At 38.4% G+C, this 72089-nt stretch overlaps 1 protein-coding gene across 4 annotated transcripts; it reads right to left on the reverse strand.

The window, feature by feature from the left end:
• Window positions 1-22054: 22054 nt before the first annotated feature.
• Window positions 22055-53530, reverse strand: LOC126831436 (uncharacterized). 4 transcript variants are annotated; one of them, XM_050561930.2, is made up of 9 exons: window positions 53195-53524; window positions 52810-52923; window positions 41644-41802; window positions 41001-41137; window positions 40504-40603; window positions 37158-37261; window positions 33241-33404; window positions 22463-22603; window positions 22079-22238 (listed from the first exon to the last, which is right to left on the reverse strand). In XM_050561930.2, exons 1-9 carry the CDS (start codon window positions 53498-53500, stop codon window positions 22120-22122), a joined length of 1344 nt encoding a protein of 447 aa, XP_050417887.1. In that variant the 5' UTR covers window positions 53501-53524; the 3' UTR covers window positions 22079-22119. The 4 variants fall into 4 exon arrangements, with proteins under 4 accessions (XP_050417890.1, XP_050417887.1, XP_050417909.1 ...); XM_050561933.2 differs by lacking the exon at window positions 22463-22603 and having other exon boundaries at window positions 22055-22238; window positions 53195-53530; XM_050561952.2 differs by lacking the exons at window positions 22463-22603; window positions 33241-33404 and having other exon boundaries at window positions 22131-22238; window positions 53195-53519.
• Between the last annotated feature and the right edge of the window lie 18559 nt (window positions 53531-72089).

The raw sequence follows: 72089 nt of genomic DNA on the forward strand, positions 1-72089 counted from the left end.
AGTATCCGCTGACACCCGACTTGAACCACGCGACGGACCCATCGAATTTTACATTTCCAATACCACCGACGATTACATTGATTTGGCGAACATGACGCTACACTTGACCCCGAAAGTGACCAAGCACGACGGGAGTGACATGGATGCCGACAGTCAAGTCGCACCCATTAACGACCTGTTTCATTCGTTGTTCAAAGACGTCAAATTACGCCTGGGAAAAGATGCCAACCCCTTGGTCACCACTTCTCTGCCGAACTATCCCTACCGGGTTTACTTGGAGAATTTGTTGAGTTTCGGTAAGGGAGCCAAGAACGATCACCTGTCGAAACAAGTCCTGTGGGAAAAAGATACCGCCAGTCAGTTCGATTCCACGAGATCCGTCGCCACCACTGTGGACGGTGTACGACAGGCTCCGGATAACAAAGAATTGGAACAACGCCAGAAAACCTTCGCTGCCAGTCGCACCTTTGAACTACAGTCACGTCTACACTTGGACATGTGTCTACAAGATCGGTATCTGCTTAGCGGTGTGGACGTGCGGTTGAAATTGGAAAAACACTCCCCGAAATTTTTTCTGATGTACGGCGAAGGCAACGATGCAGAAGACTACAAAGTCGAGTTCACCAAAGCCTACCTGGATACCCCGTTCGTCACACTGGCTCCCAGTACCCGGACACGCATAGAACAGCAACTGCAATCGTCCAACGTCAAGTATCCCCTGAAACGCGTGGTGGTCCGAGACATGGTCATTCCCGACAACCGCACCAGTCACATCCTAGACAATCTGTTCGGCAACGAAAGCCTGCCGAAGAGACTGATCGTGGGGATGGTGCGCAACACGGCCTACGACGAAAGAAAACAGAAATCCGTTCCATTTCGAACACAATCAATCGGAAAACATCATACTGATCAAGAACGGGGAAATCGTGAGCGAATACGACGTGAACTTTCCCTAGCGACAAGCCATCGCACCCTACCTGGATTTGATGAAAAGGGTGGCCGTCTTAAGCACCAGAGAAGACCTGGACCTCCCTTTCCACGACTATATCAATGGGTACACCCTGTATTGTTTTGATTTGACCAACGACCACGGGGCCGACGGTAACTACTTTAAAGTTTCACCCGAAAGAGACAGGTAACCTGTCTTTGGAACTCAAGTTTGGTGCGGCCCCGACAAATCACCCCAGTCTTGTTCTGTTTGCCGAATACGACAATGTCTTGGAAATCGACCGCTACCGAAAAGTCATCACCGATTGGTGAGGCTCTCTCCAACCGACAAGTGCTTTAGAAAAACATCTCCCGTTTTCGGGGGCGTGTGGGCTCTTAATCACCTGGATATACTGCTCCCGACCTCATACTCCAAATCCTACGTCATCAACACGGACGACGAAGACCAACCGGGTAAACACTGGAACGTGTTTGTGTGCGAAGGGCCAGATCACGTCTTTGATTCCTATGGTTGTCCCCCTGATATCTATGGAGAAGCCTTTCGAAGTTTCGTCCAAGATCAACAACTCGACTTACCAACCCAGATGAATTCAAGGACTTGACAGTGTCGTGTGCGGACATTATTGCTTGTATTTTCTGTATCATCGAGTTCACGTTCCTTCCCCATACCCCCTTTCCGTTTTCGGTCGCGTGCATCGTGTAAACAATATACTTGTCGAACAATGGACCAGAGATCATTTTCCCGACTTGCAAGAGGAACAGAAGAAGGGACAACAATGTCGATGTTTTTTTTGCTCTGTAAATATGTTCGATGTATTGTTCGATGCTAATGCTTTTTTTTTGCTTTGTGTTCAATTCTTTAAAGATTTGTAATGTACTAGTTCAATAAAAGGCTTTGTCACCAAAATATCACGTGTCTGTTTTTTGTGACGTTAGTTATTTCAATTGGGATGGCAGAGACGGGTGACGTCGTCATTTTAGTGGTGATATACTTTGTTTTTCCAACGCAACAGCATTCCTCTCAATGACTTCTTCCACACGCAACATGGGTTCAGTTGATAATATAATCTATGCCACGAAGGTTTCTGTGATGGATAATGGCCGAAGACTGTCCATTATGTGTAGGATAAAGCACGAGACTGAGGTTATGCTTGGGAAAGAAAGACTGAAGAAAATAACCCGAGAAAAGGAAAAACCGAGGCCGGTAGGCCGAGGTTTTTCTGTCGAGGGTTTTTTCTGAAGTCTTTCTTCCCCAGCATAACCGAAGTTAAGGACTTTATGTTTACATGTCTATGTTTACATGTACGCAAGATGAGAATATCCAAGAATTCCCACAAGAAAAACCTTGTATGATGTTTTCTTATGAAAAAAAACCCCTACCCGTTACAGGTTTAAAGAAAAACTTTCAGAAGAATAACACCAAATTTCCCTGTATATATCCAAAACCGTCTCCTGACTTTCAGATCGCAAGTTATTCCGGGCATAGAATATACCCCAAAAATCAAAGAGATTTACCGTTACAGGTTTATAAGCAAATAGAAAAAACAACTGAGGGCCGTTAGCCCCGAAGTTTGTATTTACATAATGGACAGTCTGAGGCTATTATCAAACTTAAAACATAGCACCATAGAGTTACAAATAATGGATAGTTTTCTAAAAGAACAGTCACAAAATAATGGATATATTCTTAAAACAACATGCAGATGCTCATGAATGCATGTGACAAAACACTCCAATCATACAGTGCAAGCATACACAGATAATAACCGTAAACATTGTGATGTTCTTCATATGGGGGATAATAGCCCTCAAAGTTGTGATGGAAAGGCTGCTCACGAAAATGATTTAGATATTGATAATATTCTTAGTACTGTGGTTAATATGGAGGGTACTAGCCGTCCGAATTTTGATTTGAAATTTAAAATATACTGAGCGCCATGGAAAACGCATCACTTTTTTTCCCAAACATTTTATTACTAGGTGGTTTTGTATGTATAATATTATACAATACTATGAACTATTGTTTCACACAATGCTCCCAAACGCAAAAAATATCGGCCCGTGTGCACAAAAAAAAAAATTGTACGAGATGCACATGAAAAACCCAATATTCACGTGCAGCATTGTGTGTGAGCCCTTTAAAAGCATGTTTTCAATGTGCAATACATGAACTGTGAAACGTCAATCTGTCGTAATTTGTTGGACGTGTGAAGGAATCGAGCTAGAGATGCCGAGACTTACTGAAAATCAACGGAATGAAGCCATGGGAATGTCCAGGGCTGGCATGTCTACACGTGCTATTGCCAGACACTTCAATTGTCATCAGTCCATTATTGTAAGGTTGATGGAACGTGTTCGAGTTACTGGATCAACACGTGACAGTCAACGTCCTGGTCTACAACGCGTTACAACCCAGGCTCAAGACCGCTACATCCGGGTCACTCATCTGCGTGACAGATTCCGCCCAGCGACTCGAACAGGTGCAGTAGTCGTTGGAAGACAAGGACCAGTAAGTGCCAACACCGTAAGACGTCGTCTAAGAGAAGTAGGACTCCGTGCACAACGACCTTATGTTGGAGCTATCCTCAGGGATCATCACCGTCAGCGGCGTTTGATATGGGCTCAAGGACACCAGACATGGAGAAGAGTAGACTGGCAAAGTGTGCTCTTCAGTGATGAGAGTCGCTTTCATCTTTATCACGCTGATGGCCGTCAACGTGTGTGGAGACGTATTGGGGAACGTCTTGCAGACTGCTGCGTCTTCGAAACGAATCGATGGGGTGGGGGAAGTGTAATGGTGTGGGGAGGCTTCACATTTCATCACCGGACCGCCCTACACATTTGCAGGGGTCGCGTTAATGCTGTAGCCTACCGTGATGATGTCTTGCAACCAATTGTTGTTCCGATGTTTCGAGCGCACCCACAACTTCAGCACTTCCAACAGGATAATGCACGTCCGCATACCACCCGTTTTAGTATGAACTACCTGGCTGCTAACAACATCAATGTCTTGGACTGGCCAGCCATGTCTCCGGACATGGCAACGATAGAACATGTCTGGGATGAGATTGGACGCCGTCTGTATCGTGACCACAGATGCACACCATTGCTGCTTTAGAAGCTGCTCTTGTCCAAGAATGGAACAATTTGCCCCAGGCCTTCTTTCAAACATTGGTAAATTCCATGCGACGTCGCTGCACAGCGTGCGTAAGAGCCCGTGGAGGACACACGCGCTACTGACATCTGTGTCGTACTTTTGGTTTCCACCCCTCTGACTCTGTACCGTTGATTACAGATTAAACATCCATAAGTGTACAAATGTGTTATTGATGTGTTCCCATTTGAATATTGTTCACAATAAGAAGCAAAATAAATAAGATATGTTTACAGGATCATTTTGTTATACGAAAAACTAAGTGATGCGTTTTCCATATACTCCCATACCATGAAGACCTACTCAGAAAAAATGTCAACATTGGTCTTTTAGACCGGGAGCCCAGGGGGCCAACCTAGCTGAAAAGTGTACCAATTTTCTCCTATATGGTCTCAATGCATGTATATCTGGTATCATTAGAATGTAAGTCTGTCGGGTTTCTGGTGGTGGGTGTGGTATTCCACGCCCAAAATGCGATGCACCCCAACTAGGCTAGATTAGCTCAAAAGTGTACCACATGAAAATCGTACAGCAGTGTACCGTACATCTTCAGGTGTTACAAAAACACTCTAACAGACATTTCTAGTGGTGGGTTACCCCTGACAGAGCTATGTAATTGTCAGACATTTGTAGTGGTAGATAATTCCTGACAAGAGTTATCTAATTTCGAGCCCACAGCTAGGCCAGATTGGCTGAAATCTGTACCCCTAAAATAGCTTTGGAGTTGTTCAGTACCACCACAGGAATCATGAATGACCACTGTCAGACAGTGGGTGTCCCGTGAATCCGCAGGTTAATATTGTTACGGTTGATGAAACTAACGACGAAACCGGCCAGGAACCTAAAGTTAAAACATAGATATGACGTCACCCTTTGATGTTTTTAACCAGTATATAGGAGAATGTACGCTTTTCTTAAACAATCGTCTATTATTTATAAAACTGTCCAGTAAGAAAATATCAATAATAGACACTTATCTGAAAAATGAACATCTATTTTGGGATAATTTATTCTCTGAACAAATTAAATTACAGAACATGAAATTACTTAAAACCTTATAGTTACCGAAATGTCACATGACCGAATGTTGATTTCACGTGTTTACCTACATAAAGAATTCCACTTAAATCCGTCCGTTATATGTCACTTCACTTGTCCGTTTGGCACTAGATCAATGATACGTTTTTATACGCCCACATTTTCACACCTTCTTTGTGGACACTGTATAGGTCATAACTTGAAATATAGGTATATATCCCAAAGATCTCGATTCCTTTCGATATTAGCTTGGATGGGACCGTAACTTCATGGATATGGCCCCTGACTGTGCACACTATTAGCCACAATTATTAGCCCATTTTGATGAAACTGAACATGTGTGTTTGTAACCTAAAGATCTCGATTCCTTGCGATGTTGGCGCATATCGGACCGTAACTTCCTGGATTATGGCCCCTGATTGAACAAAAAAAAACGTGTTTTGAGTCTGTGGAACCTATACAGATCACAATTTTTATCCGATTTTAAAAAATAGTTCAAATATATCAACGTTACACCCACTGCTAAAGACCCCTACGCGCAAGCGAATTATGTAAATAAAATTAAACCATATGTTAGTCCCGAAATGACCTAGTTTGTGTCGAGTGGACGTTAAACCCCATTTCTCTCTCTCTCTCTCTCTCTCTCTCTCTCTCTCTCTCTCTCACACCATAATGACAGTTGAGTTTAAATTTCGCAAATTGGTTTGTGCCTTTGATCTTGTGTCCGGTCCGGCTATTATTCCCCCATGTCAAGAACATCACAATTTTTACGACTATTATCCTCCATATCGAGTACATTATCAATGTAATCAGTATCCAAATCCTTATCACATATATTCTCATTATTAATAATTGTTTTCGACTGTGTTATAAACATGTCGCCTCCATGTCGAATATTTTGGACTGTCTGTGTATGCTTGCATTGTATGACTGGAGTGTTTTGTCACATGCATTCATGAGCATGTGCATGTTGTTTTAAAAATATATCCATTATTTTATGGCTTGTTGTTTTAGAAGATAGGTTGCCAGGCAACTAAACATACGCATGTTGTTTTAAAAATATATCCATTATTTTATGGCTTGTTGTTTTAGAAGATAGGTTGCCAGGCAACTAAACATACGCCCACAGCAGCTAAATCGTCCGAGCGGTCGACAAGAGTTGTATATTTGTTCTTTTGTAGGTAATTAGGGGGCATTTAATGGACAATTTCATACAGATGACATTATAATTTTCGTCGTTTGAGGGTTCACAAGGTTCTAAAAACTAAAACAAGGGCTGTAACTCTGGAAGTAATCTACAGAAATTGTTGAAATTCGACAGACTTTTTCGTTTTACTAATTCAAATAATACATATCAATTTCATACAGATCGGATGATAACTTTTGTCGTTCGAACGTTCACGAGGTTCAACAAAGTAAAACAAGGGCCATAACTCTAGAAGTAATTGACAGAAATTGCTGACATTCAATAGGCTTCTTCATTTCACTAATTTAAATGATGCATATGAATTTCATACAGATTGGGTGATAACTTTTGTCGTTAAAGCGTTCACAAGATTCAACAATGTGAAACAAGGGCCATAACTCTAGATGTAATTAACGAAAATTTGCTGAAACTCAATAGGCTTGTTCGTTTTACTATTTTAAACGATACCTATAAATTTCATACAGATCGGATAATAACTTTTGTCGTTAAAGCATTCACAAGGTACAACAAAGTGAAAAAAGGGCCATTACTCACGGTGTAATTAACGGAAATTGTTGAAATTCAATAGGCATCTTCGTTGCCCTAATTTAAATGATGCATATCAATTTCAAACAGATCGGATGATAACTGTTGTCATTAGAGCGTTCAAATGATTCAACAAAGTGAAACAAGGGCCATAACTCTAGATGTAATTAACGGAAATTGCTGAAATTCCATAAGCTTCTTTGTTTTAATAATCTAAATGATGCATATAAATTTCATACAGATCGGATAATAACTTTTGTCGTTAGAGCATAAACAAGGTACAACAAAGTGAAACAAGGGCCATAACTCACGGCGTAATTAAAGGAAATTGCTGAAATTCAATATGATTCTTCGTTTCACTAATTTAAATGATGCATATAAATTTCATACAGATCGGTTGATAACTTTTGTTGTTAGAGCGTTCACAATTAACAACAAAGTGAAACAAGGGCCATAACTCTAGATGTAATTAACGGAAATTGCTGAAATTCAATAAGCTTCTTTGTTTTACTAATCTAAATGATGCATATAAATTTCATACAGTTCGGATAATCACTTTTGTCGTTAGAGCATTCACAAGGTACAAAAAAGTGAAACAAGGGCCATAACTCACGGCGTAATTAACGGAAATTACTCAAATTCAATAGGCTTCTTCGTTTCACTAATTTAAATGATGCATATCAATTTCAAACAGATCGGATGATAACCGTTGTCATTAGAGCGTTCACAAGATTCAACAAATTGAAACAAGGGCCATAACTCTAGATGTAATTAACATAAATTGCTGAAATTAAATAGGCTTCTTTGTTTTACTAATTTAAATGATGCATATAAATTTCATACAGATCGGTTGATAACTTTTGCCGTTAGAGCGTTCACAGGGTGCAACAAGGGCCATAACTCTAGACGAAATTAACGGAAGTTATTGAAATTAAATAGGCTTCTTCATCTCACTAATGCAAACAACATATATCAATTTCAAAACAATCAGATGATAAATGTAGTCTGTAGAGTGTTCACAAGAAATTGTGGACGACGGACGGACGGACGGACGGACGGACCGACGGACGGACGGGGGCGACGGCAATATACGACCACATTTCCATGTGGGCGTATAAAAACTATCCATTATTTGTATGTCTATGGTGCTATGTTTTAAGTTTGATAATAGCCTCAGACTGTCCATTATGTAAATACAAACTTCGGGGCTAACGGCCCTCAGTTGTTTTTTCTATTTGCTTATAAACCTGTAACGGTAAATCTCTTTGATTTTTGGGGTATATTCTATGCCCGGAATAACTTGCGATCTGAAAGTCAGGAGACGGTTTTGGATATATACATGGAAATTTGGTGTTATTCTTCTGAAAGTTTTTCTTTAAACCTGTAACGGGTAGGGGTTTTTTTTCATAAGAAAACATGATACAAGGTTTTTCTTGTGGGAATTCTGGGATATTCTCATCTTGCGTACATGTAAACATAGACATGTAAACATAAAGTCCTTAACTTCGGTTATGCTGGGGAAGAAAGACTTCAGAAAAAACCCTCGACAGAAAAACCTCGGCCTACCGGTCTCGGTTTTTCCTTTTCTCGGGTTATTTTCTTCAGTCTTTCTTTCCCAAGCATAACCTCAGTCTCGTGCTTTATCCTACACATAATGGACAGTCTTCGGCCATTATCCATCACAGAAACCTTCGTGGCATAGATTATAGTATCAACTGAACCCATGTTGCGTGTGGAAGAAGTCATTGAGAGGAATGCTGTTGCGTTGGAAAAACAAAGTATATCACCACTAAAATGACGACGTCACCCGTCTCTGCCATCCCAATTGAAATAACTAACGTCACAAAAAACAGACACGTGATATTTTGGTGACAAAGCCTTTTATTGAACTAGTACATTACAAATCTTTAAAGAATTGAACACAAAGCAAAAAAAAAGCATTAGCATCGAACAATACATCGAACATATTTACAGAGCAAAAAAAACATCGACATTGTTGTCCCTTCTTCTGTTCCTCTTGCAAGTCGGGAAAATGATCTCTGGTCCATTGTTCGACAAGTATATTGTTTACACGATGCACGCGACCGAAAACGGAAAGGGGGTATGGGGAAGGAACGTGAACTCGATGATACAGAAAATACAAGCAATAATGTCCGCACACGACACTGTCAAGTCCTTGAATTCATCTGGGTTGGTAAGTCGAGTTGTTGATCTTGGACGAAACTTCGAAAGGCTTCTCCATAGATATCAGGGGGACAACCATAGGAATCAAAGACGTGATCTGGCCCTTCGCACACAAACACGTTCCAGTGTTTACCCGGTTGGTCTTCGTCGTCCGTGTTGATGACGTAGGATTTGGAGTATGAGGTCGGGAGCAGTATATCCAGGTGATTACGAGCCCACACGCCCCCGAAAACGGGAGATGTTTTTCTAAAGCACGTGTCAGTTGTCGGTTGGAGAGAGCCTCTCTTCGGCCATTATCCATCACAGAATGGGTTAATGTTGAAACTATGAAAGTTCCGACTAAAAAGTACATTATGTGATAAATCGTAACCTTTTTCTTCTTCAGCCCAGCGATTTAAATGAAAAACAATAATTAGTTATTCCCAGCAATTTTATTGGTATGGAATTACCAATTATGCACGGGCTTATGTTGCCTCTTGCGCGATTTGTAAAAAGAATGGAAATAAAGCACGTTTTAAATTAAATTGGTACCATGCTGGGTCTCCCATGGAAAAGGTCCATTTAGATTTTATGGGTCCGTTACCACGAGCGATGGCAGGAAAAGAGTACATTCTGATAATGGTCGACCAATTCACGAAGTGGGTCGGATGTGTACAGTTGCCGTCGCAGACAGAGAAATTAACGCCACTGCAGCGGTGAAGAGTTTTTCTCACGTTTCAGTTGTCCATTCGAATTATTTATGGAATAATTTGTTTTGTTGTGTAAAGTGCTACAGATACATAAAAGTTGTACCACACTATTTCGGCCGTCGTCAAATGGACAAGTCGAGCATTACAATCGTACCCTGGTGGAAACCGTTAACAGTTAATCGATGCAGATTGCTCTGGACAATTTAAATACGAATCTAGAACGATTGAAAAAAAAAATGATTTACGTTCTAACGTAAAAACATATCAATTAGGCGATGTCGTGTATATTCTAGATACCGCCGTAAAAAAAGGAAAAAGTCGAAATTGTCGGCAACCTGGAAAGATCCAGGAGAAATAACAAAGGCAATTACCCTCCCCCACCCCCATTGTCATTTCCCACCGGTTTGGCCCGGGCTTATATCGCGTCTAACCCTCGGGTCTAAATTTCCCCTCCCCCCACCCCGGTCTGAACTGGTGCACGCCTGAAAGTATAATTCCACTCATATCCCATTTAATTATCCATTTCCTACAATAAATTAAAACTATCACTGCCTTTACCGTAAAAATCGATAAAGACAGTAACTTGTTAAATAACTGAATCATCGGTATCCCTCTACGTCGTACAACGGGGGCGTTATTGAGGAAAACAGGCAGGTAACGCAATTAAGTGATTCGTATGGATGACATGAACTATTATGGAATATGCCTCCAAACATTCGATTTCTCTCCCCTATGGTGACTGATTGGGATGATGTCGTGATGTCGTGGTGTCGCCCTTCATAAGCTGACATCTCGACATCACGACATTTTAATCCGACATTACGACATTTTCACCCGACACCACGACATTAAAAATGTCGTAATGTCGTATTGTCGGGCTAAAATGTCGTGTTGTCGGGTTATCGGCCATATTCCTCTCAATACTATGATTATGTACACTGATCCTTGTGTTGGTCAAAAAAGTTCACCGGGATTTTGCAGCGTGGTTTCTCCATATCGGTAGTTCAGGACAAAAGGCCTTGCAAAGAACAGTGTCTAGTTAAGTAGATGGGACAAAAAAAACCAAGCTCCTGTGTACACATTGGCGTGCACATAAAAGAATCCTTCACATTTGAATTTCGATGAAGAAATGCCACGACGGTCCATTAAAAATTTCCGTCATAGCACTCTACATAACGCCAATAGCCCGATTGGTGCAGAAAAGTAGGAAAATGAAATGGGGTTTAGCGTCCTACTATTCTGTTCCGGCAGCCACGGTGGCTAAATGAGTAAGACGCTGGCTCGCTAGCATGGCGACACCAAGATACCACGACATGATACCAATCAGCCAACCTCCCTCAATGCATTCCACCCAAAAAAGAACAAGCGGTTACCAATTCAAGATACGTCCACATTGTACAAGAGATGGATAGACAACTGGGAAAATCTATAGGGCCTATCGTCACATTGTCACAATAATATATACCTGAATCAGACAATAATTGCAGCCTCTGGAGTCCACAAAGTTTGTTGATTTCTCGCATTAGTATATGGGTTTGTCCGTCGTGACCTGGGATGACCCCTGTGACCTATTTCGAATGTGAGGGAGGCGCGCACGGCGGGGGTGGGGGGGGGGGGTGGAGAACGAAAGAGAAGAAGAATGAAAGACAAAAGGAAGAAGATAGAAAGAGGAGGAATGGGATTAAGGGGAAAAAACTCTCTTTGCATTGAATTTGTCGATTGCGTCTAATTTCCTCCACTAACACGGGGGGGGGGGGGGATTTCCTGTGTTGAACAGCTGTCTAGTCGTTCGGATTGGACGAAAAACCGAGGTCCCGTGTACACTGTATGGCGTATGCCCGTCTTCATTAGAACAGTAGGACGTTATACCCCATTTCATTTCTTTTCCTGTGTAGCGTAGATAAGACGAAAATACCGTTAGGGGTAATCACTGCCAGAATAATATACTCTTCAAAAAAAGTAGGGGATATTGAAATGCAAATACCTATGCAGGTTGCGATATGATAAATAGCCATGGGCATTTGACATGCTTTGAGAGTATGTTCATACACGCGGGAGGGGTTCATTGTCAAATTTGACACTTCAAGGAAGGGTTGTTGAAAACTGCCGCGTGCCGGTTTATCTATCCATGTTTGCTTTCCTATCGGTTCTTGCATAAGATTTACTGTTTAGTGTATCTTTGCTTTAGTGTGTTACGTTCAATTTGATCAGGAGACCTGTTCGTCGCGCCAACGTCAACCGACATCACTGCAAGAATTTGCCGTGGCACTGCAAAAAGTGTGGGTCAGATTGCCACGACGAATTGCTGACAGTGTATCTCTTAGCGAGTAAAATGGGGCCGTCAGATAAGCCGCCCATTTGAACTGTTTATGTTCATGTGTAGGCAATTGGCCCGTTATTAACATACACTGGTTACCTCTAATAAAAACAGCAGTCCATTTCCGCAGTTTTATATTGTTTCTGAATATCCCCTACATTTTTTGAAGAGTATATTTTCTGCATAAATTCCGCACTTTAAATAATTCTTTGTCAGAATCTACGTTTTCTTTTTCATCCATATTTTCTACAAACTGACTAGCGCCCCTCACATCCCGTGGGAAGACGAAAAACGATAGAGGCAAGACGTCGCGGAGGCCTTTAGAAAATACTGGCAGGTGATTCTGGGGTTTAAGACGGTAATGATCAAACGCAAAGACGAAGAGGACCCAAACGATGATGGATGGACGAGTTATGGATGTCCTTGGACAAAGTCAAGGCATGGCTGAAAAACAAAAGACGCATACCTTGCACACACCACTGAAAAATAAATTCTCTCGGTCCCCCACCGTCGTGGCCGGCATCGATCATCAGTGGCAAACCGACTTCAGCGGTATGCCCGCTTTGGCCTAACACAATGAGGGATACAAGTATTTACTGTGCGTCATCTACGTGTTTCCTAAGTACGCTTGGGTGATGCCCCTCAAAAAACAAGACAGGAGACAGATTAATTGTGGACTCCTTTCGTCGAATCTTTCAAAGTCGACAACCCATTCGACTTCAAACGGAAAAAGGCATCGAATTCCTCAATCGAAAAATGCAAACATACGAAGATTCATTTTTTCGTGACACACAACGCGGAAAACAAAGCCAGCTTGGTGGAACGATTTCAACGGACGCTGATAGAAAGCATGTGGCGATACTTTACTCATCGACAAACACAGCGGTACATCGACGTGCTAGACGAATTGGTTCGGGCTTACAACGCCAAACGACATCATACCATCGCTATGGCGCCCAGAGACGTTCGTCCCGAACACGAATGGATGTTAACAACACCCCCAACCCAATCAAAAGAGAAAACGAGAACAATGTCCATACGCTTGGCTTTAAAGGTTACTGGAAAAAGTTCAAGGTGTATAATGTATTTCACAGCAAGTTCTAAGTTTAAAAATAATAATTACAGAGATAATTTTAAATACATTTATGACTAGGTATCCCTAAAGTCATGTCTCAAGTACAAGAAGTAAAGAATAACCTCCTTGAACATCTGAATGAACAAAATCTGTTGTATGAATTTCAATCTGCTTACAAATCTAAACATGGTACGGAAACTGCCCTAAATTGCATAATAAATAATCTGATCACATGTGTCGATAGAGGGGAAATATCCCTCCTAGTTCTTTTGGATTTGTCGGCCACTTTTGACACCATCGACCACTCTCGACTGCTGGAACGACTGGAAACCGAATTTGGTATAACCGGAACTTGCTTAAATTGGTTCGCTTCATACTTGTCACATAGAACTAAAAAAGTCATCATCAAATCAGTGCCCTCGTGTGAGACTGTATTACAGTGTGGTGTTCCCCAAGGGTCTGTTCTCGGTCCCTTGCTGTTTACCATGTACATGAAGCAGCTCGGACATCTTCTCAAATCGCTATCAATACAACATCACTTCTACGCTGATGACTCACAACTTATTGACTCATTTTTTCCGAACATAAATCACACAGAAATACAATGTAAAATGACATCTTGCATACAAAATGTAAAATTATGGATGCACAGAAACAAACTAAAATTAAATGAAGAAAAAACGGAAATACTTGCCATAGGCCCCAAACCACGACTCAAGAAAATAACCGACAATTCGCTCTCAATCAACAATGTCATCATCCCTTTTTCCCCAGTTGCTAAAAACCTTGGTGTGTTTATTGACTCTCGGTTAAACATGGACAACTGTATTAATGATCTGTGCAAAAAGTGTTATTTTCACCTCAAAAGTATTGGCTCCATTCGAAATCTCATCACTGAAGACGCAGCCGCAGCTCTAGTAAGATCTCTCATTTTTTCTAGACTTGACTATTGCAATAGTCTACTTGTCGGCATACCAAAGTATCAAATGGAACGTCGTCAACGCATCCAAAATACAGCTGCTCGCATTGTGACTAGGTCAAATCTACGCTCTCATATCACTCCTGTACTGAAAAATCTACATTGGTTGCCTGTTCAAGCCAGGGTCGATTTCAAGATATTGTCTCTTGCCTATCAGTGTCTGGATGGAAGTGCTCCGAAGTACCTGTGCGATCTCTTAAAATTTTACATCCCATCTAGACAGTTACGGTCACTCAATCAGAAAAAACTATGTGTTCCTCAGTGGAAGTTATAGTCATTCGGTGGTCGCTCTTTTCAAGTAGCTGCATCTACAAAGTGGAACAAACTACCATCAGACCTTCACAGAAGTCCTACACTTAATAAATTCAAATCTGACTTGAAAACTTATCTGTTTAAATTATATTATTAGAGACTTGTGTATTATGCGCCATGAGCACGTTTTGTGGATATAGCGCTTTATAAATGGACATATTATTATTATTATTAGGAGATCTCAGTAGCGACAATGGTGATGCTTTTAAATCCTAGGACTGTCTAATGCGAAAGAGGAAATTTTGTGATGCCTAGTCGTAAATGCATTAAATTGCATTTCAAATTATCTTCACAAAGATTCTTTTTAAAAGATACCCCAAAAGTTGCCAGTCATAGAGTCTTGGATGTAAAAACGGATCGGCTTTACTATATACCTAAAAAAATTCGAAAATTACCGGAAACTTCCAAAAATGCCGAATAAATACCAAAAAATCATTGATGAATATCGAAAAAACTTTTTTTTAAACTAATTACCAAAAAATCCGAAAAACCCAAAATACCGAAAAATCACTAAATACCGAAAAAACAACACTAAATAGTGTAAATGGGAGAGCTGGCTCTAACCCGCCGTTGACCAACCTATAGAGTACCACACAATTTGTGTAAGTGGCCTAGCCTGACCCACGACCCACCTACAGTGCCCAACAAGTCTAATGCGGGACATATTGTGATCACTGACCAACAGAGAGTGTGCCACTATATTAATGCGTGGCCAAATCTGACCCATTACCTACCTAGAGCGTCAACTATTTTCATATGTGACCTAGAGTTCCCCACAATTTTTATGCGTGATCTAGCCTGGCCAACTTAACAATTTTTATATGTGGCCTAAGGTTTTTTCGGTAATAAGTGTATTTGTTTCTTCGGTATTTAGTGATTTTTCGGTATTTAGGGTTTTTAGGTAATTACATGTAGTATCAAAAACGTTTTTTCGATATCTTTTAGAGTTTTTTCGTTATTTTTCGGTACAATTCACTTTACCATTTCTGAACAAATAGGAGAACTTAAATTTTTAACAACTGGATATTTCATAAATGATTCTCACTCCGCTATAAATGGTGCAAAGGCATAGGAGATGAAATTAAAATGCCCCACTATTTTGGTGGAATGTCTTGTGATCTATGAGATCCAGTATAATCAATTCCAGATGCCCCATTGTATTTTTTTAGGGTGGATGTGGAGAGTCGGATAGGCCATTTTTATTTTCTAAAGAATGTGTCATTTTTACTTTTAGCACTATCATTAGCATCGTTATCAACATTTATTTTTGAGGCTTTTTTTCAAGTTCAATGACCCTGAAAAACCTTATTCAAGACATTTTACGGGAATTCTGGCCACCATTTTGAAGATTCGCCATCTTGGATTTTTAAAACTCTTTGTTTTGGTTAATTTTAAGTTCAGTAACACTGAAAGCCCTTTTCAATAAACCCTTTCAATTGGATATTACATGTCATATCAAACAGTGAAAAGATTATTATCTGACAAATTGGCCTTGTTAGCAAATTTTGGCCGTCATTTTGAATTTCCGCCCTCTTGGATTTGGGACACTTATATTAGATATTATTTTTTATGATCAATGTTTCTGATATCTAGTAAATCACTTTAGTTCACCATATAGATAATTTGACTTATATGGGTCTGAACAAGTTTGTTAGTAAACTTATGAAAAGACATCATGAAACACCCCCCCCCCCGAAAATACTGATAGTATTGATTAAACAACATGTATCATATACCAGCAGATGCAGAATTGTAATATGAACATTTTGAGCCATATTACATATCCATGGGTAAAACGCGTCTTGGGTCCTAATGATCTCAGGACATGTCTATTGGACAATAACACCCCTCTAAATGCGAAACAGGAGGTGTTTATCTCCTAAATGATGGTTGAGGTCGAATTTCGTGAAAATGGGGCCAAAACTTCCGGACAAATGGCCGCCCCTCGTACGCAAATAGTGTAAATATATTGTATATCAAGGTTGTGGACCCTCTAGAAGTCACAATTTTGATCCGATTTTGAAATATATCTTTATAACCCAAATACATTGGTTCCTTTTGATATTCGCGCATATATGATCGTAACTTCCTGAATTATGGCCCTTGATTGTACAAAAAAATCGCTTTTTGTTTAGCTTGTACTCTACCCATCTCTTGCAAAATGTAGGTGTATCTGCTTGGCAGTCGCTAGTTAACTTTTTCATAAAGTCAAGTAATGTTTTGGCACTTTTCATGGAACTGTTCAAGTGTCATTCCACAAAGTTGGAGCAGCAATGCTAAAGTTTCGATTACCATAGGTAACTAGGTTTGATGCAGACAATTTTAGGATTTCTTTACTCGTCGATCGTGTACAACATTCAGAATCTTGCCGTTTTAGTAGATCGGTAAGGTAGTCTGGGGCAGAATTATTCATGGATTTATAGACCATGCACAGACAGTGGCGGTGCCAAGAGGGGGTCCATTAATCTGATCTGCCCTCTGTTTGCCCCCCCCCCCCCCAATAATATTAGAAAATAAAAAAAGTATTTGTGATAAGTTTCGGTAATCAATACCCTACGGTGATTAAATCCCACATCCCCACTCAGTCATAGACTTGCATGTTGTACAGCCCGCTGAGAGATTTCTGACAACCCCATCCTGCTGTAAACCTACTATAATCAATAACATGTGAATCACTTGAAAAGTGCTTTTTGGGTATAGGTTCAACACAGCGAGAATATGCATTCACTTGAAACACTCACTCCGTTCGTTTGACACCTCCCTCTCTGTTTGGATAAGCTGGTGATTTGGCGACGAACAGTATCTGGTGAGCTCTATTTAACTCGACGACCAGTATCTGAAATACTGCCAGACTGCATTTCCGGCAGTCTTTTTCTCAAAATATTGTGGTGAAAATATTCATTCACTTTCACTCACTCCGTACGTTTGTCACTTTTCTCTTTGGTCGGATAAACCAGTGATTTGGCGACAGGCGGTATCCGGTAAGCTCTATTTATCTCGACGATCAGTGCCTGAAATACTGCCAGATACTGCATTTCGGGCAGTCTACTTTTCAAATTTTCGGGGGCTTCGTTGAGGTTCGCACGGCCGTTCATTTGACACTTTCCTCTCTGGGGTAGGATAGACTAGTGATCAGGCGACAGACCGACTGAATACTGTCAGACAGCATTTCCGGCAGTCTATTTTTCAAAATTTTCTGGTCAGATCTATTTATCTCGACGATCAATGACTTACTGAATACTGTCAGACAGCATTTCCGGCAGTCTATTTTTCAATTTTTCTGGGGTAGGTCCTCCGTAAGGACTCCATACTCTGGCGCTCGTGAGTGGGTTTCGTCGAGGTTGGCAAGTCCGTTCGTTTGACACTTTATCTTAACGATCAGTGCCTGAAATACTACCAGGCTGCATTTACGGCAGCCTGTTTTTCAAAATTTCTGGGGGTGGGCCCCTACCCCTAGTTGAAGCTCGTGCCTTTGCCCCCTTAACCTTGGACTTTGCCCCACTTTGTCCCTCCAACCACCGGCGGCTGACGCCGCCACTGTGCACAGAATCTTAGTATCGCTTAGTATCAAACTCAGTAATAATTGTGTATCCATAAAATTGCACCTTGTGTTAATATGTTCAATTACTAAATGCCAATCAAAGAAGATATAAGTTCTAATGTCATAATGTAATACTATATACACTGTAGAGGTTATTTCAGTAATCTAATTTCAGTGGTTAAACAAATGGGGTGTTAACTGATATCCTCTTATGTTAATGGTGTCCCTGACACCATTCATCTCGAGGTGTTAAATGTACGTTATGATAAGACATGAGATCGGAGGTCTCTGGAGTACAAATTAGCTTTTGTAAACATCAGGTTAATGAAACACTTATCCAAATATGGAATCCTACGCGTTGGAAAAGTGGATACCCGTCATTCGCGCCTCCTTGGTGCCCCTATTAGACTATTGCGTTCAAATCCAGGGTAACTTCTGTGCAACTGCCCAATCAGATAAAGGAAGCACCTGGCCAATTTCCCGGGGGACGTACATGACTCATGCACGAATCCTTTTTATAAGGACCGCGCGGGGTTTAAGTTTTAAGAGATCACTCGGAGTTCCTAGGGGAACCTCATACCCACGGCCTCCTCGGCTTAGGGGCTAGGAAGAGAGATCATTCGGGGTTCCTACTGGCGCTCCTAGGCGCCCCGGCTCAGAGGCCGGAATGGCTCCCGCCACAGAACACGCGCTAAGGGATAGCGAACTTATATTTAACTTTTAATGTACTATCATAGATGTTGTAGTTTCCTGTATTTTCATATATAAACAAAGATATAAGAACACAGTGTTCCAGAGTCAAGTGATAATGGTGGTTTTGTATGCAGCGTGAAAGTCCTGAATAAGATAAGTGTCACGGGCCCTATACACAACCTGGCAGTAATTCATCTATACTCAGCTAAATTAAAAATTTGACACTGATGAATTTCAACAATTTTTTTTTCTGGTAAGTCAAATACATTTTAAAGTGTTTCTAACGATAGTAAGTAGTAAGAAGCCTTTAATTTCATAAAATTGTAAAGTCACGTGGATCACGTGACTTTTGAGCATATAAAGATGAAAAACACGTCCAAACACAAACTCGTGAGGTCAATCGATGCATGTTTTTCTTAAACTGGACACGCACACGTAACTTGAACTGGAAAAACAAATTAAAATTGTTATTTTCATCTTTGTTAGAAAATGCCGCGCCTTTCAAATGTAGAACGTCTACGTGCTATAGGTAGGCTCTATGCTGGTCAGTATGTGGTCACTGTTGCAAGAGCCTTTAATTGTTCACGCCAGACAATAATTCATCTTAGAATGAGAGTGCTTCAAACTGGAACTATTGCCGACCGCCCACGTGTGACGTCACTCCAGGAAGATCATGCAATACGATTACGTCATGATGATGGGTTAGTTGTATTTTACGTCCGCTTCCACCGAGGTGATATCTTAGAAACAGATTTTATCTCTGCAACCTCAACAAGTAGAGAGATGTTTGGTGGAAGGGTAACTGCACAAACTGTTCGAAATCGCTTGCAGGCTGCTGGTCTTCGAGCTCGGAGGCCCTATAATGGATCAATATTGACACCTCTTCATCGCCGTAACCGACTTGTGGGGGCCACAAGACACATAAGATTTACTCAAAGACAGTGGAATTCGGTTGTCTTTAGTGACGAATCTCGATTCACTTTGAGATTTGCCGATGGCAGGGTTCGAGTGTACCGCAGACGAGATGAACGTTACGCTCAAGTATGCGTCAGAGAAGTTGACCGATTTGGTGGCGGCAGCGTCATGGTTTGGGGTTCTTTTTGTGCACATGGACGTTCTCCTCTTGTTGTTGTCCAAGGGAACTTAAATGCTGTCAAGTACCGGGATCAGATTTTGCAACCTGTTCTTCTTCCGTTTATGCAGAGACATGGGCCTGGACTAACGTTTCAACAATTAAGACAATGCTCGACCCCATACAGCAATTGCTACCCAGAATATTTTAAGAAATGCCGGTGTCCAAGTCCTGGATTGGCCGTCGCTTAGCCCCGACCTTAATCCTATTGAACACATCTGGGACGAACTGGGTCGACGTGATCGTCAGCAAGTGAATCCACCACTGACGTTGCAAGACCTTCAACATGCTCTTGCTGAGCAGTGGCGACGTCTTCCTCGGGTAGTGTTTACTAATGTTCTGAGATCCATGAGAAGACGTTGTGTGGCAGTACGAGACGCTAGAGGAGGCCACAACCGTTACTAAACACTTTATTCCGATTGTTCTCCAAGTCTGTGAATTTCATTTTGGGGGGTACTGTGACATCACGAACGTTATCAATGTCAAGGACTTTCGGCGAGACGTATTGTTGCTTTCAAGGTCGTCTGTGCACAACATAACACTAAAATAGTTGCCTTAAACCAAATATTAAAAATCTAGTCCAAAAAATCCCGAATGTCAAGTTTTTAATTTGGCTGAGTATATTTAACGACATCATTGTGCCACAATAATTTAAAAGGATGTCATTGTTAAAATCATGGTAGTCTGAATCTGCAGTTCAGATCTATGTCCTGAAATATTATTGTCATTAAACGTTATCATCGAAGAATATTGTTCTGATGTTTGGAAAATTATTCAGCAATTCTAGCAACCACAGTATGTCTAGTTATCAGCAGCTACAGACAATGTCTTGGAAATCGACGCCAATCAGCAAGTCATCATGGATTAGTGATGCTCTCTCAACCGACACGAGCTTTGGAAAAACATCTCCCCTCTAGCGTTGTCGGGGTCGCATGGGCTCGAAATTGCCTAAATACACTACACCCGACCACGTACCCCAAAGCCTGCGTTATCAACACTGACGACGAAGACCAACCGTTCTGACACTGGGTCGTGTTTGTGTGCGAAGGACAAGATTATTTCACTTTCTTCGATTCCTACGGCTGTCCTTCTGATGTCTACGGAGAAGCTTTTCGATGTTTTGTCCGAGATCTACATCTCCACTACCATCCGCGATGGATTCAAGGAATCAACAGCGTAGTCTGTGGACATTATTGCTTGTATTATCTGTGTAATCGACTTCACGTTCCTTCCACGTGCGCCCTTTCCGTTTTTGGTCACGTGTATCGTGTGAACGGTATACTCGTCGAACAATGGACTAGAGATCATACGTGAATAAGCATACGAGGTCATATACTACTCTCGCATTTTGCGTAAAAGGCAGGGAGCATAACGCCGTAACGGTAGGTCTCAGGTGAACCATAAATAGAACTCATCCAAGATATGTCGATCCTTAACACTTGTAGCTTCTGGAGAAGTTTTACAATCGGATAAAAATTGTGACTTCTAGAGGGTCCGCAAGCTAAAAACGCGATTTTTCGTACATTCTGGGGCACGATACGTGCCAAATCGAACCAACCCAGCATCTGTGGGATATTGGTATATATTCAAAGTTTCATAAAAATCGGATAACACTTATGACCTCTAGAAGCTAAAGTGTGATTTTTCGTACAATCTGGGGCACGATACGTGCCAAATCGAACCAATCCAGCATCTGTGGGATATTGGTATATATTCAAAGTTTTATCAAAATCGGATAACACTTATGACCTCTAGAAGCTAAAGTGCGATTTTTCGTTCAATCAGGGGCAATAATTCATAAAGTTACCTAAATCGAACATATCCGAGATATTTAGGATATAAAACTACGAACAATTTTAATTAGTCAATTAGGGTGCGAGGTCAAATGCCTTCGAGCGTACCCTTCCAAAAATTCGCTCTGGAGAAAGGGTCGTTTATACTGATAGCGAACGCGACCAAGTATTTGTTGGCGCGGAAAACCACAGAGATTGCCTCCAGAACAGTTTTTGGAACAGTTCGCGCGAACGATTTTGATCAGCCAATCAGGGTGCGCGGGTAAAAAGGCATATATGGTCTTATTCTCAATGCGCAAGTTTCATTGCAGAATTTTGGCGCATATTGGCGCTTTCTGTACGAACGATGATGTGCGCGGAAAGTCGCGGCGTTCAGTGGTTGCATTCTTCTTCGTGGTCGCGTTTGCTCTCAGTATAAATGTAGCTATGGAGCAACATATAAAAGGAGAAAATTGGACGACCATACAATCGATATGATTATTATGTAACAAGCAACAGACTAAAAATTCAATATATACAATATTGTATTGTTTTAAGATATATCAGAGGGTAAATCATCTTCATTAGGCCAGGCAACTAACTGCTGTAAAACTGGTTCTGAACTGTTTAACATATCGGTTAATCTTCCGTCAGTTACTATAAATATTCCACCTGAAATTAAATACAAATGGGTCATAAATACAAGTCGGTGCTCAATTGACATCTAATCGTGCATGCCCATATTACAAGATAAACGGTAGGCACATAATATACAATAGAATATTTAATAGACCCCAGTAGAAATAATAATAAGTAAACAAGCGGTAACCAAGCATTTTCCAAGAAATGGACGGAGAACAGACAGGTCTCATTCACTCGTTGATTCACATACTAACCTGTATGCATAAATAAAATTCTTTTTCCTTTAAAAATTTCAGGAGTCTTATTTAATACTTGAACCAGTCCTAGGGTTGTTTTCCCCGTGTAAACAGGGTCCAATACGATTCCAGTTTCACTGCACACATAACGTATATAATCTACAAAATAAACATCAATCATTGAAGTGCTTTATGGTCTGCTCACCTTGGAATACCAACTGCCACCTGCTCCTTGTAGGAAGAACCCGTAAGACCCCAGAGGGACCAAGTAGCCCACATAACTGGGGTAAAACACATATACTTATAGATAACAGTGTACGTGTTAAGTAAGCCCTGTGTGCTAGAGTGTAAAGGCCTTACGATCTACATTATATACACAGGCGTTATATCTGAATATATATAAGAATACAAAAATTAAACGAATTTACAGAGCAGCGAAAAAGCATCGACATCCTTGTTCCTTCTTCTGTTCCGCTTGCATGTCGGGAAAATGATCCCTATAGTCCATTGTTCGACGAGTATATCGTTCATACGATACACGTCTTTGAATCCAATGGGGTTGGAAGTGGAACTGTAGATCTCGCCCGGCTTCTCCGTAGACATCAGGGGTGGCAGTCGTAGGAATCGAAGAAGGTAACGTGATCTGGTCCTTCGCACACAAACACGGTCTAGTGTCTGCCCCGTTGGTCTTCGTCGTTAGTATTGATGACGTAGGCTTTAGGGTAGGAGTTCGGGCGCACACGCTCCCGAAAACGCTAGAGGGTAGATGTTTTTCTAAAGCTCATGTCACCTGTTGGTTGGAGAGAGCCCCATCAATCAGCAATGACCTGGCGACTGGCGTCGATTTCCAAGACATAGTCGTATTCGGCAAACAGATTAAGACTGAGGTGATTTGTCAGGCCACACCGAATTTGAGTTAAAAAGAAAGGTTACATGCCGCTTTGGGTCAAATCGAAACAATACTAGGTGTACCCATTGTTGAAAGGGGGGGGGGTCTAGATCTTCTCTGGTGTTTAAGACGACCACCCTTTTCATCAAATCCAGGTAGGGTGCGATGGCCTGTTGCTGGGGAAAGTTCACGTCGTATTCGTCCACAATTTCCCCGTTCTTGCCTTAACAACCCGCTTTTGTACACTCGAATCATCGTCGGTGGAAATGAAGTTAGACCATCACCCTACCGTCGAGAAATGGCACGGCTTTTCCAGTTCCGTTCCTTATATAGAGACCAATTGAATTTTGTCGACTGTACTTCAGAGGTAAGAAATGAATTCTGGCGGGACCCTGATACATTCGTCGACTGGGAATCACACCTTCACGTCGTCACAATCTGAGGTTCTTCGGCCCTCCACTAACAAATTCCCGAATGGCGACGTTTCCTCGGGCAGCTAGTTCTTCCACTGGCCCAAACTGGAACCTTCCGGAGATTCTATGAGGTGGACTGGTATTTGTAGATATCATTGTCGGTGTCAGAATAACACACACGTTCCCCCAACTTTTCGAAGACGGAATAGAGTTTCAAGCGAGTCTGAGCGGTGACAAAGGCCGCAATGACCACGCTGACGATGGGGCAGGGCGAAGCATGTTCTTCTTTCTTCAGCGTTTCCACCACCACCATGTTATCGTTGACTAACTGCACGTCTTGTACGACCTGGGTCCCGTCCGTAATGTATTCGGTATTAGGAAGGTTGTCTCTCTGTCCGAATTTTCCCCAGGCCGTGTTGAGCTGTGGTTTACTGAAAGCCCGCATACCTTTGTTGGGTTTTATCGTAGCGGGATCCCGATGAATACATTCGGTGTCGTACCCGTCGTTCACGAAGCGGGTCTTGTCCTCTCATGTGTGACAGGTGTCGGGATAACCACTGCTTTCCATCTTCTTCGGGTAGTGAATGATGTAACCGGTAAACAGTTTGGCCTCGCGATCGTAGGTGCTGAATTCCTTCCAGTGACAGACCTCGTACACCTTTAATACGCGGTATCCCAGTGCCACCACTTTCTTCAGTTCCAATTGACAAACGTGCCGACCCAGACTCGTTGTACGTTGGTGTGGTCACAAGTCTGGTATTCGGCGATCTCTCCTTGTTGCATGTCGAAAAGAGAACACCGAACATTGGATCAGTCCTTCGTACTGCTGCCACTGGTCTTGATCGGGCTGTGTGACTGTGACGGTCGTGGGTTCCTTTATGGGAAACTACCCTACTTGCAGATGTAGGGGTAGAGAGAAACCACGTCGATGTAAATCAAAATGGCGATGCTTTCCTTGTGGGTATTGCTTGTAAAACGTCTTTAGCGTTACTGAATTCAATACTGGGTTCAAAGCCTAATGTCAGATAGCATTGTCACACATCAAATATGTGTGTAAACTAGAAACATCAGGACAAATTACAGAAAATTCATTTTACAATCAGTTTTATAAAAGCAAGGAGCGAACCCCACCGGAGCCCCAATATAGTGAGGCCAAGTTCAGGGACCGTCGGTCCCCTAGTGGCTCTTGCTTGTGAAAAACTTTACTACTGTGGCAATCTCATGAGCCTGTCGTGAAATGAATAACAGGCAGAAATGGACCCGTGGTAACTATCGGCCAGGGACAGAGCGAGGATATCTAAACCATGATAGACTCTCTATACCATGACGCATCCTGTAGTTCCTCTAAACAATCATGTATCCTGTAGTTCGAATAGTCTCTAAACCATGATGTACCCTGTAGTTCGATGGACTCTGTAGTTCAGATTGATCTGTATACCATGATCCACCATATAGTCTCTAAAACATGATGTACCCTGTAGTTCAGATAGAGTGTCTAAACCATGTTTACCCTGTAGTTGGGATAAACCATAGTTTTGTAAATAGGAGGTCGATCGTCAAATGAATATGAATTTTACGATATGTTCATCCCGAAATGACATGGTTTCTCGTAAATGAATATATAGTTGTTGCGCTTCAAATATCTAGATGCCATAGGTACACACTGTTAACCACCCATAGATGTTTTAATGACAATAAATCATATAGTTTATTCAGCTTCACGTAAGACTTGAAATGAATAGATACAGTTGATTTAACTTGAATGTAGATATGAATTACCTATGTTGCATATATAACTTGAATGTAGATATGATGTTGCATATATAGAACTTTTCGGTTGAATCATAATATTATCATAGAATTATCATAAATATCATCATAATATTATCATAGAATTATCATAAATATCATCATAATATTATCATAAAAAATATCTTATTTCATATAGTCTTACGTATTTGTTAACACAAAAGTGAACTTGTTCTACTGTTCCATTTAGCCTATTCAGATTTGTTCAGATGAATGCACTCTACATGACTGAACAAAACATCTTGTAGGAATGTAGGCTTTTATAGATTGAACAAAAAGCCAATAAACGTTGGTGTTGTGAGAAACAGGGACATACTCGAGGCGATTTTAATTTTGTGTTTCAATTTACCCGTCTGCATGAAAAATTTGACTTTTAAAAGCGTATGCAAGTTAAATATATTTAATAGCGCATTTATCTGGTGTATCTTTATTTAATTTTCTTATGAATTAGACTATATTAATATAATAATAATAAGTCCATTTATATCGCGCTAATTCCACATATAGTCGTGCTCATAGCGCTACAAAAAACACATAATCACTCTTGCAAATATTTTTCAAATAAGTATGTTCTCAATCTGGATTTAAAGGAGTCTAATGATGGACTGGATCGAAGATTTTCAGGTAGCGAGTTCCAACACTAAATGAGCGAGCTTTAAAGGAGCTTAGTTTATATTTTGGGACGTGTATAACAATAATACTGTGCTCTTTTTGTTGTATAATAATAATAGTATGTTTAGCTATACTTTTCGTTTAAAAAATGTATGTTTTATCTTCTATAGAATATTTTTAGCGGGAATCTATGAATATCTATCCACATCCCTGGCGGGACAGCCAACAGTATAATAGGGCATATAAATAGATAGTGAGTAGGTACAATCAGAGCCTTATACATAGAGAGTCTGGCCAACCCGTGTCAAGACAATGATTGGTTAGTCACGTGACATGTGGACGTCATTATGTTACCCACCTAAAAATAATCGTCTGCATATAGTAGCCTATAATTTGACGTGTTTTAAATGACATAAATGGTATGTTGTGTGAGCGTAAAATGCCACGCAAAGGATGGCATTCATATGCAGAGGTTGCCAAAAATGCAGAAAGGCGTCGACTGTGGGAAGTGAAAGTAAAACGTAGGCTAGTGGCTGGAAGCCTGGTAAAAATTCCTTCTTGACTTACGGTACGTGATTTTGGTCCTGTCGTTCGTTTTTTTTTAACGATTTCAAGATTGTTATTGTAGTTGGAAGAAATTCTGAACCTAATGACATATTCACGTCATTGGTTATTATGTTTTGATGAATGAATTTTCGAAGATTTGATATTTACTTGAGAATGACAGTCACATTTTAGGCCCAAATATAGGCCTAGTGTATTTAAATTTTTCTATTTAAATTTCGTCTGTATGGCATAAAGTGTTGCAGTTTTGGTTAATTTGTATAGATTATAATAGATATATTCTTTTTCGAAAATTTTTGTGTACTTTGGAATAACACTTATGAGTTTTACACATAGTGTAGGCCTAAACTAATTAATATCTATAGGCCTAACTTAGTCAGTTGATGTTTTTGGATTTAAACTTCATCGATATGGTCATTTTGTTTTTAATTTTTTTTTATAAGGGATTATGTTTGATATCTCCATCGAGGAGTGAATTTTCAACAATTTGTTATGAGTTTGAGCCACACAGTGTAGGCCTAGATGTTTTTCGGTATCCCGCCTCTTCTGACTATATCTTATGCAGAACTGTCAGAACATTCAGATTAAGCCGTTCAGTCTGAAAACCTGTTTTTATTATAAGATTATTATTATTCTTTTTCTGGTTTTTGTGGGGAGTCGAACTTTGAATTTCGATTTCCTGCAATTTTGATTAATAGGCTTAAACATTTATTTATGCTTCTAAATAAAAAATGTATATCAAAACTACCTCAGATTTGTTTCCATTGAGAGAGAGAGAGAGAGAGAACTAACGTATGGTATACCTTCAATAATTCGCTTGTGCGTAGGGGACTTTAGCAATGGAAGAAAACTGGAGGGCAAAGAGAAAACTCACGAGGTTGGGCAGGCGACCCTACGTCCTTGTCACGTAGAATCTTTAGATCGAAACATCGCCACTTGATTCAATAACAGACCTTATGATCTAAAGCGCACATGTTAGTTCACTCGACCACCCAACCCCCTGTCTCCACGGAAACACACAGATTATGATTAAATCCGAAAGATTTCTAATTAGCAAAATGCACAACTACTATAACAGGTTGATGTGTTTACAAATAAAGTTTTAGAAAGATATCTTGTGATATGTTCCGGAAAAGAAATTGTGATGGACAAAGCCCGTTTCATTATCTCTTCCTTACTTCCTTCGGCGCGGGATAATAACATACGATAAAAATTAAATAACAAATTAGTTTCTAATTTCAGAGGTAATTATTATTCGATAGGCCTACTTTCGATTAAACCTATAGTCAAACGATATATTATTATTGAATTATTGCGGTATTTTTAATGTTAAAAAAATAAAAAATAAATATTGTCATAAATTTACATATTGCGATTAATTGATTTATTGCAATTATTGTCCACCCCTACACTTGAGTAAACATGAAATTAGATTTGCGCAGATATAAATCATATAAATCGGGCACACGCTGTACACTGTGGCTCTATCTGCAACGTAAGAATGGGTAACAAAATGGCGTCCATGACGTCAGTTCGCCAGACTCTCTAATATACTGGGTACAATCATTTGGGACCCAAGATGGCGTCTTTGTACACTTGACGTCATATTTTCATGACGTCATATGAAATTTCTGGCTTCACAGTTGTCGCAACTTTATACGGCTATTATTCTGACTTCAATATAGAGACAGTACAGGCAACTATGACGCCATAAAAACTATGACGTATTTGCGTCATATAGCTTTACTTAACAGAATGTTTTATTTTTTTCTTGGTATAACGTTTTACGGGCTACAATGTATCCTGAACAAATTGCAAAAGAAACCACTGCAGTTTGGTTCAATGATAAATATGTCAGACAAAACCATACTCAAAATCGGCCACGGAAGAATGACACGATTAACATAATTCAATTTGGCGTTTCCAAGGAATTATTGGAGAGCGATATCTCGTAATCAGTGTCTTTCAGTGGTGGGGGATAAATAATTTCTTTTTAAATTCCTTAAACACACAGTGGTTATGCAAGCGAAATGTGTCGAAAAATCGAATTTGACAAACATTGATTAAAAAAATCTATTTTTCATTTGGTGGCGGGCATTTCTTTCAAAATGACTGCCAAATATGGTAATATTATACTTTTCAAAAAGGTAGGGGATATTCAGAAACAATACAAAACTGCGGAAATGCATTGATGTTTTATTGGAGGTAACCAGTGTATGTTAATAACAGGCCAATTGCCTACACATAAAATTCCACCATTTTAGATTTCATTTTGTCGGCCATTTTGAATTTCTACCATCAAGAATTCTCGAAATTAAATATGGCTGCCCTTTTATTACCAAATTAATATTGGTTTGTTTGTTTTGTTTGAAAGTGTTATTATACCTAAGATGCAAAATACACATGTCGTTATACTTATAATGATGAATACATAATACTGTTAAAGTAAAAGTCAAATGTCAAATTACAAATGTTTTTTGGAAAAAATCCTCTAATGTTACAAACAACATTAGTGAATTTTTTCCAAAAAATATTTGTAATTTGACATTTGACTTTTACTTTAACGGTATTATGTATTCATCATTATAAGTATAACGACATATGTATTTTGCATCTTAGGTATAATAACACTTTCAACATACATTTAGTTTTGGCCCTTAAATCCCGCCATAGTCCAAAAATGATTCAATTTCACCAATCTATGCGACACCCTATATAACAAGGTAGAAGCATGTGATTTTGGACCTTTTATTTTATTGACTAGCAGGCAAAAGGATTTTTCCCCTAAAAAATTATATTTCTTCGGTCCACCTGCAGCATGAGTTACATGAAAATCATGGCGAACACATTACCATCTCAGAAGTCAGGTTGCGTTTTTGAGAACATTTCCTGGGTTCAATTCTGTGTTTGGGAAGGAGCCTTATTGCTCAGCTAAAGTTGGAGGTGTGGTCACAAATATACAATAAAAACATTTGGCAAGTTTTATGCAATGCGTCTATTCAGAAAAACATACCAACCTGACGTTTCTTTTGCTGCTTAGTATATTTTTATGCAGGAAAACAATACACAGCATCCTGGCAGTATCTATGCGCGATTAGATATATTACATCTCTCATGGCTGAATTCACCCCAATATGTACTCAAAATAATTATTTGACATTTAATTGAGCCAGCAAAATCAAAATACCAACGCTACATAATCTCCCGGCTTGGATTCAGTCGGATTAAAAACTGGCCCATCAATTGGTTTATTCCAACGAAGGCGCAGTTATTGACCGTAACGGGTTAAACGAGGTCGTTTTCGACGCCTTCGTGGGAATCCAGCTCCTAGGGATTAAAATGGATTAAAAGCAATGGTGTTATAGATTGTTATGATAAGAATTTACACTTTCATAATCCCCAATGTAACTAATTACCAACAGTTTAGCATCATTTTTGGCATAAGAAATAAAAACATAACTACACTATAACAAAAATTAATTTAATTTCGCCAAATAAGACACCCTGTCTAAATACTCGACTAAAGTCAATTCCTCTTCCTCGTGTCTTCCTTTTAATTCCTGAAGCTGGTTTTGAATTTGAGCATATCTCTTCCTTGGTGGTTCCTGTCCCCCAGCATACTGAACGATTCTAATCTCATTAATATTTTGTTCTTGTTGTAAAAATGTTATTATTTCAAAAACATTCGGATGGTCTTTTTCCAACTAGCTTCATGATTCTTGCATGCCATCCTTCCAGAGTGTTGCTGGTTCTGTGCTCCTCTGTGTTGTAGTGGTTCCACTGATATCGTCCTCCGCGATTTGTAGGTACAAAGCTGAATTCAAGTTGTGCGTTTGCCATTGTAGAATATTATCTGTTGTTGTTTATTACAAATTTAACGTCCAATACATAATGCATGATATTATGGACAGGTTGATTTAATTAAGTTATTTACATCTGAATAAGTAAAATATAGAAGTTAGGTAAAAACAATAAATAATAAAAAGTTCTTGTATATCTAAAAGTCACTTTAAAACAGATTTAAAATAATAACAAGTTCTTGTATGTCTAAAAATCACTTTAAAACACGGTTTTAAAAATGGTTTTAAAATCGTTGTCGTGGGAAGAGAGTGCGGGTCATCTTCTCACTTTGTCATAATGAAAACAAGTTAAAATAGGAGATCCAGCTGTTTGATGCCAAATTGGTGATTAAGATTCATATTGAATACTTGGATAATTTGATGACTTTAATCATTAGTTGCCAATTGGTGAATAAAATTCAGAGTGAAGATAAATTCATAAAATCTTTAACACCGTTAATTGGGCCCTAATAACAACATGCCTCTCTTCAAACGAAAGCCGACAAGTCCATATCTGCGCCTTCGTGGGAAGGATTAATTTTGGTCACGCTCTGTAACTGCGCCTTCGTGGGAATACACCCATCAATTTGGTTCACGGCAAATACGGATAGCGGCTGTCATGTTATATAGGGTGTCGGACAGATATTGGTATTAAAGATTCCACTTTCATAATATTATAGTTTGCAGAGGATTAATTTAGCGCGGGAATCACACTAAGTCTATAATTGAAATAAATGCAATATTCTACAATCTGTTATATTCTATAACTTTATGGAAATTCAATGATTTATTATAACTTAATAATTTATTATTTATATCTGTGTGTTGCCTTTCACGTAAAAATCTCCTCTGGGATATTAAAGTATTATCTGATCCGTTTTTTGTTTTTTAAAAGAGATTTTATTTACTCCACACAACCAATAATTAATGATAAAATGACATCATGTCCTCTCCAGTTCATTAGCTTCTTGGGTTATCCACAGTAATCTATATCATAGAAATACATGATACAGTTGTGGGTAGGCGTACACAGGAGGAATAATACTAAATTGATATACAATAAGACTGTTAATAATTATCGATAATCAAACAGGTTGGCGGAGATTGTAATGTTATAAGAGACATAAGATTATTGGATTAATTAAAAGCAATAAAAATATCACACAGTATATCCAACAATGATCCGAAAAGAAACAAAAAATATATCCAAAAGATTAAAAATATATCAAAATATAGGCCCCTATATGAAATATATGAAAAAATGTATATATAGAAAATATAAACAAATATAAATAAATATTTAGAAAATATATATATATATATAAATAAAATAATGGAAATTATTTTGGGCTATGGCAGAAGTATTGTTTGCTGCTCTTTAATTCGTGCATTTATTGGGCGTTTTGTTCACCTATATACAACTGGTCACACGAGCCCGAAACTTGGTAAACACACCCTTTTGGTTGTTGTCGGATGGTTGGGTAGATTTTTCCGTTAGCTCGGAGTAAGTGTTTTAGGGTACTGCCACTGGAAACGTTTGTGTCAATGCCTGCTTGTTTCAGGATTCTTCTGATGTGGTAGGACGATCTACCATTGAATATGTTGACGCGTATGGGTGATGGGTGGGCTTAGTGGTAGAGTGTTGGCGCGCTATTGTGAAGTTAATGGTGTTATTGGTTAGCTGTTTGGAGTACTGGTTAAAGGAAAGAGAAGACTTTCGTTGTTGTTAGTTAGTTGTATTTTACGTCCGCTTCCACCGAAGTGATATCGCAGACAAGAGAAGACTTTCCTGAGGTATTCAATTTTATACTGTAGGTGATCATGGTCACACCTATTGAGTGAATGTTTGATGGGTGTCGTAATGATGGCTTTCTGGGTTTTGGAATGACGACAAGCGATAGGTTTCATGCTATTATATTCCCGATTCATCGCATTAGAATGTCCACAAACTAAGTTACCCATAAGCCAGGGGCCATAACCAAAGAAGTTACGGTTTGGTGCGCACCAAAATTAAACTCATCCGAGATCTTTGATCCTTGACATTTAGGTTTAATTTCACCTAAATCCACTCGAGATCGTTCGGAGATAAACATAATATTATGGCGACTGAAGGGTTCAAAAACTGTGTACATATACAATTTGTGTGAAAGTGAGGGTACCATAACCCAAGAAATTGTGGTCTGATCCTCACCAAAATCAAACCAATCCAAGATCGTTTGATCCTGAACACATATTTTAAGTTTCACTATTTTAACGGGAAGTTAGGATGTATTTACCACGAAAAGCGAACTTATCTGCGATAGTTGTGTAATAAACATATACTTGAACGAATGTCAAAATCGATGTAGGCGAATTTCTAACAATCAGGAAGTCACGGTACGGTATGGGTCATAATTGATATAAACATACATTTTAAGTTTCACAAAAATTGAATTTAGATTGCGACCTCTGGAGGGTTTACAAGTTATGTACTCGATCTTTCTACCATCAGGGGCAATATTCCGAGATCTTTGGGATAAAAACTTACATTTTAAGTTTCATCAAAATCAGATAATAATGGTGACCATAAGCACATGTGAACGGGTCGGAACGACGGCATACGTACAGATGAAACTGTGGGCGTATAAAACTGTACCGAATAAGGATTTTAGCAAACGAACTCAGACAGACCTAGTTCTTCTGGTGTTGATAAACCATAACCATCACCATGGTACCCATTTATGATGTTGACAATATTCTCAGCTTCAACGTCATGTAAACCAAGTTGTGTTAGAACTTCATTTACACTAGGAATAATGTTATCTCTGCTCCGGCTGACACATATACCATGACACCTGCCCGTAAATGCAAAACGATCTACATCTTCATAAAACTCAAACGTGAATGTCAATATATAGTTCATATCATTGACTAAGCCACAAAAATGAATATATACGACAGTAACATATCTACGACGTCATTTCATATACATGGTGTTTATTAATTCATTAAAATTGCTAGTAATCAGGCAGAAGTCATTCAATAGGTGTTATGTCACTAAAGTGTTAAAACTGTGACTATTCAATGATACACACCACTATTGTCCAGGTTTGTGTATTCAATAGTGATGACTGTTATAATTAGTCACGCTTTTACACGAGTAGTCAATTAATGACAACTGTATAATGTCTAACCACTTTATATACATACTAAACATTAGTTTAGAATAATGATCACTTATGTATATTATTTAATGACAAACTTATCATTACTAAAAGGCTCAGGTTTATCAGTCAGGCAGTGTGAAGTTAGCTCGATTTTCGTTTTTCGATATTGGCGTATAACGAAAAACCACTAGCTCGTTTTTCGATATTGGCGAATGTCGAAAAACGAGCTACCACTAATTTATATCTTTAGTTCGTTTTAGAAAACGTATTTAATCAAATGTGTTTTGGAGACATTCTGTAGATATACATCCATTAAATCTGCTTTTTTGAGAATCAAGTAGCTCGTTTTTCGAGATTCGCCAATGTCAAAAAACAAGGAGTAAGAGCTTTTTTATGTGAATCCACTGCTCAGTTTTTCGAGATTCGTCAACATCAAAAAAACAAGGAGAACGTGCTTTTTTTATGTGAATCCACTGCTCAGGCATCCTCATTTATGATATCATTTGTTCGTTTTAGAATACTTATTTAATCAAATGTGTTTTGGAGACATTCTGTAGATATACATGATTAAAATCTGTATTTTTGAGATTCAAGTTTGAATATCGAAAAACGAGTAGCTCGTTCTCGTTTTTCGAGATTCGCCAATATCAAAAAACAAGGAGAAAGAGCAGTTTTTATGTGAATCCGTTGCTAAGGCATCCTCTTTTACGATATATTTAGTTCCTTTTACAAAACTGATTTAATCAAGTGTGTTTTGGAGACATTCTGTAGATGTACATCCATTAAATCTACTTTTTTTGAGATTCAAGTTTGAATCCTCATTTATGATAACTTTAGTTCGTTTTAGAACACTGATTTAATCAAATGTGTTTTGGAGACATTCTGTAGATATACATGATTAAAATCTGTATTTTTGAGGTTCAAGTCTGAATATCGAAACGAGAGCATCGCTAAAGCTCAATATACGTCCACATTCCTGCTTTGATTGATATGGTACTTTTTAAAATGAAGGGAATGAAATATGAAATGGCTGTAATATGACAAGAGGCAAAGAAGGGTAGGCGTTGGGTTTGTTATGCCAAATTTTCAGACAAAATATTAACAAAAATGTGGGTGTGACACTGCCCCAGGGGGTCGGGGCAAGCACAGGGGGTCGTGCATCAACATCAATAGTTGCTGTCTTTAAAGTATATATAAGTATACCAAGATAATCCATTCAGAATTGTGGCTTTTGGGCACTTAAGGCAAAAAGTGGGCGTGGCTCTGCCCCTGGGGATCGAGGCATTCACCAAAATCAATAGTTGACGCCCTTAGGCTATAAGGAATAAATATGTCAAGTACCAAGCTGACTCATTCAGAATTGCTGCCTGTAAACGACAAACACGAAAATTGGGTGTGGCTCTGCACCTGGGGGTCGGGACATGCAGTTTACGTCCTTAGGCTCTAAGGAATACATATCCCAAGTTCAAAGACGATCCATTAAGAATCGTGTAAGCAACATACACAGACACAAAGAAAAAATGGGTATGGCTCTGTCCCTGGGGGTTGGGCAATCACCAAAAAACAATAGGTGTCATCCTTTGGGTATAAGGAATAGGTATGCAAAGTTTCAAAAGGATCTGTTAACAACTGCGGCCTGTAGGCAAACACAAACATTGGGCGTGGCGCTGTTCCAGGGGGTCGGGCATGCACCAAAAATGATAGAGGTCAGCCTTAGGGTATAAGGAATAGGTATAAAAAAGTTTTCAAGACGATCGCTTAAGAATTGTGGGCTGTAGGCGACACACAGACACACAAAGAGAAAATGTGTGTGGCACTGTCCCTGGGGATGGGCATGCACCATAAACGATAGGGATGTTCCTTAGGGTACAAAGAATAAGTATGCAAAGTTTCAAGATGATACGTTAAGAAATGCGGCCTGTAGACGACAAACAAACAAATACAAGAAATGGGTGTGGCTCTACCCCTGTGGGTTGGGCATGCACCAAAAACAATAGGGACCATTCTTAGGGTATAAGGAATAATAATGTAAAGTTTCAAGATGATCACTTAATATAATTATGGCCTGTAAGCGACACACAGACACACAAAAAGAAAATGGACGTGGCTCTACCCGTGAGGGTTGGGCATGCACCCCAAACGAAAAGGATGTTCCTTAGAGTACAAAGAATAAGTATGCAAAGTTTCAAGATGATACGTTAAGAAATGCGGCCTGTAGACGACAAACAATCAAATACAAGAAATGGGCGTGGCTCGGCCCCTGCGGATCGGGCATGTACCGTAAGGTATATGGAATAAGTATACAAGGAGAAAGAGCAGTTTTTATGTGAATCCATTGCTCAGGCATCCTCATTTATGATATCTTTAGTTCGTTTTACAAAACTGATTTAATCAAGTGTGTTTTGGAGACATTCTGTAGATATACATCCATCAAATCTACTTTTTTTAGATTCAAGTTTGAATATCGAAGCTCGTTTTTCGACATTCGCCAGTATCGAAAAACGAGCTAGTTGTTTTTCGTTATTCGCCAATATCGAAAAACGAAAATTGAGCGAACTTCACACTGCCTATAAATGAAATGAAATGAAATAGGGTTTAACGCCCTACTGTTTTGCTCCGAACTCACACTGCCTATAAATCAGCGGTATCAACTTACCAGTGTGTGTGAAATAACTTTATTTAGCGTCCGCTGCCGCCATAGTGATATCGCCGACAAAAAAACTAAAGTACAACCCCTGGTCAAAATTAGTTAATGTAGTGTGACTGCGTTATCTATATCCTGAGAAAAGCGAGCTCAAGACCTGTTTACACCAAGGTTATTAAATAATGACCTCTAGAGGATCCACATGCTAAAACGCGATTTTTCGTACAATCAGGAGCCATAATCCAGGAAGTAACGGTCTGATAATCGCAAATTTCGAAAAGACCCCAGATCTTTGGGATATAAACATATATTTTAAGTTTCACGAAAATCGGATAACAATAATTGTTGTTGTCGGTATTACATACTTCACACTATGTGCGTACAATGAGTGGCCGTTTTGTCGGACAGTTTCGTTTCGATTTTCTTGAAATCGAACTCAACTGTCATTATGGTGTAACGGTTTTTTAAATCAGATAAAATTGTAACGACATTGGTTTGGCGCCCCGTCAATCTCGCCGTGGACACCCAATCCATGTCACTCGGCTTTATGGGGCGCCCATACTGATATGGGCACGTTGGTCGTTGGCTTCGTATTGCGTCCAATAGAAAGAGCGCCGAACGCCATTTGGGGTGCCGATTTTTTTCAGGGGGGAGGGGGGCTGGCAGGGTAAATTTAATATTACATGTTCCCTCAAGGATAATAAAAACATTACAGTATGTTTCGTGTCCTAAAAACGAGGTAAAGAAACGTAAGTCGCTGAATTGCTCTCAGAGTTAAAATCATATTTTCACATTACCTTAGATGAGAACCAGTAAGATAGTTGCCTATAGCTATTCCAGCCAGTGTGTTACCCAATCCACAAGTTGCTACAACCACATCATCAAATCTTTCACACACACCCTGTAATAATAGAATTCGTAAGAGTACACGGCGTTGTAAACTTCATAATACTAGAATATTCGCCATTTGGCAATTATTGGGGCAGTAATTTTGGTCTACTGCATAGAAAAAAAAGTTTGTCAGATTGCTAATGTGCATTTCGCAGGAAATATACATTTAAGGAGCTAAATCGCTAATATTTGGGACGTAAAAACTGACACAAATGGGTCGCAACGCATATAATAATGTAATATGAATGTATATAAACGTTTCTGTTTTTACTGTAATTTCTAATTAGTTATGTTCGGCGAAATACTGGTTATTCCAGTTTACAGCGATAGTATTTATTGTGCATGCTCTCCAGATAAGAATATGAGGTCACCGTTTGACATAACTTGTGAAATATATCAAGCCTCGTTCTTCGAGTCCGTTGTTACAAATAGCGCTGAAACGCATTATGGTACACGATTCGAGTACCAATGATAAAATGTTTATTTTGTCTTAAATATTGGATATCAGAAACCCATCTGTTCCCGGTAAGATCAAAACATCAATGTTGATTTAAATTAACAAATAATTCGTGTTTTCAATTTCGAAGACTTTGGATGATACTGAGTTAGAGACTTGGCTACTTTAAGTAGAGGCCTACGCGCTGTATCATAAGGTCTGGCATTGAGTCAATTGGCTTGATTTTGATTCCCCAGTTGTACGTGGCAAGGAGTAAGGTCGCCTGTCCAACTTCTGGGTTTTCTCCCGAAATGACCTAGTTTGTGGCGAGTGGACGTTAACCCCATTTTCTCTCTCACAAATTTAAGAACTCGGCCATATAAGATGAAACGAAATTTAGGTAAGCCTGGGAGAAAAAAAATGAAATCTTTGAAAAGTTGAGAATCTTCAGTGATTTATTGCTTTGCCTATAGCTAAATTACAATAATTTACAATCAAATTCTTTCAAAAATCCCAATTTTTTCGCACCAGGCTTACCTAAATTTCGTTTCATCTTATATGGCCGAGTTCTTAAATTTGTGCGTTACCCTTTCAATGATGTCCGCCAAGTCGGTTAGAAGACGGAGACGTATTTTTTAACAGCGTGTTGTGTCGCTCATACTGACTCTAGCCAGGTAAGCAATGTCTTATTTTCTCCCTAAGATGTTCATTTATATTGTTCAGGCGTTCACAGGGACTGACACGCGACCGGTTAGCAGTAAAAAGTTGCCCAGTAAAATTGACTGGGAAGCGATTAGATTTTCGACAAGGATTCAATAGGACAGTCCCTGAACGTAGAGGTCGAGTGGAATGAGACCTACGTTCAGAGCTGAACTATGCCGTATACAGCTTCGAGCCCAGCAATTCTCAAGGGGAATTATATGGCAAAATGCACTATACATGTATTATGCCCATAATTTAGGACTGTTTATGTTGAGAAAAAAACCAACACTGTCAGCAACTACAAAGACATCGAATTAGACGAAATAGTTGTCACTTGCAAGCTGTAAAACAAACAACGTGATCTAAATAATTAGCCATGTGGCCTGAATTGGGTCACAGCGTACTGTATGAGTGAATTTACGAGACGTCTTGCTCCAGCTACAGTAGGGGACCGTCCTAAGGCCTTCCTTTCAGCAAGTTTTGTAGTCATTTGACTACAAACAACCTTAATTTCAAATTACACTGACCCCAAAACTATTGAAACAAGCCAACAGTGAGGCTAATATCCCCTGCAGAAATCCCAAAATAAATAGATGACACATATTAATCGCATTTATTTTTTTTCAAAAGTATCAAGCAATCAAACCGATTATCAACTATACACTAAGTTTCATCACTCTCTATCAAATAGAATCAAAGTTATCTGGTCCTAAAGCATCGACCAATAAAATTGCTTAGCACTGTTTAGCTTTAGCTCGAAATGTTAATCATTGAACTCATTCAAGACATTCACCTAATGAACATCAACATCAAGTTTAAACATTCTACCTCATTTAAAAGCAGAGTTGTTATGTTCCAAAATCTTGACTAATCAAATTGCTTATCGATCCTTAGCCTAAGCAGAAAATTCTGATCAACAAACTTAGTCAAGGTAATGATATAATGAACCTATACTCGGGTTTCATCACTCAATTAAAACCAAAGTTATTGGCCCCAAAGCATCAACCAATCAAATTGCTTATCTCTGCTTAACCTAAGCAGACAATGCTCATCTTCGAACTCCATCAAGGCATTGGCCTAATAAACAACTACACCAAGTTTGAACATTCTAACTCAATTAGAAGGAGAGTTATTGTGTTCCAAAGTCTCGACCAATCAAATTGCTTATCGCTGTCCTTACTCTAAGCAGAAAATGCTTATTATGGAACTTAGTCAAGGTAATGATGTGATAACACTACACGCCAAGTGTCCCCACTCTCACTTAATTAGAACTAAAGTTATCGTGTCCCGAAGCATCAACCAATCAAATTGCTTATACCTGCTTACCCTAAGCAGAAAATGCTCATCTTCAAACTCCATCAAGGCATTGGCCTTATAAACAACTACACCAAGTTTGAACATTCTAACTCAATTATTGTGTCCCAAAAAGTGTGACGGACAGACAGACAGACAGACAATGGCCGCCGAACCAGAATCTCGTGATTTCATGTCACTCGAAAATACAGAAAAAACTGTTCGGTAAGATAAGATTAAGATTTCAGTGTTCCACTCTTCACTATTTGTAACATAATTACTAACACGCAAACTGTGATGATATATGTTGACAAATTTGCAAATGAACCTAATTTTACTTGCTCAAAGTCTCGAATAGTGCATGTTCCTGAAGCAACGACCGCGAGTTTTACAATATTTAGCTTGATAAGAAGTACGTAGTTAAGGCGAGTTCAAGCCTTCTATTGAAGATGCGAATAGTGTATCAATTGTCGCTGTGAATAAGAATTATCACGGCTAAAAATATTGCAGCTAATAATACCCTAATAAACAGCCCCTTTGATCAGATGTTTTGCCAAACGACGACGCGTGAATAAAATACAGCGGTAAACTTATGCCAATTCTGTATGCTTGCTTAACACAGAGACCAGCGAGGATGTTGAACCAATTACACCACTTCCAGTTTTAATAAAATTTAATTATAGGGTTATAGTATGACTGGTTGATGAACAAATAACGGTTACTGATAACAACAGTTGCGATTGAAACTATGTAAGATTACAATGTGGTGTAAAATATAAATGGAAATAAATTGTAATCATTTTTTATTTGATTGGTCTTACCTGATCAATCATTTCCCGAAAAGCTTCGATATAACCAAAAACTCCGACTTCATCCGATCCTCCAACGGGAATAACATAGCATTTCTCTCCTGTTGTTGACCTGAAAGCAATGGACGTTTTTCTTACACAGGCTAACCCAAACTAATCCGCAGTAAATATTCTTCTTACCGCTATAAAACAGTTTGAGGCTGTCGTGTCCCCCTGAACCAATTCAGAAAATCCTGCTTTAAGCTAAATCAATGATCTCCACCACCACCGCCCCGGACATTTATAAGTTCACAGCTGCTTATCTGGTCGAGTGCGACGTGTAACATAAATAAAAATAATATCCCATAATTATACTCAGCCTCACATCATTGGTCGAGTTCGGGCGTTTTATACATGTTTTTAAATGTAAAACAACTCACAGTAGAGTTGGCAGAGCACCCCTACCAGTTTGTATCACTCTCTGAAACCATTAAATCTTAGAGATTAATTTTAAGAATAGTTCTGCTTACTCAATATGTTGTTTCAGTTTGTCAATTCTTGGTTCTAGTTTTACAGGAAAGCCGGCTTCTTTCTGAACAAAATATATCTTACATCCCAACAAACCATTCAATAACATGTTTCCTCCAAACTTTATATGGTTTCTTTCCTAATTAATATAACAAATTATCTGTATCTTAAAGGTCGCAATATTTATAACATGCGTCAATAACAAAAGCTTAACGTTTAGGCCCTATGATGAGTAGTGGGGTTTTACGAGTCTAAAGTTATTTCAAATAAAATTTAATGCTTCGACGACCCTAGTTGAAAGTTCACTCCCTATGATGAGGAGTGGGATTTTATCAAATATGATATTGTTAAAATATGATTACATTTCTTCTTTTCTTAGCAAATGTTGAAAGGGGGAAAACATTAAAAATAAACGTAATTGTTATTCTCATATTATTGGGTCTTTAAGTACTGACAAATTTAAACTTAGTATACGCATTTAAGGAATTTTCTCTGACAGTAGACCCCTCTCCCCTAATCTCCTTCGAATTCCAACTGCAAACGATCGTTACGTGTACTTGTACTACCACGTTGTACACAAGACCTCGGATTTTCGTTACGAAGGATTTTAAAATTAAAATTAGCCTATAATCGTGTGTATCTTACCGGCCTACAAGATCGAAGTATAAGATGTGGCCGCATTCCCAATTCTCGTGCAGCTATAGCAACAGATCTACAATGATTTGATTGGACCTCGCCCCCGGTTATAACATGTTTATAACCCTGGGCAACAGCTTCAGCAAATAAAAAGTCCAATTTGCGAACCTGTAAATACAGAATTGATTAAATAATGCGTATACTATAATAGTCAAAATCGGAGTTTCCACCTAGAGGCTGAAGCCTAAAATGCAACACAATAAATATATATAAAAACCAGCGGCTGACAGGCAGGATACGCCCACATTTTCGAGAGATGGATAGAGAACAAGCTAAGAGGAAAGTGATTTTTCCTACAATCAAGGGCCATAATTCAGGAAATTACAATTCGATATGCGCAAATATCGAAAGGAACCGAGATCTTTGGGATATAAACTTACATTTCAAGTTTTAAAAAAATCGGATAAAAGTTGTGACCTCTATAGGGTCCACAACCTTGATATACCATATTTTTTACGCTATTTGAGAACGAGGGGCGGCCATTTTGTTTGTCAGTTTTGGGCCGATTTTCACGAAATTCGAACTCAGCCGTCCTTAGGTTGTAACGGTAATAATAATAATAATGTGAGTTTTTATTGAGCGCCCATTCCATTAGTAAAGTAATACTCATGGCGCATATTTGGCTCTCCACTATCAAACTGAGTATCTTAATACTTTAATCATAGGCTGTTAGAAATAGATGTGTCTTTAACTGTGACTTAAAACATTCTAGACTTTTTGAGTTCCTAATGTTGTATGGTAACGAGTTCCACAATTGAGGCGCACAGTGAGCAAAACATCGGTGTCCAAAAGATTTAAGCCTGAAAGTTGAAACTGCAAGTTTTTGTTCATTTTGGGATCTTAAAGATCTGGATGGCGCATAAGGAGAGATGGTTGATGATAGGTAGATAGGCGCAGCTCCTCGTAGACATTTAAAGGTAATACACATTAACTTGAACTGTATCCTGCTCTCGACTAGTAGCCAATGCAGGTCTTTTAAGTGTGGAGTGATATGACAGTTTCTTCTGCTAAGAGACACAATTCTGGCAGCACTAGTTGTAATTTAGAAATAAGGCTCTTATTTATTCCGAAAAGTAATCTATTGCAATAATCTAGCCTTGAAAGTATTAAAGAGCGGATTAATGCGTGGGCAGCTTCTCTCGATATCAAGTGGCGTATTTGACGTATAGATCGTAAGTGGAAATAGCAAAATCTGCATAGCTGGTTAACCTGGTTTTCCATACTTAATTCCGAATCCAAATACACCCCAAGATCCTTGACACAATCAACAATTTCAATTGAAGTATAAGCAATCGTTAATGATGTTTGATTAATGACTTTGAGCTCATGTCTAGTTCCACACAGCATGACTTTTGTTTTATCGGTGTTAAGCTTTAACGTATTGTCAGTCATCCAAGATTTAATGTCAATACAACAGTTTGTTGTTCTTTGAAAGGATTCCATATGATCACGAGCTTTAAACTTGTCGATTATCTGTGTATCGTCCGCTTAACAATGGTATTGGAGATTGTGATGATTTAAAATATTTGCTACACTCACAGAGTAAAGGGTAAACAGCACTGGTCCCAGGACCGAACCTTGGGGAACACCATTCGTCAGTGTTATGGGATCAGAATTGGTATTTAAGACCTGCACAAATTGTGAACGACCAGTGAGATATGTGACAAACCACGAGAGAGCTGTATTTTCAATACCGAATTCTATGTTCAATTTACGGAGAAGTACAGTTGGATCGATAGTGTTAAATGCTGCTGATAGGTCGAGGAGTACAAGAGAGCAGCAGTTACCCTCATCTATAGCTGATCTGATCACATTGACAACATGTAGAAGAGCAGTCTCAGTGGAATGATTTTCTATATAGGCAGACTGAAAATCGTCCAGTAGTGCGTTGTAGAATAGATGCTCTTTTAATCTTCTGTTAACTGCCATTTCAAGAATTTTAGACACAAATGACAAATTTGAAACGGGTCGATGGTTTTTAAAAATTTCAGAGTCTAATGTTGGGTTTTTAAGTAATGGCTTTACTATCGCTGTTTTAAATACTTCCGGAAAAGATCCTGAAAGTAAACTCTTGTAGGGTAATAACAGGAAGCAGAACATCAAGGAATTTTAATACAATTGAAGTTGGTATAGGATCTGATGAACATGTAGATGCTTTAGAGGATCGAATGATGTTAGAAACCTCATCCTCTGTGAAGGTTTTTAGCTCACAAAGAGTATCGCCAGTGAATTCAGGAGGCACATCTTTTACAACCCCTGTTTGAGTACTACCAAGTTCTTTCTTGATTTTATCAATCTTTTCAATAAAGAACTGGTTGAAAGAATCGGCAAGATCCTTTGGTGTTTCATGAGATGGTAAGCTGGCAGTCGTCTTTTTTCCCAGTAAAGACTGCTGAAAGCATGGATCTCGTTCACTCTGCTCTTCTTTGTTGAGACAGTATTTTCGCTTTGCATTCTTGATCGTGTTTGTTAACAGAGTTAAGTCAGCTCGAAGCATTTGTCTGTGGATCTCGAGGCGGGATTTCCGGTACCGACGCTCAGATCTTCGACTGACCCTTTTTGCCTCCTGGATAGTAGCATCATACCATGGTGTATTAGGTCTAATAGTTACTGAACGTTTTCTGGTGGGTGCATGCTTATCCAACGGGGTAGATAAAGTATCATTATATAGGACAGCTAACGCATTCGCAGTTTGGGGAGGATCGCAAAGTAGCTCTGAGTTAAGCAGGTATTTCCTAAATTGATCGGCATCAATAGATATAATATTTCGACACAAGATATCTCTACGCTCCCTTGTTGGTTTTGTAAGTGATATACTTAAACGTTTTTTTTAAATCGGATAACAATTGTGACCTCTATAGGGTCCACAAGCTAAAAATGCGATTTTCCCCACAATCAAGGGCCATAATACAGGAAATTACAATTCGATATGAGCAAATATCGAAAGGAATCGAGATCTTTGTGTTATAAACTTACATTTCAAGTTTCAACAAAATCGGATAAAAATTGTGACCTCTATAGGGTCCACAAGCTGAAAACGTTATAAATATATAAAAAAAAAACCCAGCGGCTGACAGGCAGGATACGCCCACATTTTCGAGAGATGGATAGAGAACAAGCTAAAAGGAAAGTGATTTTTCCTACAATCAAGGGCCATAATTCAGGAAATTACAATTCGATATGAGCAAGAAATGAAATGAAATGAAATGGGGTTTAACGTCCTACTGTTCTGCTCCTATACTGGGCTAATGAAGACGGGCGATATGAGCATCGACACGAACCGAGATCTTTGTGTTATAAACTTACATTTCAAGTTTCAACAAAATCGGATAAAAATTGTGACCTCTATAGGGTCCACAACCTTGATATACCATATTTTTACGCTATTTGAGAACGAACGGCGGCCATTTTGTCTGTCAGTTTTGGGCCGATTTTCACGAAATTCGAACTCAGCCGTCCTTAGGGTGTAACGGTGATATCATAATACGGTTTTTTAAATCGGATAAAAATTATGATCTCTATAGGGTCCACAAGCTAAAGACGCGATTTATCGTACAATCGGGGGCCATAATTCAGGACGTTACGTTCTGATGTGCGCGAATATCGAAAGGAACCGAGATCTTTGGGTTATAAACTTACATTTCAAGTTTCAACAAAATCGGATAAAAATTGTGACCTCTACAGTGTTCACAAGCTAAAAAGGTGATTTTTCGTACAATCAGGGGCCATAATCCATGAAGTTTCGATCCGATACATGCCAATATCGAAAGCAACCGAGGTCTTTTGGAGATAAACCTATATTTCAAGTTTCGTCAAAATCGGATAAGAATTAGTTTAAACAATATTTTATTCAATAAACTGAAATGGATTGAACAACAGGCAAAGGCCTATATAAGTTCTCTCCAAACATATAAAATAGTTTAATCTTATGTTTACAGTAAACAATGGTGGACATATGTATAGGTAGTGAGTTACAAACATATATACATTTCTTGGAGTGCAATGTTTAGATAAACATTATAATTACATTTAAGGTTATGAAAATAGAAAAGTATTACATAATGTAGACATAGTTTTAATAATTAAAACTTCAAAACCGCTTGCTATCTTTTATAAATTTTTGCACTATTACAAATATGTTAGAATTCTTATCATCTGAAAGATCGGTGTTGCCATATAAAATAAGATCCATTGTCACATTTAGTTTAAGTTGGTGTATATTATTTTGGAGAAATGTTCTTATGGCAGAGTAGGCTGGACATATGAAAAAGTAATGGTAATTATCTTCGTCTGTAGAATTACAGTTAGGGCACACTTTTGTTTCACTCAGAAAATGGTGGAATAAGTGATTATTTAAGTTACTAGCTTTATTTCTTAATTGACAATGAATAATATTCTCTTTTCTATTTCCAGTATAAGAATTGTGACCTGTAGAGTGTCCACAAACAATTTTGGACGGTCGGACGTCCGGAGGTCTGGACAGGGGCGACGACAATATACGTCCACATGAAAATGTGGGCGTATAAAAATCAAGCACAATCAATCTTAACCGAATGTCAAATACAAGGTCCAGCGGACGAATTTGGAAATTCAAGTAACGACTGTAAGTGGACCCTACATGTGAAAAAAAAAAAAAAAATAAAATAAAATACCCCCCCCCCCCCTAAAAAAAAAAACAACAAAAAACAACCCCACCCTATAATGAAAGTGGTGCCAATTGTTTATGAAATAATACTCTGCGACATAACACACAATCAGGCAATACTGAAACATTGAAGATACGCAACCGGTAGTGCACAATAGTTACCGAATCATTGGAAACTCTGCACAATTTAAGATATTATATATGTCACAAATAATGCTCACTAAAAGATACTGAACTACGGAAGATACTGAACCGCTGAAGATTCGTTGAATCATTCAAGATCTTCACCCACTGGTACCGAACAATTGGAGATGCTGAAGTATTGCAGACTCTGAACACTTTAAGATATTATATATGTCACCAATTAATATCGGATTGACTTTAAATTTATACTCTGTGTTTAAGGTCATGAGACGAAGAAGCCTATTGATTTTTAACAATTTCCGATTATTACTGCCAGATTGAAGGCCCTTGATCACTTCTCGTGGGCGCTCAAGAGGCTATAACTTTAGTACTAATTAAGTGAGAGTGGTGAAAATTACTGTATAGTTACATTGCATCATTACCTTGAGGTAAGCAGAACGATAATCAATTTGATTGGCCTAGACTTTGGAACACAATAACTCTCCTAATTGAGCTAGAATGTTCACACTTGGCGTAGGTGTTTATTAGGTGAATGCCTCGATGTAGTTAGGAGTTAGAAGATGCGAATTTTTTGCTTAGGGTAAGCAGAGATAACCAATTTGATTGGTTGATGCTTTGGGACACGATAACTTTAGTTCTAATTAAGTGAGAGTGAGGACACTTGGTGTATAGTTTTATCACAACAATACCATGACTAAGTTCCATAATAAGCACTTTCTGCTTAGTTGATAATCGGTTTGATTGCTTGATACTTTTGAAAAAAAAAGAAATGTGCGATTAATTAATATGTGTCATCTATTTATTTTGGGATTTCGGCGGGGAACTTCAGCCTCACTGTTGGCTTGTTTCATTTCGAATCTGACTGAAGAAATACACCAAGCGAAATAAGCAAACATACCTAGCGTCAATGAAACCAATCGCAAACTGGGCACGCAGAAAAAGGTATGTTCACTTTGCAAGATGGAGTATCTTCTGACAGTGAAGAAATACACCGAGCGGAATTTCTCACCCAGGAAATGAAATGAAATGGGGTTTAACGTCCGGGCAGCGGCACTATCGCCTACTCTTATATCGAATTCCAACTGCCAAGGGATTTTTTACGTGCATGCCAATGTTTACACGGGACCTCGGTTTTTCGTCTCATCCGAAGGACTAGACAGCTGTCCTTGTCAGGCCCTCCGTCCTGCATCAATGACAAGGGGAAACCACGTTGGAAAATGAACTTTCTCGGCCAATGCAGGGATCGAACACCCGACTTCCAGGCTAGCGAGCCAGCGCCTTACCCACCTAGCCACCGTGGCTCCCTTCTCACCCAGATTCGAAATGATTGACTTTACATACTCTTCAAAAAAGTAGCGGATATTGAATACCTATGCAGGTTGTGATATGATAAATAGTCATGGACACTTGATTTGCTTTGAGAGTATATGTTCACAGATGAAGAACTTATCGCCCCAACAGAACCACTGAGCTGCACGTGCGACACGCAATAGCTCCATACACGTGGGAGGAGTTCATTGTCAAATTTGACACTTCAGGGAAGGGTTGATGAAAACTGCCGCGTGCTTGTTTATCCTATCCATGTTTGCTTTCTTATCGGTTCTTGCATAAGATTTACTGTTTAGCGTATCTTTGCTTTAGTGTGTTACGTTTAATTTGCAATGAGACGTCTTCAACATGATGAACGTCTATGTGCTATTGGCATGCTTCAAATGGGTTCTACACAGCGAGCAGTAGCCAACATGCTTAATGTGTCACAGTCTGTGATCAGCAGACTGTAGAACCGGTATCAACAAACACACAATGTTGATGATAGACCTCGTTCAGGTCGTCCTAGAGCTACTACACAGGCCCAGGATCGATACATTCGTACACAGGTCCTGCGAAATCGAGGACAAACGGACAATCAGCTTTCTGTAAACTTGTACCAAGTTACAGGAATTCGAGTTACACCCCAAACGATTAGAAATCGGTTACATGCAGCTCATTTGCATGCGCGACGACCGCGTGTTGTGCCTCCATTGACTCGCCAGCACATGGCAGCGTACAAATTGGGGTAATCATCGATGGGCGCGTGTAATGTTCTCAGACGAGTCCAGATTTACTCTGGATTTCACCGATAGGCGTGCTCGCGTTTGGAGGCGTGTAAATGAGCGTCATGCTAACGTTAAAGTCAGACAGTATGACAGATTCGGGCGTGAGTCTGTTATGGTGTGGGGATGAATCACCATGACTGGCAGAACGGACTAGCATATTGTTCAAGGAAGGGTCACTGGCGTGTACTACCGTGACCACATCCTTGCAGCGATAGTTCTGCCCTTTGGTCAACGTGCAGTTCATCTTTCAAGATGATAATGCCCGTGCCCACCGTGCTCGTGTCGTGAATGACTACCTTCAGCGTCACCATATTGTACATATGCCTTGGCCAGCCATGAGTCCCGACCTTTCCCCTATAGAGCATGTCAACGTCAACCTACAACACTGCAAGAATTGGCCGTGGCACTGCAAGAGGAGTGGGTCAGATTGCCCCAAATCGTGATTGGACGGTTGATTAGGAGCATGCCACGACGAATTGCTGAATGTCTGAGGATTGGTGGAGCAATTAGTCATTATTAGGACAAAAATCAAAAACGTCCACTTTCACTTTTGACAGTGTATCTCTTTGCGAGTGAAATGGGGCCGTCAGGTAAGCCGCCCATATGAACTGTTTATGTTCATGTGTAGGCAATTGGCCTGTTATTAAAGTAGCTAAGTCTTTAACTCAATATCATCAAAAATCTTCGACAATGAAAACACCATTTATTTGTCGCTTTAAATCAACATTGATCTTGTGATCTTACCGGGAAAAGATAACCTTCTGATATCCAATATTTTAGACAAAATAAACATTTTACATTTAGAACACGTATCGTATACCATAATGCGTTTCAGCCCTATTTGTAATAAGGGACTCGAAAAACGTGGCTAGGCATATTCCACAAGTCATGTCAAACGGTGACGCTATATTCTTATCTGGAGAGCATGCCCAATAAATACTATCGGCGTAGACTGGGAAAACCAGACGCTAGAGATTGACATTCGATTGAGAATACTGGCGTATTTCGCCGAACCTAACTGATTACAGTAAAAACAGAAACGATTGAATGTAAATCAATTTATATTCATATTACATTATTGTATGCGTTGCGACCCATTAGTGTCATTTTCTAGGTCCCAAATATTGGCGACTTAGCTCCTTTAACATACACTGGTTACCTCTAATGAAAACAGCAGTGCATTTCCGCAGTTTTGTATTGTTTCTAAATATCCCCTACTTTTTTGGAAGAGTATAGTTATACATAGTGTTTAAGGTCATGAGATGAAGTAATTACTGCCGGAGTTATGGTCCGTGATCACTGAAAAAAAATCTTGTGGACGCTCAAGAAGCTAAAGTTACTATCCGATAGTCTTTAAATCTATACACAGTGTATATAGTTATGGGACAAAGATGCCTATTGATATTCAAGAAATTCCGATAATTACTGAGTTCTAGCCCTTGATCACTTTGAAAAAATTTTGTGGACGCTCTTGGGACTACAGTTAAAATACGTTTGACTTTGAATTAATAAGTCACGAGATGAAGAAGCCTATTGATTTTCAACAATTTCCGATAATTACTTCTGGAATTATGGCTTTTGATCTCTTTGAAAATTCTTGTATTTATCAATATTACTCTTGTTTTCTTAATATACGTACCTGGAGGTCCCTGGGTTGGCCGAGAAAGTTCATCGGAATCTCTCACCCGGATTCGAAATAAAATTAGCAAACATATAGCTAGCGTCAATAAAACCTATATATTTATATGTATCACGATAATAATTGTTACCTATATAATAGAAACATTTTAAGACATGTTATTACCGTAAACATACTAACATATCGCAAAATGGGTATGCAGAAAAGGGTATGTTCACTTTGCATCAAACAGTATTTAAAACTTAACGATGACGTAAATTGTTCAATATTTATAGCCGTACAAAAATACATTAAAGACACTTGTCGCTTGTCCAGAATGTGATCATATATGTATATCAGCTTAAACATTCATATTAGTAAATATTTACAATATGAATTAATTATACAATTCATGCTTTGTATCGATCAAGATCTTTTGAACTAGGTTATTTATTTATTTTATTTTTTTGTGTTCTTCATGTCTTTTTACATATAAAATTTATTTAATATCATTTAAGTTCATGTATGTAATATGTATATATGTATCGGAGAAGACTTTTATAAGTTGTAAAACTTGTGTCTTATCCAGTTGTTTATTGAACAATAAAATATGTTTAAAATTAAAATTTAAACCAGCTTTGGTGGCAAAATGTTCTTTATTTCACAGTATCAAGGGATGAATAAACTACTAGACTAAAATTTCATAAGCCTCCTATTGTATTCAGGACGCCTATTTCACACAAAATCGTATTTTATATCCAAGTGGACCTTCCATATAAACATCTATCAGCATAATAAATTTATGAAAATGCGCATTTAAACAACATTTAAATATTATCTACCACCTGTTTATTGGAATTTTAGATTAAACGGAAACGTTCTTGTTGCTGTAAAATTTATATATATATATATGATAATTTACGGCCTACCATGTTATATAAAAATTTGCAACAGTTTTAACAGCATATCTTTCTGCATGAAATGATAACAAATTGTTTATTGGATAAAACGGAAACATATATTTTTTCTATTTTTTACCTGTAAAATAATATACCATTTATCATTTAATATAGCGTATTTCTACTGATGATTAATTAAGTTATGTAGAAATTTGCAACACGTTTAAAATCCTATCTTTCCCCTCCCTTTTTAGGGATGAGCTGAACAGGAGTATGGTAGTTTCAGGGGTTCCGAAACTAGTTAATGTTCATAAATTTACGTCGTTTTTGATGAATTGCTAAGGTTGCCGCAAGTTAAATATGCGCAGAAACTAGAAACTCCCAAGATATACTCTATAAAGCACAATTTACAGTCAGTTTTTCAAAAGAAATTTTGCGCCTGTTCGGAGGGAACCCCACCGGACCCCCGCCCTTCCAGAGCAACGATCACACCGCCCATGGGGTATCATTAAGTGCATTTTTGCCTATTTGTCTAGTGTCCATTGCTGATGAAAACAGTATTGTTGTGGCAATCACAAGAACTTGTGAAATGAATAACAGACAATCTTATCGGGAATTAATTTTTGAACCCCATATTGAATTCAGTAACTCTGAAAACTTTATTTCTGAAGGAATATCCAAAAGACCAAAAATCAATTCTTTAAATGACATCTAGAAGCACGGTTAACTATTCATAACAAAACACATAATAGAGAAGTAGTTATATTCATATATACATTGTGTTGTGTTTTGTTAAGAACAAAAATCGCCATATTGGATTCTATTTTCATTGTCCATTGTTCATAATTAGTTTTTTTGATAGAAATTGAACTCTGCAACCTAGACCCCCTTAGCCTATAGGCTATAAGACATACAAGTCATATCTAACGGAAGTAAAAAATTTAATGACGATTAATTAAAATTCCGACGTTTGGGATTTCATTATGGTGGCCATTTTGCATTTCTGCCATCATGGATTCTTCAATTTTATTTTTGAGACTAGAAATGAACCTAGCGATACCGGAAACCATATAAATGACATGCACTAGGAAATAATAACGATTAGGCCTAACTGAAAATCCGCCATTTTGGATTCCATTTTGGCTGCCATCTTTAAACTCAGAGACATCTAAAACCTTATAGCTAAAAGTCATCTTACGAAATAGCTGGCATGAAAAATACATATTTTGAGGGTTTTTTGGTCCAATTCGTTATTTCAGCACATTTCGCCTCTATGGAGGACACTAAACCATAGAGGATACGGAATCATTGAATATATTGAAATACTGGTAACACTGAATCAATGGAAATACTGAACCACTGTATCCCACTGAACCGTAGAAGACGTCTAATCAGTAATCACTTAAGTTAACGAACGTAGACCATGATAAACCATTGAATACACCGGGCCATTTAAATAACTTAAGATACAGAACCCTGAATATACCGAATTAGGGACGATAACAAGCCAAAGATGATAATGAACCGCAAAGCATACTAAACCACTGAATATACTGAACAAAAGGAACAGGCCAATAAATAATAAATTCTTTAAATAATGGTTTTGAAAGAAAAGGCAAATTATATAATCACCTGGTTTAACGTGTTACCAGTATGGATACTTCCTGTCAAATCTACGTTATTACCAAGAAGATTAGTTCCTGTCAAACCTACCTTATTACCAGAGAGCGTGCTTCCTGTTAAATCGTCACGTTTTATAAATATTTTAAATTTTTCAGGAATACCGGGTAAATTCCATCTGTGTATTGGTGTATTGGTCAGAGCTAACTGCAAATGAAAAGGGGATGTATTGTACAGTGAATAGTTGTTGAGTCTGCCAATTCCATTTTATTTGGAAGTCCTTGCCCCAGCCCCACCCCACCCCTTCTGGCCTTGTTCCATGGACACCCTATGTATGTTGATATTCAACGACAGAATTGAATTTGACAATTATATTGGTCAATACCTATTCTCTTTCTTTCGACGTTATTGATTTGAGCAAATATGATCGGAGCCTTGAACTGATTTTAATTAAAATAACGAAATAGAAATTATTTACCTTTATTCTATATTTGGGTATTTTAGTCATTGGGGCCATCCAGTCAGCGGCCTCGTATTTAAACAATTCTCCTCGCATTTCTTTATATAGGTTTTGTTCATGTATTCCTTCGGTTATCTGATCAGACACGCTTTCTATATCGGATTCCTGTGTTCCAGTTTCTTGTGGTTCATCTTTTTTATTTGCTTGTTTGACGCCACCAGTAAAATTAAGTTGTTCGCTTTCCTTTCCTGCTTCTTGTAGGAGATTATTTTCAGACAGGCTACGCTTATGTTGGTTTATACGGTGGTCCTTATAAAGCGCCATTGTTTAAAATCACCACACAACTAGAATGAAATGTTCCAATATTTTATCCATTCATTTTATGTACATGTTATCTACATTTCTGCTTACAAATATGTAGATTTGAATAATTTCATAAGCGATAAATTATACAGCATTTTTATACATATTATAACAGTCAAAATTATAGAATTTATCTGTTGCAATTATGTCTAGAATATTTCAGGTATTACTTTTAAAGGTGAAAGGCTTTAAAGAGAATTCTGTATTGTTTTAAACCCTTAGGGCAATAATTGAATTCTTAAACATCAATGACATTAAAGGTAATGTTACTAGTCAATGTTATGTAATACGAATGACATGTTAGTTTATAAACATCTTCATTGTTTATAAGACTTTATAGATGTGCGAATGTGTCCTCATTTTCTTATTTGTCATTATTATTTCACAGAATGAGTTAATAAAAACACAAACAAATTCAACTGAAATTATTTTATTTACCGTAACCTGCTTTCACAGCATTGGCCACGGCTGTTCATTTTATTTTTGTAGTCGGGCTGACACATCTGTCAAAGCCCGAAACAATAAAAAAAAACCCCAAACCAGTTCAACAAAACAATCCAACAACAACAATTCTCAATTTAACTCGGGTTAGCACAATGTCACCTTGTATATCTATATTCATATGCCGATATCTATTAATGGCCAAATAACATGGTCGCCACCAACTGGGGGCAGCGCACACGAAGCAGCGGCCACTAGCCGAAATATCAATCACATCAAAATAAGACAGGTATACTATTCAAAAAAAGTAGGGGATATTTGATTTTTAAGTGTTATTAAAGTCACCTAATGAAACTGACGAAGAAACAAATGACAAAATGAAATGAAGTTCACATTCATCGATTTATTCCAAATGATCGTTAGACTAAGTAAGGCACAGACTGACCATTATAAGGGTAAAATGATACCCGGGGTCAAACAGCAAAGTTACCACAGCATCACAACCAAGTCAGTAACGGGTAAATCCTCCTCTGTTTGCCAAACAAGCATTGATCCGACGTGGCATACTCCTAATGAGACGTCTAAGGTCATTTTGGTCCAGATTGTCCCATTCCTGTTGCAACGCAGCAGCACGTTCTTGGACATTGGCAGGACGTTGTTGACGTTGACGTAACCTCTGTCCAAGCATGTCCCAGACATGCTCGATGGGGGAGAGGTCGGGACTCAGTGCTGGCCAAGGTAATGTGGTGATGTTCTGTTGTTGGAGGTAACCTGTAACGATCCTGGCCCTGTGACATCTTGCGTTGTCATCCTGGAAGATGAAACGGCGGCCATGACGTCGTGCGAACGGCACAACATGGACTGCCAAGATGTTGTCCCGGTAGTACTGGCCTGTAACACGCCCTGCAACAACATGTAAAGCCGTTCTTCCAGCAACAGTGATGCCTCCCCACACCATAACAGAACCACCCCCAAATCGATCATGTCTGATGACGTTAACGTCTTGGAAGCGCTCGTTTCGACCACGCCACACCCTCCTACGTCTGTCCAAAAAATCAACAGTGAACCTTGACTCATCTGAAAACATCACATTGCTCCAGCGTCGATTATCCCAGTGTTGACTATCCCTACACCAACGACGTCTTGCCTGAATGTGATGATCTCTCAAACAAGGGATCACGCGAGGACGTCGGGCGCGAAGGTGACCCCTATGCAGTCGATTCCGAATCGTCTGGCCACTCACTCTCACACCAGTGTCTGTTTGAAGACGAGCGCTGATCTGATTTGCTGTGATGACACGATTTCTCAAGGCCAAGGTACGGATAAATCGATCCTGGGCTTGAGTTGTCGCCCTTGGTCGACCTGAGCGTGGTCTGTCCTGTACAGATTGTGTATCACGGTATCTTGACCATAGCCTGCTTATGACAGACTGAGAAACATTCATCGTCCGCGCCACAACCGCCTGTGTTGTGCCGATCTGTAGCATGCCAAGGGCACGTAACCTTTCATTTTGGGTAAGCCGACGCATATCAAAATTTGTTTCTGGTCACTAAAACAATTAAACTGATGTTTCCACCCTGGAATTCAATGCCACAATGACTGTAACATTCAAAGTCAGAGTCGTGCAAATCTTGGGTTGGACCCCCATGATGATCCCAAGCATCACCTGCATTCCATGCGGTAGCTATTGGTGCGTTTGGGCGTCACATGTAACTGGAAATGTTTCTTCTGTTAGGTTCTATAGTGACTTTTTTCGTAGTCATTTGCATATTTTAGTATTATGCCCCCAAAATCAAATATCCCCTACTTTTTTTGAATAGTATATTATCAATACCTGGAGGGTGATAATTATTTAAACAATTTCACTCAAAGCACCCGATAGCCCAATGAATTGTATTTAGGAAAATGTAATTCCCAGTATCCGAAAGGTGAACACTAGGTTAATGTCAGTTAAATCTGGGTACCTGAGACCAGTGGCGGCGCCAGCTGCCGGTGGTTGGAGGGGCAAAGCTGGGACAAAGTCCAAGGTTAAGGGGGCAAAGGCACGAGCTTCAACTAGGGGTAGGGGGCCTCCCCCAGAAAGTTTTGAAAAACAGGCTGCCGTAAATGCAGCCTGGCAGTATTTCAGGCACTGATCGTTGAGATAAAGTGTCAAACGAACGGACTTGCGAACCTCGACGAAACCCACTCACGAGTGTCAAAGTAGGGAGTCCTTACGGAGGACCTACCCCAGAAAATTTTGAAAAATAGACTGCCGGAAATGCTGCCTGACAGTATTCAGTAAGTCACCGATCGTCGAGATAAATAGATCTGACCAGAAAATTTTGAAAAATAGACTGCCGGAAATGCTGTCTGACAGTATTCAGTCGGTCACCGATCGTCGAGATAAATAGAGCTGATCAGATACCGTCTGTCGCCTGATCACTAGTCTATCCGACCCCAGAGAGGAAAGTGTCAAATGAACGGACTTGCGAACCTCAACGAAGCCCCCGAAAATTTGAAAAGTAGACAGCCCGAAATGCAGTATCTGGCAGTATTTCAGGCACTGGTCGTCGAGATAAATAGAGCTTATCAGATACCGCCTGTCGCCAAATCACTGGTTTATCCGACCAGAGAGGAAAGTGACAAACGTACGGAGTGAGTGAAAGTGAATGAATATGTTCGCCACTGGTTTATCGGACCAGAGAGGAAAGTGACAAAGTGAGTGAAAGTGAATGAATATTTTCGCCACAATAATTTGAGAAATAGACTGCCGGAAATGCAGTCTGGCAGTATTTCAGATACTTGCGGTCGAGATAAATAGAGCTCACCAGATACTGTTCGTCGCCAAATCACCAGCTTATCCAAACAGAGAGGGGGGTGTCAAACGAACGGAGTAAGTGCTTCAAGTGAATGCATATTCTCGCCGCGTTGAACCTATACCCAAAAAGCACTTTTCAAGTGATTCACATGTTATTGATTATAGTAGGTTTACAGCAGGATGGGGTTGTCAGAAATCACTCAGCGGGCTGTACAACATGCAAGTCTATGACTATGACTTGCGAACCTCAACGAAGCCCCCGAAAATTTGAAAAGTAGACAGCCCGAAATGCAGTATCTGGCAGTATTTCAGGCACTGGTCGTCGAGATAAATAGAGCTTATCAGATACCGCCTGTCGCCAAATCACTGGTTTATCCGACCAGAGAGGAAAGTGACAAACGTACGGAGTGAGTGAAAGTGAATGAATATGTTCGCCACTGGTTTATCGGACCAGAGAGGAAAGTGACAAAGTGAGTGAAAGTGAATGAATATTTTCGCCACAATAATTTGAGAAATAGACTGCCGGAAATGCAGTCTGGCAGTATTTCAGATACTTGCGGTCGAGATAAATAGAGCTCACCAGATACTGTTCGTCGCCAAATCACCAGCTTATCCAAACAGAGAGGGGGGTGTCAAACGAACGGAGTAAGTGTTTCAAGTGAATGCATATTCTCGCCGCGTTGAACCTATACCCAAAAAGCACTTTTCAAGTGATTCACATGTTATTGATTATAGTAGGTTTACAGCAGGATGGGGTTGTCAGAAATCACTCAGCGGGCTGTACAACATGCAAGTCTATGACTGAGTGGGGATGTGGGATTTAATCACCGTAGGGTATTGATTACCGAAATGTATCACAAATACTTTTTTTATTTTCTAAATTATTGGGGGGGGGGGGGGAAAACAGAAGGCAGGCCAGATTAATGGGGAGGGGGGAAATACCCCCCCCCCCCCCTTGGCGCCGCCACTGCCTGAGACCCCCATCCCTATGTAAAGTTACATATGTAAAAGCTATTAATCCTTTTCCTTGTTTTTTCCATTACAACACAATCTGGCGAATAACGCCACTGTCGTCTTAGAAGGGTGTGAGACCAAACAACAATAGAATACTGAAGTTCAAGGCCTGTGTACGCAACTACGAGATCTGGTTGAAATGTTCTAAGCCTGAAAAGGATAGATCATTTGGGTTGAAACAAACTTTTGCCACCAACAAGTACAGTCAATGAATGAATCATAGACATAAGACGTGCAACTGTAGTGTTACTGTTATAATTATCTTCGTATCAGACCATCTTGTGAACCTACCCATTGCAATCACCAGAAATGGACAAAACAGGTTATAGGGCAGTCATCAAGTACCGCCAACTGAAATAAATAACCCCAACACAGATGCATGCCGACATGGTCTCCTTTTCACAGTAAAGAAGTGGGCTGCGGAATTAAAGCGTGGCAGAAAGAGCCTTGACGAGACCCGCGTACTGGAAGGCCATCAACAGCAACCATTCAAGAAAACATTACCTGAGTACATGACATGGGGATGGCTGATCGACGATTGTCCACTCGACATTTTACCAGTGTTGCTGACATCTCTTATGAGTGGGTTGGGCACATTATTGCCACCGAGTTAGGAATGACAAAAGTTTTTGCCAAAGCGCCTGACGTGCCGTGACAATCCGCACCGTTTTGAAGCAGATCCTTATAAATTTATGGCCTTTGGCCAGATTTGTAACTGAGACCTTTTTCCAAAAAGGAACTAGCCGGTTATCATTTTCCTACTAATGATGACCCAGGTCTTGCAACATCGTTGGTAAAAGTATATACACCTCGAAGGGGACTATGTAGAAAAATAAATGGAAACCATGGACTTTATACAGGTCTTTCACAGATAGGCTTAGTACTTTTCAGCCAGCCTTCCCAAATCGTTATCTCCACAATGTAGACTGGGCAAAACTGGTCAAAATTTATCGGTTTTTTTCCGGCGTGGTTCCACCATGTACATATTAGCGTGCACGTATAAGAACCAGTGGCAGTTGGAATTCGATATACATGCAAGAGTAGGCTGCAACGCCGCTTGCCGCATACCACACTATATGGCGTATGCCCGACTTTATTCGCCCAGTCGGAGCAGAACAGTAGGTAATTAAACCCTATTCCATTTCATGTCAATTCGTAGGTCGTTCAAAGTGCAGTAGGTTACAATGGATAAGTATCTTCAATTTGGTGACAATCTTCAATGATTCAATGAATCTTCAACGGTTCAATATCTTCTAGTGTGCACTATATATAATCTCTTAAAGTGTTCAGAGTTAGCAAAATTTCAACATCCCCAATGATTCTGTATCAGTTGGTGAAGATCTTGAATGATTCAATGAATCTTCAGCGGTTCAGTATCTTCTAGTTAGCATTATTTGTGACATATATATCTTAATGACTATTGTGCACTGCCGGTCGCGTATCTTCAATGTTTCAGTACTGCCTAATTGTGTGTTATATCGCAGAGTATTTTTTCATTAACAATTGGCTACACTTCCTTTATAGGATTTTTTTTTTCACGTGTAGAGTCCACTTGCAGTCGTTACTTGAATTTCCAAATTCGTCCGCTGGACTTAGTATTTGACAGTTGGTTAAGTTCGATTATGCTTGATTTTCATTATATATATACTCTTCAAGAAAAGTAGGGGATATTTAGAAACAATACAAAACTGCGGTGACGCTGGAGGAAACGTCGACCTGCACGTTGAGCAAGGGGCAGAACTATTGGTGCCAGGTTGTGGTCACGGTAGTACCCCCCAGTGACCCTTCTTTGAACAATATGCAAGTCCGTTCTGCCAGTCATGGTGAGTCCTCCCCACACCATAACAGACCCACGCCCGAATTTGTCATGCTGTCTGACGTTAACGTTAGCATGACGGTTATTTACACGCCTCCAAACGCGGGCGGGGGGTTGGATGGCTGAATGGTTAGAGTGCGCGCGCTGTATCATAAAGTCTGTCATTGAGTCGACTGGCGTAATCGACGATTACCCCAATTTCGACGCTGCCTACACCATTGGCGTTAATGGAGGCACAACACGCGTCCGTCGCGCATGCAAATGGGCTGCATATAGCCGAATTCTAATCGTTTAGGGTGTAACTCGAATTCCTGTAACTGGTACAAGTTTACAGAAAGCCGATGTGTCGTTTGTCCTCGATTTTTTATCGTCCCGACTTTGGAAATGATGATCGAGGCTAGGCCCAAAACTCAATCCTTAAACGCTCATTAGCCCAGTTTAGGAGCAGAACAGTAGGATGTTAAACCCCATTTCATTTCATTTCACTTCTTAAACTCTCAGTTCAGGGTGTATCAATTTATCATCAAATTCCCTTTACATTATCTAGTTTTTAACTATTATAGTGAAAACTGCCAGCTCTTTATCTAATCTCCCATAATGTATCTTTAATTATTATACCCTAAGGATGATCCCTATCAGGGCTGTCGGTAATTCTTTAATGGTAATGGTTTGATGCCAAGCCTTGAGTTTGTCAATACTTTTAATGGTAATGGTTGGATGTCAAGCCTTGATTTTGTCAATATTTCGATCCGCCGCCTTTCAAAGAAAGCAGGGGACTATTAAAATGGGTTCGTCCGTCTGTCTGTCCGCCCGTCTGTCACACTTTTTGGGACACAATAACTCTCCTTCTAATTGAGCTATAAAGTTCAAACTTGGTGTAGGTGTTTTATTAGGTCAATGCGTTGATGGAGTTCGAAGATGGGCATTTTCTGCTTAGGGTAAACAGAGATAAGCAATTTGATTGGTTGATGCTTTGGGACACAATAACTTTAGTTCTAATTAAGTCCGAGTGTTGAAACTTGTTATATAGTTTCATTATATGAATACCTTGACCGAGTTCGATAATGAGCATTTTCTGCTAAGGGTAATCCTCGGTATCCCCAGTGTTTTCATTCCGTTCTACTCCACTAACCCCTGGGTTAATCTATGGAGGAGACACGTTTTCAAATTATTCGCCCTCGATGAGTGTGCTATTTTTATCGACTAATCCCATACATCGTTAATTGGAAAGGAAGTAAGCAAAGGGAAGTAACTCTCATCGGACAAGGTTAGGAGTTAGCCTAAATGAGAGAAGTCCAAATTATTCCAATTGCGTATCTATTAACAACAAATTATATAATATTATATTAATGAGGACCGGACGTTTATTATATATAGGTTCTAGACTTTTATTGAAAATAATTCGTTTGTTCCTGGAATTTCACGATATCGTCGACAAGTTATTGTGAATCAAATCGCCAAGTAGAAGTTCAATAATAATAAACATAACAGAATGAAACATTTCAGACAAAGAACGAATAGTAATAATAATAAAAGTCAAACATATAGATGTTATACATATTTGAAATCAGCGAAACATACTTCAAAATTTGATAATACAATTAATTATAAATTTATTAGAAATATATACATTATTTACTTAAATCATTCAGTAAATGGACATGAATATGATTATATACCCTTATAAAATCGAAGGCGAAACGACTGGTTGTCCCCCGCCTTTCGAAGGGTTGCCATAATACAGTCATTGCAGCCATTTCATATTTCATTTTAAAAAACTACCATTTCACTCAAAGCAGAATGTGGATGTATAATGCAGCCTTAGGGATGCTCTTGTTTTTATTTTGAATAAATACAATTTTAATGGTAACGGTTGGATGCCCATGCCTTATTTTTATCAATTATTTTTTTTATTTTGAATAAGTAAGATTTTAATGGTAATGGTTGCCTTACTTTTGATCAATAATTTTTTTTTTGAATAACTAAGACTTTAATGGTTGGATGCCTTTGGCTGAATTTTTTCAATTATTTTTTATTAATTTGAATAAATACGTAGTTTTAATGGTAATGGTTTGTTGCCCATGCCTTGATTTTGTCCATTATTTTTGCTATATACAGATGTAATAAATTTAATGACTGATGATAAATAACGTAAAATTTTAATGGTTTGATGCCCATGCCTTGATTTTGTCCATTATTTTTTTATATACAGATGTAATAAATTTAATGACTGATAAATAAAAAAACTAGAATTGTTTTATTCAACATACAATTTTATATAATGGAATTTATTACAAATTATTTAATGTCAAATTGATTTATCGGTACCGTACGCATTGATTTTGTCCAAGAATTTTTTTTTTATTCTTGAAGTACAGACGTAATAAATTTAATAACTAGACTTGTTTTATTCAGTAAATTTTAATGATGGAACTTATTACAAATTATTTTATGTAAAATGATTTATCACCCAAACCAACCATCGTATCGTACATGTTCTTATAATCCCTTTTTTCGGTCCATATTCTTAAATTTTACATCTCAAATGTCATCTGCATTCCAGAAAATTCTACCTTTTCTATAAAAACCTTGAAATGAACATGCGTAATCCCAATATTGGAATTTTAAACGATAAAATACGCCGATCAACTTTTTAATCGTGCAATGTAAACAAACAGCTGTCACGGGTAGTCATTTGTCCAATATGGCGGCCGCTGTTGCCCTCTGATCATGCGTAGTCTATGACGTTGGGCCGATCTAGTCTTATATAGGATATCTATGATCGACTTATGGAGGTGTATATATTGACTAGAGTGTATGGTGGTCACGTGATCGCGTGCCGACTATGGAGGTTGGCAGCCATTTTATGACCGGGAAGATTTAGATGCCGGAGAATTGTTGTTGTTTTGGTTAATTCAATGTCAGGCGAAAAGGGAGTGGATTATCATTTCATAAGTAGGTAAGATATATTATAAGTTAAATGGTGATCTAATAGATATAGTATAATCATGATAATTGTGTAAAATAATTTAATAAACACGGCGAGAAGACGTCGAACACTGGAAGTTTGAGGCCGGAAACCAGGCGGGTCTATATTATTAGTACTGATACTTTTATTATGTAATAATTACAAGGTCCGTGCGTTTAGGGAACTTCCAAATTAATGTATATTTAATTATTATGGAAATTGCGCATATTATATATATACACACATTTGGCATTGTACGAAAAATATCGCGGGGAGTAAGTCTGCTTATTGGAGAAGGGTGTTTAGTTAGTCACAGACATGCACTCACTGGCCAGTAGTTGCTTTGCTATCGGTTAGTTTAACTCCCTCGGATTTTAATATTAGGCCGACATTCATTGTGTACACAGATGTACAGAATAAAGTGAAATTTTTTCTTGCAATATTTGCCAGGCAGGATACGCCCACATTTTCGAGAGATGGATAGAGAACAAGCTAAAAAGAAAGTGATTTTTTCTACAACCAAGGGCCATAATTCAGGAAATTACAATTCGATACGCGGAAATATAGACAGGAACCGAGATCTTTGGGTTATAAACTTACATTTCAAGTTTCAACAAAATCGGATAAAAATTGTGACCTCTATAGGGTCCACAACCTTGATATACCATATTTTACGCTATTTGAGAACGAGGGGCGGCCATTTTGTCTGTCAGTTTTGGGCCGATTTTCTCGAAATTCGAACTCAGCCGTCCTTAGGGTGTAACGGTGAAATAATAATACGTTTTTTTTTAAATCGGATAAAAATTATGACCTCTACATGGTCCACAAGCTAAAATCGCGATTTTTCGTACAATCAGGGGCCATAATTCAGGAAGCTACGTTCCGAAATGCTCGAATATCGAAAGGAACCGAGATCTTTGGGTTATAAACTTACATTTCAAGTTTCATCAAAATAGGATTAAAATGGTGACCTCTATAGGGTCCACAACCTTGATATACCATATTTTTACGCTATTTGTGAACGAACGGCAGCCATTTTGTCTGTCAGTTTTGGGCCGATTTTCACGAAATTCGAACTCAGCCGTCCTTAGGGTGTAACGGTGATACAATAATACGTTTTTTAAAATCGGATAAAAATTATGACCTCTATAGGGTCCACAAGCTAAAAGAGCGATTGATCGTATAATCAGGGGCCATAATTCAGGAAGTCACGGTCCGATATGCTCGAATATCGAAAGGAACCGAGATCTTTGGGTGATAAACTTACATTTCAAGTTTCAACAACCTTGATATACCATATTTTTATGCTATTTGAGAACGAGGGGCGGCCATTTTGTCTGTCAGTTTTGGGCCGATTTTCACGAAATTCGAACTCAGCCGTCCTTAGGGTGTAACGGTGATATAATAATACGTTCTTTTTTTTTAAATCGGATAAAAATCATGATCACTATAGGGTCCACAAGCTAAAAACGCGATTTTTCGTAAAATCTGGAGCCATAATTCAGGAAGTTACGTTCCGATATGCGCGAATATTGAAAGAAACCGAGATCTTTGGGTTATAAACTTACATTTCAAGTTTCAACAAAATCGAATAAAAATTGGGACCTCTATAGGGTCCACAACCTTGATATATCATATTTTTACGCTATTTGAGAACGAACGGCGGCCATTTTGTCCGTCAGTATTGGGCCGATTTTCACGAAATTCAAACTCAGACGTCCTTATGGTTTAACGGTGATATAATAATACGTTTTTTTTTAAATCGGATAAAAATTATGACCTCTATAGGGTCCACAAGCTAAAAACGCGATTTTTCGTACAATCAGGGGCCATAATTCAGGAAGTTACGTTCCGATATGCGCGAATATCGAAAGGAACCAAGATCTTTGGGTTATAAGCATACATTTCAAGTTTAAACCAAATCTGATAAAAATTGTGTCCTCTACAGTGTTCACAAGCTAAAACGCGATTTTTCGTACAATCAGGGGCCATAATCCATGAAATTACAGTCTGATACATGCCAATAACGAAAGGAACCGAGATCTTAGAGTGATAAACCTATATTTCAAGTTTCATTGAAATCGGATAAAAATTGTGACCTGTAGACTGCTCACAAACAATTGTGGACGGACGGGCGGACAGGGGCGACGACAATTGGCATTGTACGTAATTGGCATTCTTTCCTACCTTTCTACCATGGCTAAGGTTGTGCATCGAGAATTCGATACAAAATTATTAGATAAAGTACTGAAAAATATATTGAAGTGGAAATGGTTGGAAAGGAAGGTGGGGGGCAAGCTTGTGGGCCATTTTATTCGCAAAGTAGATATAAGATGGGCCGCGAAAGGTGATCTATGCAGGAAGGAAATTAATTACGGAGGAAGAGGATGGAGAAGTCTAGAACAACACATAACTAAAAAACTGCACAGAGACAATGAAAAGATCCGTAGTTCTAACTACTCCTTATCTAGTAAGTTCAGTGAAAGGTTATGCGCTGTCTTTTATTTTTGCAAAGAAGTATGCTCTATGACTTCTATCATTTACCAGTAGAATAATATCTGATGCCAATTGGAAATATTTTTTTTAAAAAAAGGAAAATATAAAACGCCTAGCAAGGCCTTTGTAGGCCTATATACTATATGGTTTTCAATTTCCATGATCTGGTGTCTGATTTTTCTTTGTTGAAAAATACGGCGGTATATTAAATTTTACAAAAAAAATAAGACTAACTTAATCATACTTAATGAGATTTTCGTAGTAGCACTAGCAGCGATTAAAAAAAAAATACCAGGCCTATTTTTATTTTTACAAAATTGCACTGGGAATGAAGTTATTAAGACTACTTATTATTATTAACCATTTTTATACGCCCACATTTTCATGTGGACGTATATTGTCGTCGCCCCTGTCCGTCCGTCCACAATTGTTTGTGAACAGTCTACAGGTCACAATTTTTATCCGATTTCAATGAAACTTGAAATATAGGTTTATCACCCGAAGATCTCGGTTCCTTTCGATATTGGCATGTATCGGACTGTAACTTCGTGGATTATGGCCCCTGATTGTACGAAAAATCACGCTTTTAGCTTGTGAACACTGTAGAGGTCACAATTTTTTATCCGATTTGGTTAAAACTTGAAATGTAAGTTTATCACCCAAAGATCGTGGTTCCTTTCGATATTCGCGCATATCGGACCGTAACTTCCTGAATTATGGCCCCTGGTTGTACGAAAAATCGCATTTTAGCTTGTGGACCCTATAGAGGTCATAATTTTTATCCGATTTAAAAAAACGTATTATTATATCACCGTTACACCCTACGGACGGCTGAGTTCGAATTTCGTGAAAATCGACCCAAAACTGACAGACAAAATGACCGCCCTTCGTTCTCAAATAGCGTAAAAATATGGTATATCAAGGTTGTGGACCCTATAGAGGTCACAATTTTAATTCTAATTTGATGAAACTTGAAATGTAAGTTTATAACCCAAGTTTATAATCTCGGTTCCTTTCTATATTTCCGCGTTTCGAATTTCGTGAAAATCGGCCCAAAACTGACAGACAAAATGGCTGCCGTTCGTTCACAAATAGCGTAAAAATATGGTATATCAAGGTTGTGGACCCTATAGAGGTCACAATTTTAATCCTATTTTGATGAAACTTGAAATGTAAGTTTATAACCCAAAGATCTCGGTTCCTTTCGATATTCGCGCATATCGGACCGTAACTTCCTGAATTATGGTCCCTGATTGTACGGAAAATCGAGTTTTTAGCTTGTGGACCCTATACAGGTCATAATTTTTTATCCGATTTTATATCACCGTTACACCCTAAGGACGGCTGAGTTCGAATTTCGTGAAAATCGGCCCAAAACTGACAGACAAAATGGCCGCCCCTCCTCCTCAAATAGCGTAAAAATATGGTATATCAAGGTTGTGGACCCTATAGAGGTCACAAGTTTTATCCGATTTTGTTGAAACTTGAAATGTAAGTTTATAACCCAAAGATCTCGGTTCCTGAATTATGGCCCTTTTTTGATTGTAGGAAAAATCACTTTCTTTTTAGCTTGTTGTCTCTCCATCTCTCGAAAATGTGGGCGTATCCTGCATGGCAGCCGCTGGTTTTCTTATTGTTTACGAATATAAAAAGTTATAAACAACCTGTAATACATCTGTGGACAGCTTTAAACTTAAAGACTCATGTTTCTAGTTGAATGTAACACATTTAGTAACAACGTATTTTATTCTACATTTTGTCTTATAGTATTAAAGTTACAGTAATGTAATTGAAAAAGCTATTTAGTAATTCCTTTATTCATTTCAAGAAACTAGTACAAAAAAAAAAAACCTAACAAAAGATGGACATACATTTATGTGTTAGTGCGCCTGTGTGGCTTCTGTGTGTAAATTTTGCTCTGTTTATTTGTCCAGTTTCACAGTGTTATAATCATTTTTAATTCTTCATATCTTAATTTTCAAATGGAATTTTAGATTTTTTATAGAAAATTTCGCTTTCTTTTGCTATATTTTGGAATATTTAATACTTTTCATTGTGTTAGTGGAGTTTTACTCCGTGAACATTTTAGTGAACATGATTTTAAACAAAAGAGACATGGCTAGAGTTCATGTTAATCAACCTACAAATAACACTTATTCATACAGCGGCTGTAGAGGTGGCAGAATTAAACCCAGGGCTATAAAAGTATTAATCACTAACCACTTGGTTAAACCAGAGACTAAGAATTCAATAGATGTTTGTGTCTTCACAGAAACATGATTATCTAATGATTCAGATTCTGCTACTATTTGTGCATTAACCCCCACGCGCGGAGATGGAGTTGGGGTTTTATTTAATTCTTCAATTGTGCTACATAAACCTGGACACTTTACAACATTTGAATGTTTGGACTGTATTTTTAAGTTCTCAACCGGGAACATTCGTATTGTTACAGTATATAGACCCCCAAAGAAGAACCTGTGTAAATTATTCTTTGATGAAATGTCATCACGTCTGGGTGATCTAGTGGCATTTAAAGGTGAAATATTAATATTTGGCGATTTTATTATACACTTTGAGAGTCTGACTGATGCTGATGCGACTCATCTCTGTGAAATTCTAAACAATAGGTCATTTATTCAACATATTTCATCACCTACTCATAATCTTGGTCACACCCTTGATCTAGTAATTACTAGAATGGAAAATTTAACTTTAAAAGGATTGAACATTCAGGATAAACTTATATCTGATCATTTTCCAGTAAGTTTTTATATAAACATTAAACCATCACAACCACATCGCAAAACAATCACATACATAAAATTCAGTCCGTGATTCAGATTTTAATCAGATTCGATCTATAGACAACATTCGTGAAAAAGCCCTAGCCTATAACAATAGACTCGAACATGTATTAGATGCTACCCTTCCAAAAAAATTGTTGTCACGTTGAAAGTACGCCCTGGCACTTCATGGTTCAACGATAACAGTGATAATAAACAGAAAGAACTATATAAAGTTGTGAATTCCGTAATTGACATAAACTCTACCGGATAGTTATAATAATAGTGACCTCGTAGAAACATTTTCTAAATTCTTTCAAAATAAAATAGAACTTATTAGAAATGAAATCAACAAGACAAATGATTCCATTAATTTTGATCCTCATATCTATGACAAAGCTAATTCATCTGTGACATTTTCAAAATTTAGTAATGTAACTGAGTCGAGTGTCTCGAATTGATAAAGGCCTGACCTCCAAAGTCGTGTGCACTTGATCCCCTTCCCACACATATCCTGAAGATTTGTTTGGCGTTCCGCAGGGTTCTGTCCTTGGTCCTATTTTATTCACGTTATACACCTCACAAGTCGCCACTTGGGGATATAGTTAGAAAATATGATTTACAATTTCATCTATACGCAGAAGACACCCAATTATATATTTATTTTTCACCTAAAAATCCAGATTCTTATAACAGTTCAAAAGTTGTTATTGAAGAATGTGTATCTGAAATTAAATTGTGGATGTCAAAAAACTTTCTAAAATTAAATGATGATAAAACTGAATATTTATTAATTGGCTCAAATAAACAATTGTCAAAAATTGACTGTAAATCTCCCTTCTTAATTGGTAATAGTAAAATTAATCCTTCGTCATCTGCACGTAATATTTGATATGCATATGAGTATGGAAGCTCAAGTAAAATATATATATATATGTAAATTGTGTTATTGTAATATAAGAAATGTTGGTAGAATACGTAAATTTATGCCTTTAGACTCCACAAAAACACTTGTTAATGCTTTGGTCACTTCTAGACTGGACAATTTTAATTCGTTTTTAGCTGGTCTCTTCCAACCAAACTTTTAAATAAACCTCAATAAAGCCAAAATACAGCTGCACGCCTTATTACACGCATTAAAAATATGATCATATTACCCCAATTTCAAAATTTTTACACGGGTTACCTCTTTCTTATAGAATTGATTTTAAAATTATATTGTTAAAGGGGCAATAACATTCTTGCTGGCTTGACAGCTCCAGAAAATAAAAAAAATAGCCTTATTCTAAGCACTAGATGTGTTAGTGTCCTACCTGTTGTGTTAATTATCCATTAAATCCTATTTTACTTGTCCAGAGGGTTCAAAAATATTATAAAATCCAAGTCACATTTGAAAAGCTTTACGTCAGGCTTTTCAAATCATTTAGTTTAATTTTTCCAATTTTTTAAATTAGGTGTGTTAAGATGAAATTTGTATCATCAATTAATTTGAACATTGTAAAATAGTACAATTTCTTGACCAGAATAAAGATTGGGACATATTATTCATTTACAACAAGAGTGGTATTGAGCCTTTAACTTTTAAATGTTTGAACAAATGAGTACCTGTTTATTTATCTGATTTTTTAAATATGTAAATACCAGGGCGGTGTTTACGCTCTTCGGATGATAATTTTCTTTTAAAGCCCAAATATTAAAAACTGTTAACTTTTGGTCAAAGATCTTTTATTGTTAAAGCACCAGCTTTATGGAATAAGTTACCGCATGATATCAGGTCCTGTAATAATGTTAATACTTTTAAGAAAAAACTTAAACCCATTTATTTCTTCAAGCTTTTTAAATGTATATATCTTGCAATTTATACTGATTCTTGTGTTGTCTTAGTATTGTATTGTTAATTTTCATGATTTTATAATTTTTATATTTGTACCATTGTATACCATTGGGTTGTTATGTGAAATCAGAGGTCATCAGTTCAGCTACATCCTCCTTGAAACTGAAAAAACTGGAAATAGCATTCAGAAGAAAACTGCTTGAAACAGAGTAACATGTTTATTGGTTCCAGAGCTCAAAAGATCATAGAGAAATCCACAACAAAGGACCATGTTGTAAAAGACTTTTTGAAACAAGTATTTTAAATAAAATATGTTTCAAGAACAAAAACAGGTCATTAGCTAAGCTTTACACTTCAACAAAAAAGTTTTATACATGAACAAAATAACCCTAAAAATGGTTTTAGACAAAACCAAGACAGGCACATATGTCATAACAGCCCGTGCATCAGAATTTGATTATATTTATGTGCAATTTTTATATATTATTTTTTTTACGTAGAAGATGCATATGTTGCATGTGGCAAGACCCTGCAGGAGAAGCTGCCAATTAGTAATTGTTTTCTAAAAATCGGTTTCTGCAATACATCTAGATTCTAGGGGTCATTCACTATCTCTGACATATACTATCTAAGAAAAGTATCAACCTTGGTTACTAATGTATTAGCAGAAGATGAGCTAGATCAATATGACATGGAGGTCAGAAAATTTCAGACACAATTCCTGATATTCAAGAAGGGGATAGAATAGATACCTGGTGGGGTAGGAATGAAATATAAAAAAAATATCCACCCTTATCAAAAAATGGTGAAGGCAAACTTGAGGTGCTTTCATGGTCCACAAGTGGAAAGCTCCTTTAATGTTATGAATGACATTATTGATAGCAAGTCAGGGAGGATAAACATTGCTACATACAATTCAATACAAAACATCAAGTATGGTCTCAAGGCAGCTGAAAAGAGTGCAGTGCAGTTCTTCAAGAAGAACAATTTCTTATACGAAAGAGTGGATAGTACTCTTTGTAGAAATATAAAAAGTTCATGCAAACAGTACAGAGAAGTCCTTGAAATAAAAAGAAACTTGCCCACAGACAAAATTATTACAAAAAGAAAAGCAAAGGAAATATTTGCAAAGGCTGCCAAAAAAGCCAGACTGACAAATTCAAAGTCAGTAACTAAAACAACAAATAAAGGCTAAACAGAAACAATCTTAGTGTGTTTTAATATTGTACATATTGTATATTGAGGGCAAACAGTCTGAATAACATTATTTATTTTTTTTAGTAAGTATTCTGTAAACTAATTTACTAAGTATTTTTGCTTACCGATAAATTTAATTGATTTTCTGTAAATGGTAGAAGTATCAATAACATTTAACCAAAAATTCTTAGTAAATTAGTTGGAAAAAAAAACACTTTTCAGACCCTCTCGCCATTGTTGGCGTGCTAGTAGGCTAATTAATTTCGTTTCCATGAGGAAATTGAAATTCGTATTGTGTCCAAACCGCTGGGCAAATCGCATTGAAATTTTATATTGAGCATATTTGAGGATTAAACGACACATATTTGGCTGAAAATTGATTTACTGGACTAATAATACTAATATTAAGTTATATCTTTAAGCACAGTCGACTGACCAAGAATGGAGAAGTCGTGGATGATTATTATGGAAGGGTATCGCGGCCAATATTAAATGCTCTGCTAAAATGTATTTTCCATTGATTATATGTAAAAGTACAATGTACAAAGTCCTAATAGCCTACCAGTAATGATGAGGGCCAAAATTAAATGTAAAACGTCAAATATAATGCGTCAAATGACAAATGTTTTATACGAAAATGCTGTTTTCTGACGTGTCTAGATTTAACATTTGCGCTTGGCCGCATCTCATTTGTCCTTCACGCTTTCTACATAGCATCTTAGGCAGAGCACTAATTTTGATATGCAAATATAGGATACCATGTGACTTATTAACATCTACGGAAACGAGGCCGAGATCAACCTGGCACACTATAAGCCAGCACACGATAAGAGGAAATCAACCTGGCACACTACATGTATAAGAAATTTACTTACCTTGAAAAACGATCATATTTTGATGGTACTAAACTATGCTGAAAATTTCAGTCAAATTGCTCTACTCTGAACCGAGATATTAGCGATTGAATTTTAGGCCTAGCGTCGATCATCACTACTAAAGTCGATACAATAAAAATACAAAGTCTCGATTATCCATTTTGATGTTAAATCATCCATCACAAAATGTATTCAAGTCCAGTAAACATCGCAGGCTAGTGATGGCATCGAGATTTGGTCTGGATAAGTTAATTAATGTCTAATTAATAATTTAGATGGCATTTCAGACCTAAAGTAGAGTGGCCCACAGCCTCAATTATTTG

Source organism: Patella vulgata, chromosome 1 (genome assembly GCF_932274485.2).
Source record: "Patella vulgata chromosome 1, xgPatVulg1.2, whole genome shotgun sequence".
NCBI classification, from domain to species: Eukaryota; Metazoa; Mollusca; class Gastropoda; family Patellidae; genus Patella; species Patella vulgata.

Excerpts from the sequence above, each read along its gene's own strand:
- LOC126831436 (XM_050561930.2), bottom strand. The coding sequence starts at position 53,500 with ATGGCGCTTTATAAGGACCACCGTATAAACCAACATAAGCGTAGCCTG. Across the intron at positions 40,604-41,000 it reads AAACTGAAACAACATATTGA|GTCAACAACAGGAGAGAAAT; the intron begins GTAAGCAGAACT and ends CATTGCTTTCAG. Across the intron at positions 22,604-33,240 it reads ATCAACACCAGAAGAACTAG|ATTATATACGTTATGTGTGC; the intron begins GTCTGTCTGAGT and ends TTTATTTTGTAG.